General features: G+C 32.5%; 1 protein-coding gene, 7 long non-coding RNA genes and 1 pseudogene across 10 annotated transcripts; 3 read left to right on the top strand and 6 right to left on the bottom strand.

Annotated features, from left to right (window-relative positions):
* Positions 1-4,874: 4,874 nt before the first annotated feature.
* LOC146939458 (putative metal-nicotianamine transporter YSL7) lies at positions 4,875-9,013 on the top strand. The gene is made up of 5 exons (XM_085753098.1): positions 4,875-5,365; positions 6,592-6,755; positions 7,070-7,302; positions 7,497-7,686; positions 7,824-9,013. Exons 1-5 carry the CDS (start codon positions 4,963-4,965, stop codon positions 8,922-8,924), a joined length of 2,091 nt encoding a protein of 696 aa, XP_085609224.1. The 5' UTR covers positions 4,875-4,962; the 3' UTR covers positions 8,925-9,013.
* A 7,431-nt stretch (positions 9,014-16,444) lies between these two features.
* LOC146939457 (uncharacterized) lies at positions 16,445-19,107 on the bottom strand. Of its 2 annotated transcripts, XR_015031659.1 has the most exons (3): positions 19,028-19,107; positions 18,756-18,891; positions 16,445-17,013 (listed from the first exon to the last, which is right to left on the bottom strand). It is a non-coding gene; the product is annotated as an uncharacterized LOC146939457 (long non-coding RNA). The 2 variants fall into 2 exon arrangements; XR_015031658.1 differs by lacking the exon at positions 16,445-17,013 and having other exon boundaries at positions 18,524-18,891.
* Positions 19,108-30,745: 11,638 nt separating this feature from the next.
* Positions 30,746-33,773, top strand: LOC146939456 (uncharacterized). The gene is made up of 5 exons (XR_015031662.1): positions 30,746-30,885; positions 31,021-31,233; positions 31,642-31,748; positions 33,119-33,212; positions 33,705-33,773. It is a non-coding gene; the product is annotated as an uncharacterized LOC146939456 (long non-coding RNA).
* LOC146939455 (uncharacterized) lies at positions 32,791-39,442 on the bottom strand. Of its 2 annotated transcripts, none has more exons than XR_015031660.1 (6): positions 38,662-39,442; positions 38,333-38,510; positions 37,766-37,872; positions 36,650-36,771; positions 34,524-34,624; positions 32,791-32,926 (listed from the first exon to the last, which is right to left on the bottom strand). It is a non-coding gene; the product is annotated as an uncharacterized LOC146939455 (long non-coding RNA). The 2 variants fall into 2 exon arrangements; XR_015031661.1 differs by having other exon boundaries at positions 38,438-38,510; positions 38,662-39,428.
* A 1,661-nt stretch (positions 39,443-41,103) lies between these two features.
* Positions 41,104-42,184, top strand: LOC146939454 (uncharacterized; annotated as a pseudogene).
* Positions 42,185-44,695: 2,511 nt separating this feature from the next.
* Positions 44,696-48,008, bottom strand: LOC146939453 (uncharacterized). Its single transcript, XR_015031656.1, has 2 exons — positions 45,698-48,008; positions 44,696-45,082 (listed from the first exon to the last, which is right to left on the bottom strand). It is a non-coding gene; the product is annotated as an uncharacterized LOC146939453 (long non-coding RNA).
* A 540-nt stretch (positions 48,009-48,548) lies between these two features.
* On the bottom strand, positions 48,549-50,037 carry LOC146939452 (uncharacterized). Its single transcript, XR_015031657.1, has 2 exons — positions 49,830-50,037; positions 48,549-49,727 (listed from the first exon to the last, which is right to left on the bottom strand). It is a non-coding gene; the product is annotated as an uncharacterized LOC146939452 (long non-coding RNA).
* Positions 50,038-54,620: 4,583 nt separating this feature from the next.
* On the bottom strand, positions 54,621-55,114 carry LOC146939451 (uncharacterized). The gene is made up of 2 exons (XR_015031655.1): positions 54,962-55,114; positions 54,621-54,861 (listed from the first exon to the last, which is right to left on the bottom strand). It is a non-coding gene; the product is annotated as an uncharacterized LOC146939451 (long non-coding RNA).
* A 4,974-nt stretch (positions 55,115-60,088) lies between these two features.
* Positions 60,089-60,745, bottom strand: LOC146939450 (uncharacterized). Its single transcript, XR_015033448.1, has 2 exons — positions 60,615-60,745; positions 60,089-60,512 (listed from the first exon to the last, which is right to left on the bottom strand). It is a non-coding gene; the product is annotated as an uncharacterized LOC146939450 (long non-coding RNA).
* Positions 60,746-66,458: the final 5,713 nt, after the last annotated feature.

Raw genomic sequence — 66,458 nt, 5'->3', positions numbered from 1 at the left:
CTAACATAATTGATCATTTTGCTGACACTTTGAGGTTGGTTGAAACGGATGGCAATGTTGTTCCGTTTATTTTGGAACCTGTCGATCAGCAACATAAGTCTCAAGATGCAATAGAAGCATCGGCTCCTAATAAAAGAGCAAACACACAAATTTGCGGGGTACTTCAAAAAGACCTTGATCTGCTTAGGTATGTCTTGTTGAAAGAAATGGATGATCCTAATGTACCTGTCACACTTATTTAACAAAGAAGCAGAGGAAAGAACTAAACAAAGAAGCTTACAGAACACGTTCTAAGGGTACTCCCACTCCTCCTCCTAAATGAAGGGAATGCTTGTACATACAATCTCCTTGGCCGCCTTATCATGATAGTATTATTTGGTGAGATTTTTTACCCTTGTTTCTTAGGGAGGTTTTTTAGAGAGTCAAGGACTTTTATTTCCTTAGCTCTCTTGCATTTTATTTTTGTCCTTTTTCGAGGGTTTTGGTTTGGTCTCCCTCTTGTAAAGTTTTTTCCTTTTATAATAAATTTTCGAGCAGGTGGTATAGGATCGGGGCTGCTATGAGGTGCCAACTTTATTGGAATGCCTAGCTGCCCCTTGATGTCTTTCTTTGCTCTCTAATTCATCAAAAAAAATTACATGATTACACTATAAACAAAATCACCTCGAGTGACATTTTCACTTATCCACTATGAACCATAACTGATAAGCGGACAAATCCCTCAAAGGTGAGTAGTATGCTAGAAACACAATTCGATAAGACAATACGGACGAAAGTTCAATGCATGAAATATACGAAAGAACTTTTTTAAAAATGCATTGAATTTGCATGAATCGATCCAAGCAGACCCATATGAATTGATTCATAGTACATTTAATGTTGTCATAAATTGATTCACTATTTCAGTGAATTTATTCATTCTTTCACAGTTTTACACATTATGAAACGGTTCACGAATCCATAATACATGTGAATCGATCCGAAGCTGCTATAAATAGGGAGATGTCATTCCCATGAATCAATTTTTTAAGAGCAGTGCTAAATCGTGCGAAAGGATACTCACCAAAGCATAGCGAAAAGTAATTTGGCCAATGAAAGTAGTTGCCTATTGGAATACACGGTGACCAGCAGAATTAACGAGAGTCAAGTTCCAATCAAAACTTATTAATTTCTGGTCGGGACAAATTCGTGATTGTGTTTTCGCTGTGAATAGCATTTTCCATTTTTTAAACCGTGCATGAATCAAATGCTTACAAAAACAAAAAAATCAGGCCATTTTCATGGTCTAATGTGATGTGATACCAATGGATTCTACTTGTGTCCAATTACTTATGAACGCACTGGCTCATTTTTTATACCATCATCCCAGTCCTTCAATCATATTAACTTAAGATTTATAAATTGATCTAACATATCCTAAGACTATTACACTAAGATCCTATGATAACCTTAATTTACTTGTACAATACTTCATTATCTTCCACATGTTTCATAGTCATATCTTAAAAATAATCCTCAATTTCATGTGAAGGGTAAGCATTTCATTCACGAAAGAGTTACTATATGGGGAATGGTCATTTTTTAGGGACATTACATGTGAAAGCACATGGTTCAATATTACTTCATTAGGAAACATATTGATGTTAAGGTGTATCTCACATTTTGGTTGGATTAGGAACTTGATGTTGACTTATAATTTAAAAATAACTTTTTCGTCAATGTGGAAAAATCATTGAGGTATTCACAAAGGCTACATGATTATCTTTATGTTTATTCTTATCACTTGTGAACTGAGATATTTGATACATTTCATTTTCTCTCTTATATTTGTGAAATGTCTTATGCTAGATAATATTATTGGTGGCTGTTAAAGGAGCACAATGGAGCTGAATACCCTCTCATAAGGAAAGCTACTTAAAGACTACCCTTCAGTTAGCTAAGTCTTTGAAAATCTCTCTAGTTAAGAAACATGAATAAAACAAGTGGGTAATGCTTGGTTACCATTTTTTGTATTCAATTGTTTTCCTAACACTTCGGTTTATCTGTGTTAAACAAAAAGCAGTTGCGTATGTTTGAAGTTTTTCAATGTTTAAAGACGGTGGTAGAACAATGTTATAGTCGTCCGAATGAAATTGAACTCATATTCCTTAAATAAAATCTCAGATTCAAAATTTATTGTTTGATAAAATGTGATTTAAAAGGAAGACCCTGCATAATTATTACTACCTTTGTATTTTATTATAATATAAATCTTTTTTATAACTGTAAACTACTTAAATATTTCTTTACAAAATTACCATTATTTACTTTACTTTTTTTTTGAAGTAATAAATTTATTTTCTTTGATAAAAGAACATCAATAAATTATAGTGTGGGAAACAAAGCGTTTACACTCATTTCACGTCCTTCACACTAGGGTGTTCGCGGTACGGTTTGAATCGGTTTTGAGGCAAAATGTTATCCGATCCGAAATAAAAATCACATACGGTTTGGTTTGGTTTGGATGACTATTCTAAAAAAATCCAAACGATCCGATCCAAATATATACGATTTAATTTGGATCGGTTTTTGGACATCCAAAATGCAAAATACATATTCTTTTATTAATATTAATATTACACAAACATAGTAAAATTATAGGTTTGATGCAAAATATATTAAAAGAAATGCTAGTATCAAAGTTGTTTTCAAAATTAAATTTTCCACTTTACATAGATCACCCTCACATGGATAAGAAAAAACACACTTTTTAATCCATTGAATAATAGTGTATTTAGTCTATATTATAGTTTAGATACATCGATTATCCAATATATGTTGGTGCATCATTCTGTGGCCTTCCTTTGTACGTCTTGTGCATGGTGCGTCGTTGTTAATATATGTTAATTCAAAAAAAAAAATTATTCAATGAATCTAATAATTTTTTTGTTAACAATAGTGAACGGAGGGAGTATTTGTGGAACATGTGAATATTTAAAATAATTTTTCATATAGAAACATTGGATGCTTAAGAAAATAGACAGAAGTAGTAGTAATAGAGATTTTTTTGTTGCTGACAGTAAAAATAGATCTCATAAAAAAAAAAAAAAGTAGATATTTGGTTGTGATCCTTTCATAAATAAAAGACCTGGTTTATATTATTCAAGCCAGATACGATGACAACATTGGTTGATTTTTTGTGTATGTATTTCAACTCTATTCACTTTTTTCTTTTGACAACCCTAAAAATAAGAAAAAAAAACTAGCGAATCTTACAAATAGTCTAACAAATATTCAAATTGAAATCATAATGATATTTTATTTTAAAGTAAGAAACAAACTTCGCATAATAAAAATAAGAAAAAAAAACTAGCGAATCTTACAAATAGTCTAACAAATATTCAAATTGAAATCATAATGATATTTTATTTTAAAGTAAGAAACAAACTTCGCATAATACTTTTTTTTTTTTTGTAGTGGCCGGGGTTTGAACCCCGGATCTTGCATAAAAATATTTTGTGCATTGTCTCAACCAACTGAGCTAAGCTCACGAGGACACTTCGCATAATACTCTAAACAAACATACCAATATAAAGATTTTTCTTAGAGGAAATATATCAATATAAAGAAAAAAAATAAAATTAGATAAAGATAAGATTTTTTTTAGCGGAATATTAAGATACCATATATGTTAGTAGGTATAATTTTTTGTTAGGGATTGTTAGATCATCTACAATGAGAGATCTTCCTTTGGAAGATCTGATACTAACAAATATTTTCATTATGGAGTTAAAAAATGGATACATGTTAGGGAGATATTCTACATTAAGCGGTCTCTTATCTTCAGAACTCACATGTTTTCAATATTAAAATACTGAAATGCAATGATGTAAAATTGGTCTTAAATGATTAATGAATCCCGTTTAAGAAATTTGTATGAGATTTTGAGTTTTAAAGAATGAATCCTTGTTAGGTACTACAATTAAAAAAGAAAAATGTTAACGAGTGTCCTTAAGGCACTCTTTAAGAGTTTAAAATATTAATATTTTATAAAAAAGTGTTTATTCAATGTATTGGAAATTGAAATGTTTTACTTTTAAAATAAATACATTTGAATAATTTCTTTTTATGGAATCCTTAAAGAGTGCCCTAAGGGCACTCATTAACAAGACCATTAAAAAATGATAAATGAATGACGTGTATATGTGCGATCTATTACAAAATGGAACTTCTTCAACGAAAAAGTCGTTGACTTATCCAAGATCTTAACGTATTAAGGACCCTCATTAAAAAAAAAATACCTATTAATTACCGACAAGTATACAATTACTCTCCCTTTAACAACTAACGAATTCCATAATTAAAATAGAAACAAAGTAGATAAAAATATCCCACCATTCCTTAAAAAAATTATACCACCGTGTTAAGTTCGTGTACGCATAAAACTCATTAATTATTTTTTGGGAAATGCTAACCGATGCCCCCGGGGCACTGGTTAAGGATATGAAAAAGGAAATTATACAGTAGTTAATGCATTGAAATTGTGTAATTAATTTATAATAAAGTCAAAAATAGTTTCCTTTTATGGTAATAATTCATTTTTATGGTATGCTTAACCGGTGCCCCGGGGGCACCGGTTAGCAGGACCCTTATTTTTTTCTAAGTTTTTACTATCATCCAAACTACTATTTGTTAGATGATTCATGAATGCTAGTAATGACACAGATTTAAACTAACGTAAGCGTAAGACACTCTGCTATATTCCAGCAAATCCTTCTCTATAAACCACTCTAACTCTCCAAATCTTATTACTATAAATAAAGAACATGTCAACCTAGGAAAAAACAAATCTGGAAAGCGACAGCTACGAACACCAAATGTCACAGCTCAACATCATTAACAATCACAAAAATATAAAACCAAACACTCGACAAAACCACACCACCCACAATTCTCTATCATCTTCAATATCATTGTAAAAATATGTCTTCAGAACCCCATCGACGTGTCGTTCATGGCGACATTGAAAGCCACGACACCGGTGCAGTTACACCGGTGTCGAACGATGATCAACCGGAGGAGTATTCTATTGAAAAAGGGTTTGAAGGAAAACTTGTTCCTACATGGAAGAAACAAGTTACTGTTAGGGCAATATTCGTGAGTCTAATGTTGTCGGTGATGTTCACGTTTATTGTGATGAAACTGAATCTCACAACTGGGATTATTCCTTCGTTGAATGTTTCTGCTGGGTTGTTAGGGTTTTTCTTTGTGAAGACATGGACCAAGTTGCTTGAAAAAGCTGGTTGGCTTACTCAACCTTTTACCAGACAGGAGAATACTGTTATTCAGACTTGCGTTGTTGCTTCTAGTGGAATTGCATTCAGTGGTAATTAATCTAACCTAATTTGATTTAATCTAATTACCTTTTTTTTCATTTTGTGTTAAAGTTTTGATTTTTATGTTTCATTTGTGAATTGAATTGAATTGGGTAATGGGTTGATATGGGTTTCTGGTTTTTGGGATTTGTTGCATTGCATGGCATGTGTTTTCATTTGGTGGGCCCCACTGGTAATAGAAGAGTGATGACCCCAATTTTGTGTTTTTGTTCGTGCCTTGGTGTGGTCCCTTCACCCTTCAGCTGGTTGAAAAGTATACATTTTTAATTTTATTTTATTAGGAATCAATATATATGTGTTTCTTTGATTCCATCAATTCGTTTATATTACGATATGAAGGATAAGTTAATCTTGAAGTTTGATTGGATAAACAACTTAATTAAGTGTTTGTAGCATGATAAGTGATTATGTATAAGTTATTTTTAAAGATTATGTATAAGCTATTTCTATAAGAAAATGTAAATTAAAGTTAAACTATTTTCAATTAACCTATAAGCTCTTTCTATAAAGCCTGTTTGGATTAGCTTATTTTAAAGCTTATGCAAAACAGCTTATGCAAATAAATATTCCTTTATGTATTATTTATAAGCTTGTTAATGTAGTTTATGAAAAAACAGCTTATGTAGGTACAATTTTCGTTAGTGAAAACTTATGAATTAAGATAAAAAAAATTATTTATTTGCATAAGCTCAAAATAAGCTTAATCCAAACGGGGCCAAATTGTCATAAACAATCTCACAAGTGATATAATGCTTATATGACTAGAAAAGAAAATTCTATCTAAACAGATCTTAACTGAAGGAATATTAACTGCAAAAATCCCTTTCTTAAGCTATCATAATCATACAATGTGCATGTTTAAGAATTAGCAATTTAAACACGGAAAGTAAAACTATAGAAATATAAATGTTCTATAAGAACAGTCTATCATAATCATACAGTGTGCTCCTTTGACAATTTTGGCCGTATTTATGTTTCACTTCCATGGTATTGAAACAGGGTCAGACAAGATGTTAGTAATACAAATATAGTTTAAGTATTTTAAAGTTTATTGTTATGCCAATTTTTTCTTTTGCCTTTGTTGAGAAATATTGTGCAAACTAAAATTTAAGTGCCACTAGCCTACTACTACCTCAGTAGTCTTTCACGATTTCGGTTCTGATACAATGACCTTATTTGTTGTTGATAAGTCTTTTACTTGATTCTTTTTGTGTAGGTGGGTTTGGTAGCTACGTGTTTGCAATGAGTCCAACTATTGCAAAACAAATTCCAGAATTTGACACTGCCAATGATGTTAAGATTCTTGGTTTAGGATGGATGATTGCATTTCTATTTGTTGCTAGCTTTCTTGGTCTCTTTTCAGTGGTTCCACTCCGAAAGGTACACTAACTTGTTGCATCAAATAATCAATACAATGTATTAATAGGAAGATAAAAATAATATTGTATCTGACTTTGTCATAATGTAATAAAATGTAACTATATTTTAAAAATCGAACCAGATGGTTCAGCTAATTGAACGCTGAATGAGCAAATGTCTACAGTTTGATTGCGGTTTCGCCCTGGTTCAATCAATTTAAAATGATTGAACATGACTTGGAAGCCTCGCTGTTGTGATGTTTTAATCGAGTTTTAAAACATGGGATGGGAATGACTCCAAACATTTAGTTTTAATTTAATGTTTCCCTGTTGCAGATTATGATTGTTGACTTCAGATTGACATATCCAAGTGGTACTGCAACAGCTCATCTAATCAACAGTTTCCATACATCTGAAGGTGCCAAACTAGCAAAGAAGCAAGTACAAGCACTTGGAAAGTTCTTCTCCTTTAGCTTCTTGTGGGGTTTCTTCCAATGGTTTTTCACTGCTGGTGATGCTTGTGGATTTGCAAACTTCCCCACATTTGGTCTGGAAGCCTATCAACACAAGTACGTGACTCGCCTTTATTTTATTAATTAATGAGAGAATTCAAAAAGGGATTAACTCTATTATGTTCTCAATTATGGTGATAGCATGATGAGTTGGCAACTTTTTTAGATAATATTGCTGTTATAAAATAGATTAATCTGTATTTTAGTTCCTTTTCTTTTATTTAACATTTATTATTTAATGTACGTAACAGGTTCTACTTTGATTTTTCTGCTACCTATGTGGGGGTTGGGATGATTTGTCCATATATAATCAATATTTCGTTGTTGATTGGTGGAATTCTTTCATGGGGTGTCATGTGGCCTCTCATTTGGGCTAAAAAAGGAGATTGGTTCTCTGCGGAGCTCGGAGAAGCCAGCTTACATGGTCTTCAAGGTTACAAAGTAAGTTGTCTTTCTGTATTTCCATTTTTTATTTATTTGAATTGTTGGCGAAAATCTACTATTTTGATACGTATGTGACTGCGGTTGATAATGTATTTCTTTGGTCTTTTCCTAATTGTATTCTTTTTAAATCACAGGTTTTCATAGGCATAGCAATGATTCTTGGTGATGGTCTATACAACTTTGTGAAAGTTCTTGGCACAACTCTTATAGGTTTGTATAAGCAATGGAAGAAAAAAGACAAAGGAGCACAGTCTCATGATCCAAATGCTCCTCTCCCACCTACTCTTTCATTTGATGACAAGCGCAGAACCGAGATGTTCCTCAAAGACCAAATCCCCTTCTGGTTTGCTATCGCAGGCTATATCATAGTTTCTATAATCTCAATCATTACCATCCCCCACATTTTCCACCAGCTAAAGTGGTATCACGTCATTTGCATTTACATCATTGCACCTGCACTAGCCTTTTGCAATGCCTATGGTTGTGGATTAACAGATTGGTCCCTTGCATCGACCTACGGAAAATTAGCCATCTTCACCATCGGTGCTTGGGCAGGTGCAGCCAACGGCGGTGTCCTAGCTGGTTTAGCCGCATGTGGTGTCATGATGAACATTGTTTCAACAGCTTCCGATCTTATGCAAGACTTCAAAACAGGTTACATGACATTGGCTTCGCCGAAATCCATGTTTGTGAGCCAAGTTATTGGAACTGCTATCGGATGTATTATATCGCCATGTGTTTTCTGGCTATTCTACCATGCTTTCGGTACTCTTGGTCAACCTGGTTCAGCATACCCTGCACCTTATGCACTCATTTTTCGAAACATGGCAATACTAGGTGTGGACGGATTATCCGCGCTGCCGAAAAACTGCCTCAAACTGTGCATTGTGTTTTTCTTCGTTGCCATAATTATCAATTTTGTTCGTGACTTGGTTGCAAAGAAATACTCCAAGTTTATTCCTGTTCCTATGGCTATGGCTATACCATTTTACATTGGAAGCAACTTTGCTATTGATATGTGTGTTGGAAGCTTGATATTGTTTATTTGGCAGAAGGTTGATAGGGCTAAGGCTGATGCATTTGGATCAGCTGTTGCGTCCGGTTTGATTTGTGGAGATGGAATTTGGTCACTTCCAAACTCTTTTCTTGCTCTTGCTGGAGTGCGGCCACCTATTTGTATGAAATTCTTGTCTAGATCAAAAAATGCTAAAGTTGATGCCTTTTTAAAACCTTGAAGTTTACTTATTATTGTTGTTGGTTTTCATTCTCAAAGAGAACATTTAATTTTATTGAAGTATTTTGTACAGTTATTTTATTTCTATAATTTGTTTAGCTCGTGCTTCTACCCTACTACGCTCCCCATTGAACTATGGAAATTTTTATGCACAGAATTATTGGATAATCACTTTTTTAGATGTTCTTATGTTGTCTGTGTTTTAGCTTTATAAATCATAATTTAAAGAAACAATCATTGATTTTCTTTTCTTTCATATATGTGTTTTTTTTACAACAACTGGCATGGTAACAGAAAGTACAGGTCAATTCCGTTCGTGTATAATTGAAATTGAAATAAATTTTATATACTTTTAGCATATATATACTTCTTATTCCTTCGATTTCCACGAGAAAAAATCGATAATTTGAAGTTAAGCCGACAAATAAGTTAAATTTATTCAAACATTTCAATTCTTTTGAATGATTCATCTTAGAGGAATTCATAACAACTTGAGTCAAATCACTTAGTTAAAAAAATATTATTACATGCATTATTTTTTAACTCAAATTGAACCTCAACTCTAACTATATGGAGTATTAAACTAGTGTGGTGATTTGTGTCAAACATGGTTGAAATTTATTTATAGGGGACGAGTTGAATTCTAAGTTAAGAGTATTATAGGGAAAAATAAATTCCACAAAACATAATAAAATTTATCGATTCTCCTCGATGATTGGGAGTCCTTGCGATTCAATCTCTAATTTTTATCGAACTTGATCACATACCATACTCATACGGTGGAATTTAGTATGGGAAAGGATAGTTGTTTCCCATCATGGGAAAGTAAATCTTAACCATTAGATCAAAGAGGGACACTGATTTTATCATAGTCCCTCTGCACTAAATTTTTTCCCCTTTGTCTTCAACCTTGCCATCATCAACCAGACACCAATAAACCACCACAGCACCACTGATTTTGATATTAACTCTTCATTGTAATTGCTGGAACAAATAATTACCACAACAACCACTTTTGTTCTTGTTTCTTTATTTCTTGTCGAGATACAAAACACTAAATGTTTTCTATCAATTACTGTATTAGATAGGAATCATACTGTAATATCATGTAAATTTTAGCATCACCGTTGTATTAAACTATATCTTTCTCTATGGATACCTTTTCCAATCATCTTGAACTTTAACCCATTTCTGTAAAAAAAATATGGAAATTGGAAAAAAAAAATTGTATTAATAGGTTTGGAATTAGCGTGATGATAACAGTGAAGGACTAAAGATGAAGACATCAATCATGGTTTAATATAAATGAGGAATAGAGGGATTGGGTGAACAAATGGTCATGGGTTTAAAAAAATATATTGGGGTTTCAAGGAATGAATAATTTTAGTTAAGTTAACAAGTTGTTGATGTTGGTGTTTTATGAGTTTGTAATGTTTATGGTGATGATGGCTGCGTAAGAACAAAGAAGGATGGAAGCAAATGCCTTAGTTTGGTGGTGGTGGTGGTGGTGGCGGTGGCTGTAGGTGGATGGGGACATGAAAGAGAGGGTGGAAGGTAGTGTAAAAAATAATCTAGTATAGAGGGAGTATGATAAGAGTGTGTTCTTCATTTAATCTAATGGATGAAATTAACTTTCCCATGGTGGGAAACAACTCACCTTTCCCATACTAAATCTCACCAGACTGATATCCATGTGTTTATGAGACATAGGAGGTTAAGATTAAGAATGAGTGATGAACAAATAGTTTTCGATAAATTTAATATGTACGAAGGACAAATTTTGATATTATTATAAAATTTTAATTAAATTTGAGTGGCATTAGATATTTGTAGTAAATTATGATTGATAAAATTTTAATATGTACATCCAAATATGATTGATAAATTCTGAGTAAATTACACTCCCCTTCCCTCAAAGATGTTTGAATTACACTTCCCTATTCTCTTATGTTAAAATATACACTACCCTCCCTTGAAAAGATAAATTTATATTCCCCTCCCCTATAAGATGCCTTGAATCACAACCCATTCCATTAATAATTAAATATGCACTACACTTTAATCTATTTTAATATAAATAATTATTTTTATGATATATAAAAAATTTGAACAACTGTAATATCCCGCCTGTCAGTATCGGAATATTACCAGTCGATCGTGTCAGAGAATTAATGTTTATGGAAAATAAGTATGATGGAAATGTTTAATATGAATGTCAGGCAGTCACGGGTTAAGTGCCAGAGACGTGCAAACACGTGTAAGACGAAGGGTATTTAAGTAATTTCATGCAAGAGGGGTATTTAAGTGATTTTGGCCCAAATTTCTTCATTATCCATTGCTCTTTCTCTCTCTAGGTTTTGGTTTTGGGAATTGCTCTTCCTTCTCTCTAAACCACACGCCCTCCTCTTCTCTTCTTCACCAATCCCTCCATGATATTTTCTTCTCTTCCATGACAAGTTTATACTAATCCCATCATGATCCCTTAAATTTATGGAAGCTTAGTTTTGTTTGATTTTGGCTTAATAGCACTTTTGGCCTCCTATGTTTGTCAAAATTGCGATTTCGGCCCCCTATCTTTGAAAACTACAAAACCGCCCCTTATGTTTCGGTTTCGTTGCACTTTTGGCCCCCATGGTCAATTTTGACCTGGTCCACGCTGACATGACATCCACATCACTTATGTGGGGGGCCAAAATCGCAACTTTTGCAAACATAGGGGGCCAAAAGTGCTATTAAGAATAATTTTTATTTTTTTAATTCATTTTCTCCTTTTTTTTCATTTTTTTGTTTTGAAAAAATTTAAAAAAAGAGGGAAAATTAATAAAAATCGAAAATAATGACAAAAATACTGAAAAAATTTTAAAAAATTAATAAGAATGAAAAAAAAATCTGGAAAAAAATTTCGCATTTTTTTCATTTTTTTGTTTTGAAAAAATAAAAAAAAAGTGGGAAAATTAATAAAAATCGAAAATAATGAAAAAAATACTGAAAAAATTTAAAAAAAATTGAAAAAATTAATAAGAATGAAAACAAAAATCTGGAAAAAAAATTTCGCATCACATGTTTGTATATACATACCAATTCATTAAATCATTTTAATAATAAAAAAACATTAAAAACTGAAAATCTTTTAAAAATAACAAAAAATCCGATTATCTTTTTACAAAATAAAAGATTTATTTTTTTTAAAATTTTAAAAATAACAAAAAATCAGATCATTTTTTTCAAAAAATAAAAGAAAAAGCAGAAAAGACATTTAGATTTTTTTTCGAAATTTAAAAAATTAGAAAAAAGTTCGGATTTTTTACAAAATTTAGAAGATATTTAAAAATACTGGAATTTAATTTTCAAATTAAAAAAAGTTTAGATTTTTTTGCGAAATAAAAAACTGGAAATCTGGATATATATTTTTTTTAAATCCAATTACAATAGAAAAATTAAATTTTAAAAATCATATAATTTGAAGAAAAAAAATTGATTTTAGTTTAATTAAAAATTTAGGAAACAAATCTGTGAAGCTTGAATTACATAGGAATATTTTTGTAAAAAGAATTATTAATGCGTGTAAAATTTTAAAAAGTGTCTTATTTAGGAGACATTAAAATTTAAAAAGTGAGTACCTCAAGTTGCTCTTCCAATCTCTTTTGAACTAAAATTGATTTTTTTTCTTCAGATTATATAATTTTTAAAATTTAATTTTCATATTGTAATTGGATTTTAAAAAATATATATCTAGATTTTTAAAATTTTAAATATTTTCCAGTTTTTTATTTCGCAAAAAAATCTAAACTTTTATTTTTTAAAAAGATAATCTGATTTTTTTTGTTATTTTTAAAAGATTTTCAGTTTTTAATGTTTTTTATTATTAAAATGATTTAATGATGTGGTATATACACACATGTGATGCGAAATTTTTTTTCCAGATTTTTGTTTTCATTCTTATTAATTTTTCCAATTTTTTTAAATTTTTTCAGTATTTTTTACATTATTTTCTATTTTTATTAATTTTCCCCTTTTTTTTTATTTTTTCAAAACAAAAAAATGAAAAAAATGCGAAATTTTTTTTACAGATTTTTTTTTATTCTTATTAATTTTTCCAATTTTTTAAAAAATTTTTCAGTATTTTTTTCATTATTTTCGATTTTTATTAATTTTCCCTCTTTTTTAAAATTTTTTCAAAACAAAAAAATGAAAAAAAAAAAGAGAAAATGAATTAAAAAAATAAAAAATATACTTAATAGCACTTTTGGCCCCCTATGTTTGCAAAAGTTGCGATTTTGGCCCCCCACATAAGTGATGTGGATGCCATGTCAGCGTGGACCAGTTCAAAATTGACCATGGGGCCAAAAGTGCAACGAAACCGAAACATAAGGGGCGGTTTTGTAGTTTTCAAAGATAGAGGGCCTTAATCGCAATTTTGGCAAACATGGGGGGCCAAAAGTGCTATTAAGCCTTTGATTTTTCTACTTCTCCACATAAGAAAAGATTCAAGTTAGGGTTTTGGTTAAGTTGGGAGTTGAAGCATGAGCTTGTGCAATCTATGGTTTCCTCATGGTTAGGCAACAAAGGGAAAGATGATTTGAAGATGGATTGAAGAGCTAAAGCAATGGTTGTGGGTGAATCAAGAGCTAGGGTTTGAAGCTTTGAAGTTTAAAGCTTGAGGAATAGCAAGACTTTGGTTAGGTGAGTTCCTAGTTAGATCCCACCTTTGGGAATTCATGTTTATGCTTGTGAGAAAATTATATTTCTAGGGTTTATGTACATGGATATGATTCACCCCTTTTCATGCCAAGCTTATTATACTTGCAAATACTTGTGCTATGATTGTTTTACAGGTTTCCTATGATTACTAGAGACACTATATGCCTTGGGTTACTTTGTGATGGAGATTTTTGGCTTAAAACAGGTTTTGTGCAGGTGCTGAACTGCACTAACTCGCCACTGCGAGTACAGAGCTCGCGAGGCGAGCATGAGGAGCCGAATGAGGGGGGTTGCTCGGCCCCAAGCTCGCCAAGGCGAGTAGCTACTCGCCACTGCATGTAAGCTCACTCGCGAGGCGAGTGAATGGAGGCATTCTGCCCTGTTCGCTCGTCTCATCCCTTTTGTCTTACCTTGGTTCGGTTCTTCGCTCCTGCAAACTCTTATAAATGTGAACCCTTCATAACTGGTCCCCAAGGCAAAGGTTTTTCCTAAAATAGTCTTTAGTAAGGTGAAGCAAGTATTTGTTTGTATTGTAAAGCATGGCATTTTAGAGATATATCAAATCTTGAACGGGTAGTAAGTTATACTTCAAGTAAGGGAATGAACTAGAGCCTCGACTAGTTGTCGAGAATTAGATAGTTAATCATGTATGTTTATGTAAGTTAAAATGCGAAGAATATTTCTACGTCCACGAATAAGTATGATCAAGTATGAATTTACCTTTAATCGGATCGATCAAGATTCCGAGGTAACTCGCATGTATGATTAGGTTTAATCTTTCACGACGTTAAGACTAAGATTATAACCGCATGACGGTGTTCGTGTCTCTTGTTATCCACGTCAGGGGGATACGGGAGGCTCTCGACCTAAGGGGAACAGTTCAAGCCGCAAGGGACCCGCACGACACCGAGGGAGTCCGATGTACGTACATCGGTCATGTATGGGATTGTTCTCGGGGTTACTCCACCCGGGGCTCTCCGTAAAATGAACCAAGATAAGAATGTTTGTTCAACGCTAACATAATGAATAATGAACTTAGACGCGATTATGTATGATATGTTTATGATCACGAATGTACTCATGTATGTTTATGTTAAGTACAAGTCATGACTTGGACAAGTAAAGAATATGATGTCGATGACGTTCTTAGGTTTCCCTAATCGTTCGGCTTAGGATTGTGTCATGAACATGTTACATGAAGACCTCGATGCGTTTACCGTATCTTGGCATAGTGGTCTTATGTTCCCTTGACCGCCATGACACCCAAGATTATAGTAAGCCTATAACAAGTAAGATGATTTTTATGACGGTCCTAGTATGCACAACCGTCTAAGTATGCAAGTCCCCACACACGTATAATCAACCGTCAGGTTGTAAAGTAGACACGTGGCGACCGTAGGTTTCCCTTGAGGTTGCCTATAGCCTAGGATTAGGTGGAACTCACTGAGACATTATGTCTCATCCCAATCCTTATTTGTTTCAGATAAACAGGCTGGGATGGCAAGCTACAAGCTGGATAGATGTTTCGGCAGGTGTTCGTTCGAATTGCAGCAGGATGACATGGATTCAAGGAAGCACAAACTAGTTTTTGGATAAGTTATGTTATAGATTCAATGTACGAACACTGTGGTGGTATAAGATGTATAATTATCATGTAATAAGTTGTAAATTTTTAATGTATCCAGTATCAGATTAATGCACATGCTAAACTTTCTAGATACGTTTAGTATGGGTGTTACAACAACCATTAAGAAAAATAAATTCATTTCTTTATAATTCAAATGTCAATGATAATTAAATTTAAATATTTTCCTATTAATTTTATAATTTAGAGTATAAAATTTACCTTAAATAACCATACTTTATTGTCTTTAGTAATTTTTCACATATTTTAATTTTATTTTAGGTTATTTCATATTTTATAATAGGGTTTAAAACTAAATGTTAATGCAATTGTGAATAAAAAATAGGGAAAATATGTATTCAAATTTTGATTATATTAAAATAGACATGTAATACTAATTTTTTTTTAAGTGTGTTAGATTATTAATTTTTTTGCTAGATTATTAGAAATAAAAAAAATTGAGGGAGTAAAGTGTAGGTTTAAACATAAGAGGGGAGGGGAATGTAATTCAAGTTTCTATTAGGGGAGAGAAGTGAAATATTTTATAATATGTTTTAAATAAGAGGGGAGGGGAGTGTATATTTTAACATAAGAAGGGAGAAGAGTGTAATTCAAGCATCTTTGAGGAGAGGGGAGTATAGTTTACTCAAAATTTTTTTAACCTAAAATCAAAGGGAAGTATGAAAAATGTAAAAGTACTTAATTAAGCTTATGATAAAAGGATCCACTTCTTTGTTGAGCCAGGGTTCTAAGCTAATTGTGCCCATTTTACTATTGCTACCAACCCTAGCAACCACTTTTTTTTATCTCAATGTTGAGATAAATATAAAATCTTAATTTACGGTTTTAAAGATAACAAACATAAAGTTAAACTTTTATTAATTCTTATCTTATTTAATATTTAACTTGTGCACTTGAATGTTCTCCTAAGCCATAAGATGAATCATAGTGTGATTATGAAGGAAAGGACAAATGTTATCATCAAAGAGATTGATCTCAAAATTGATAGAATGATCTCAAGTATGTTGGACTGTTCGCATAAGCAAAAGCATATAAGCCAAGATTGATTTTTTTTGAAAGATAGGCCAAATATTGATATTCAAGCCTATCACATTTAAGGAAGCAATAAATATTTGAAGAAATAATATGTTATGTCAAAGGATTTTCAACATATGAGTTTAATACAATTATGCATATTCAAAAAAAGAATATATTTAATATCATGTTGCAAAAGTCCGTCAAACAAAGTATTTCTAAAGCTAAAATAAAAACAATATGTTTCTGTGAGTTTATATCAGTTTGTAGGACATTGTATAATATATTAAAGAGGAGGTTCAAACCCTAGACACATCACTTATTCTTCTTAAGAGAGGTGAATTTTTAACCACTAAACTACTTGAATAAAAAAATCGTCAACACATAAGAAAGTGTAATAGCAGTGGACCCATCTAATTACAAAGGAAAGTCTTCAGCTCATGAGATCGATCTCAACCAGAAGAAATCAGTTTGAACTTTATTATTTCTACATACGCCTTGCACCGCAAGTTTGACAAGGAAAACAATATTACTTTATGAAGACTTAAAGACATCCCGCTATAAATAGGGAGTCACAACAAATGCATGGATGAAGAGTTTTTAGTCTTTATCTATTCCATTTCTATTTTTGTGTTAGTCATGTAGTTCGCGAAGCTGCAGCTTTCATTCCAAAGGTTCTACTTTGGTCTCAACTTTAGAAAAATGCATAACCTGTTCAATCAACCAAACACTAGAAAGCACAAATTGTTCCTAATGAGCAAATAAAATAAAAGACTGAATAAAATCATAAACACCTAAATAGACACAGAAAAGGGGGAAGTAAGCCATACAATCACTCAACGAATACTTGAATTGAGGGGAAAAAAAATTAAGGTAATAGCAAAGATTTTTTTTTTTTTTTTTTGAAAGAATAGCAAAGATATTTGTAGATTATCATTATTCTTACCCAAAGTCCTTTAGTTGGAGGCAAAGGAATTGAGCATTACTTTTTATTGTTTTAACAAAAAATTTGAAAAAGATTTTACAAACCTAAAAGACAATTCAAACTCCCCTCCCTCATGTTTTTCTTGCCTTCAAATCATACATAAAAATAATCACTCCCTATTTCCATTTATAAATTTCAAGTGTGTGCGTATATAATAATAATACTAACAACAACAACAACAACAACAACAACAACAACAATAATAATAATAATAAAAACAATAAAACATTACTTTAAATTTGTGTTCAATCATGGGGATTTAGATATTTATTCTTTACTATTTTTTCTTACAAATATTAATATATGTTCATTTTATATATCATACCATTATTAAGATAAATGTGAAAGTAAAATTGTACCAAAAAAAAAAGTGAAAGTAAAATAAATCATAATCATATTGAGTTTAGTTATACAAGTATTTTTTTTTTAAATGCAACATAAATTAAACCTACATGAAGTCTCTAGCATAAGGAAAACTAAGCTTAGATCTTAGAGTGATAAGTAAATCTGTTAAATTAAAGACAACACGCATAAAAAAAAAAAAATCAGACTTGCACAATACTTTAGTATATTATTATATTTATTTAGTGACTTTTTAATTTTCCATATCTATTAACAGAGAACAAAAAACTTGAAGTTGTAAAAAAAAAAAAAAATTCAAGAGGATCATAAATTGAAGTGTGAGAAAAAACATAAGTTTAACAATATTATGATGTAAACATAAAAATTAATTGGCTTAATAGCAGTTTTGGCCTCCTATGTTTTAAGAAGTTGCGATTTTGGCTCCCTAACAAAATAAAATACAAAACCGCACCCTAAGTATTGCGCCTATTGCAGTTTTGGCCCTCCAGGTCAATTTTGACCAAGTCAAAGCTGATGTGGATGCCACATGTGTAATTTTTTTATTTTTATTTATTTTTTAATTTTAAAAAATTATTTTTTTATTTTTTAATTAAAAAAATTAAATAAAAATTACACACGTGGCGTCCACGTGTGCATTGACTTGGTCAAAATTGGCCTGGGGCCAAAACTGCAAAATGGACAATACTTAAGGGGCGGTTTTGTAGTTTATTATTTTGTTAGGGGGTCAAAATCGCAACTTCTTGAAACACAGGTTGCCAAAACTGCTATTAAACCAAATTAATTTTGAATTTAACTACTAAAGATATTCTAATATGTGGTAGCGTTTGAAAGACAACATGATAAGTCTGAATTGAAAAACATGATGATATATCTCCAAATTTAAGGGAAAATAAGACAATCTAAATAATTTTCTTTACTTCCTTATTTAATTTTATTAGAGTACAAAGCCATAATTGAAAGTTCTGCGAAAATTTAAAAATGAAAAAAATACAAATTTTTGGATGCAAACACAATAACTAAATGATAGCTAATTTTTGGATGCAAACACAATAACTAAATGATAGCTAATTTTTGGATGCAAACACAATAACTAAATGATAGCTAATATTGCAGCAGAATCTTACAGGCACGTTGCTCAAACACATACACATACGCCTCTTTTACCAAGTATGAAATGTGGCCTCAAACAATTTACTTTCAAAGGAAACCCGCACATGTCAATTGGACAATCAGAATCTTCTCTACATCTATTGCGTTGCGCTGTAATTAAAAAAGAGAATAAAAGAATGTTACAAAAGTGATATAAAATATTATGTAAGAAGTAACTAAGGAAAAAAAATTCCTTCAAAAAAAAAAAAAAACTAAGGAAAATTAAAATGGTAAAAAACAGGGTTACCCTGAACATTCGGTGCAACAAGAAATATGAAAAGAAAGATAGTAATGACATAAAAAAAACTTTACAATTTCAGCCATAAAATACAAATTACCTTCTCATTACTCATATTAAAATAAAAATAGCGCTTATAGGTTTGTAAGAAAATGTTTCTTAAGTACATCAAAGTGTTGTGTTTGTCACTATAAAATACATATAAAGCTCTTCCTCTCCTCCACAAAATTAGAATCATTATTAAATATCTCTTAAATACATAAAAGGTTTGTCCCTTCGGCATGCTTAGTAAAAAGGTCCCATAAAAAATTCCCTAAAAAAAGAAGTTATTCTTATTATATAGTGTTTCCATTAATATATAGCCTTTTACATGATAAAAAAAGGAAACGTTACGAAATGTGAAATATTTAGTTTGATGAAATATTTATTTCTGAGTAATGCATAATGTTTGAATGATTTCATTATGAATATATAAGAAAATTATCAGAAAAAAATTGAAGTATTTTAAACTCAATATAAACGCAAGAAATGTAACACCCTAAATTTTGTAGTGCTTTGTTTGTATATGATTCTTGGTGTTTATATGTATATCATGATTCTAGTTTAAGTGATTGAAATTAGGTTATCTTATATGAGCTTGAGAATGTATATAGATTGAGAAAAACAACTCATTTTGCACAAACATGGACTATCCTGCATTGCGATTTTTTTTTGTTTTTTTTGACAAAAATAGGGTAGCGTAGCAAAGTGCTAAACTAGCAAAATATATTAACCAAGATAAAAACAAAGAAAAAGAGGGAGACTAGACCAAAACCTCCTTAGTGATATACAAATTTAAAGTTAGGCATTCATAACTTGTTTTGGACAAAAGTAGCTTTGAGACAGTTCGGAATCTCTAACCAAATAGTTAAGAGACTAGAGGAAGGAGCTATGTTGGCAAGGATGTCAGCACTCTAATTACCTTCCCTAAAAACATGAGAGACAAGGAAATTCATGGACCTAGTAATAGTAAAGCAGTTATTACGGTTTCTTAGCTTTCAAGGAACCAAAACCTGATTTCTAAAAGCATTTATCACCAAGGAAAAATCTAATTCAAGCCAAAGGTTCTCCTAGTTATATTGCTCAGCTAACTCAATGGCTCTCATATAGCCCTGGATAACTCAGGAAAGAAAGTATTTTCAAGCAAGCATGGCAACAAAACCCATACCCGCGAGTACTCGCCCGAACCAAACTCAATTTTACGGGTTTTACCCGCTATGACTGGGTTTGAGTATGAGTTTGGGTTTTCTCCGATTTCAAAACACGGGTACGAGATGGGTAACATGGATATAAGTGCCCACCCCGAACTCATACCAAAATCCCGCCCTGAAAGTATAAAATCAATTTATTAATCCTTTTATATAAATAGAAACCAAAAACCTAAATCATTTCACTCACACAGTCAGAGTTTCAGTCTTTCATATGACAGTCACTTGTCATAGTTCTCTCTTTTCTCCTTCCATATCTCACACTCTCGACCTCTCTCTTCTCTATCACCATAGCCATCGATCGCCATCATCACTTTGCTGGATAATACACTACAACATTATGCTCGGGGCTGAAAAATACTTTTATTTTTATTAAAAAAATTATCTATTGCGGGGATGGGAGGTGATATCCAAACCCATCGGGGACGGGGATGAGTTTCGATTTCTCATCCCCACTGGATATGGGTTGGGTAACGGGTAAATATTAATAGATCAACATGATCAATTGTTGAGCTGTACTATCTCTCACATAAATATAGGAACAGCTAGTCAATTGATAGATGTATTAGTTGTAGCATACGTATAGGAACAGATGCTGAATTAGTCATTCCTACTTAATAGTAACTGATCCTTATCACTATAGGAGCCTCATCAGGAGCCTCTTTTGCTAACCTATGAAGTAGCACTTTTTGTAACTTACTGCTGTATATATTTATCTGATGTAACGTCAATTGAATCAACGAAAATACAATTCATTCTCATTACTTTATATGGTATCATACGCTTCTTTGCTTAACAGCATTCGATCCAAATACCCATCATGTCTTCCTCAACTACTAATGAAACCAATCACCTCATTGCTGATAACAATCAAACTGTTGTCGCACTAAACACTCAAAATTCCATTAAGCTTACAGCCAGCAACTATCCTGCCTGGCAAGTCCTGATGAATGCGCTCTTTGTCGGACATGACCTTATTGGTTATGTTGATGGTACAAAACCTTGTCCAGCAGAAGGTCACAAAGATCTTTCTCATTGGAAACGTCAGGATCAATTCATTATTCATGCTATCATTTCCTCCGTTGACCAAAGTGTGGTCACATTACTTGGAAATGTCAAAAGTTCCAAGCAAGCTTGGGACATTCTCAAGAAAACCTTTGCAAGCAAAACCAGATCCAGGATCATTCACCTCAAAGAAAAGTTGTCTCGATCCAACAAAGGCTCAAAATCTGTGTCTGAATACCTCCATGGCATCAAGGCAATGGCAGATGAGCTCGCTATCATCAATTCCCCTCTTGATGATGATGATTTGGTCATTCATACAATGAATGGCTTAGGTGCTGAATACAAAGAAGTTGCAGCGTCCATTCGCACCAGAGAAAAATCAGTGTCTTTTGAGGAGCTGCATGATCTCCTCACTGATTTTGAAAGCTATCTCCATAGGGATGAAATTACTCAAGAATCCCCTCCTATCATTGCTGCAAATGCTGCTCAAAGAGGAAAGGTGAACTATCCAAAAAAAGGTCAGTACCCAGGAGCAAATAACAATTACTCTAATCAAAGGTCAACCTCTCCTAGTTCATCCAAAAGAGTCATATGCCAATTTTGTGAAAAACCTAATCACACAGCAAAGACATGTTTCAAACTGCATGGATATCCTCAAAAAACTAAGCCTGCACCATTCGCACATCATGTCAGAAGCAGCTCGCCCAATATTGGTAACTCATGGATTATGGACTCTGGCGCTACTCATCACCTGACTCGTGATCTGGAGAACTTGCATCTAACGAGTCCCTATCAAGGCACTGATCAGATTATTGTTGGAGATGGTAATGCTTTGCCTATTACTCACACTGGAAAAACAACATTTCATACACCATCTTGCACACTACACCTTCCCCAAGTCTTTCATGTTCCTTCTATTACTCAAAACTTATTATCTGTTTCTACTTTATGCAAAACTAATCCTATTTCTGTTGAATTCTTTTCTGATTGTTTTCTGGTGAAGGATCTGAAGACCAAGGCACCTCTGCTCAAAGGACAGCATAAGAATGGCCTCTACTGCCTCCCATCATCACCACAATACCATAGGGCACTTCACTCCACCTCCCAATCATTCCCACCTTGGCATCATATTCTTGGTCATCCTGCTGAAAGAATCTTGAGACATCTAACATCTCCTCTTAAAATAAAGTTGAATCATCCCTATCCTTGCATCTCGTGTGAAAGCTCAAAGAGTCATAAGCTACCATTCACTGAGTCCAGCATAAAAAGCTCAAAGCCACTTGAACTTCTTTACACTGATGTATGGGGACCAACACCCATTAGGTCTTTAGATGGTTTTTCTTATTATTTAATTTTTGTAGATCATTTCTCTAAGTATGTTTGGTTGTATCCTTTGAAAAATAAATCAGATGTCTCTTTCATATTTCCAAAATTCAAAAGTGTGGTAGAAAAGTTCTTTAATTTACCTATTGTCTCTTTATACTCTGATAATGGAGGTGAATTTATTAAATTAAGATCTTTTCTAACTCAACAAGGTATATCACATTTCACCACACCGCCTCACACACCTGAATTAAATGCCACAGCTGAAAGAAGACATAGACATATTGTCGAAACAGGTCGTACTCTCTTATATCATGCCAAATTACCGCAAAAATTCTGGTCCTTCGCCTTTCTCACTGCTGCATACTTGATTAACAGGTTACCTACACCTATTCTTGATATGCAGTCACCGTATGAAGTCCTACACAAAACAAAATCAAATATTCATCACCTACACTCCTTTGGCTGCCTATGTTTCCCTTGGCTAAAACCTTATACTAAATCCAAACTTCAACCAAGATCCACACCATGCATATTCTTAGGTTACTCTCCTTCTCAATATGCATACCACTGTTTTGATCCTAGAACTGAAAAAATATATACCTCTAGACATGTATCCTTCTTTGACCATCAATTTCCATATCACACCATGACCTCTCAACCTGTCCCAACCGAGACATCCAGCCAAAACACTTCCACACCTCCCTATCAGATCATACCTATCCAAACTACATTAAATACATCTCCACATGACCAACCAATGGGCATTACTACTGCTGGTCCTGTGACAGAGGTTCCTCTATCTACTTCACCAGGTAACATTTCCACTCATTCTTTACCTGATTCATCTATTTCAACTTCTGTTGTACCCACTAACAAACCAACCAGGGACATCATTGTCACCAGATCCAAAAATAACATATACAAAAGAAAACGTATGTTTGCAGCTTCCAAACATCCTTTGCCTGAAAATCTTGAACCATCTTGTGTAAGGGAAGCAATGAAGTATACTCAGTGGAGACAAGCCATATCAGCAGAGTTGGATGCATTAATTGGCAATGGTACATGGACACTAGTACCACCTACAAAGGGTCAAAATGTTGTAGGATGCAAATGGCTTTTTAGAATCAAAAGAAATCCAGATGGATCCATCTCTCGCTATAAAGCACGTTTAGTTGCAAAAGGATTTACTCAGTCTAAAGGTATTGATTTTCAAGAAACTTTTGCACCGGTAGTTCGGCCTCAAACTATCAAAGTTGTTCTAACCCTTGCCTTGGGTCACTCATGGAAAATGCATCAACTTGATGTAAACAATGCATTCCTACAAGGATCTCTCACAGAACAAGTGTTTATGGCTCAACCTCCAGGATTTAAAAATACTCAATTTCCAAATCATGTGTGCAAGTTGAACAAAGCAATATACGGACTACGTCAAGCTCCACGTGCTTGGCATGATTCCTTGAAGTCCTTTATCAACTCATATGGTTTTCTTACAAGCAAAAGTGATCCATCTTTGTTCATCTACATATCTGGCAACATTAAAATATACTTTTTGGTGTATGTAGATGATCTTCTTCTTACAGGCAATGATAATGAGTTCATGATCAAATTCATTGAAGCTTTGTCAAGACGGTTCTCTCTCAAAAACATGGGTTATCCTCATTATTTCTTAGGTGTTGAATTAATTCCTATAAAAAATGGACTTTACCTCTCTCAACACAAATACATTCGGGAAACACTAGAGAAATTTGATATGGAGGGGGCGAAACCATCACCCACACCGTTATCTTCCACATCAAAGCTTCAACTTCAGGATGGATCAGCTGCTACAGATGCCACTCACTTTAGAAGTATCATTGGAGCATTACAATATCTCAACCTTACTAGACCAGATCTATCATTTGCTATCAATAAGTTGTCTCAATTCATGCATAAGCCAACTGCACTTCATCTTCAACACTTGAAGCGTCTATTAAGGTATCTTAAAAATACCATCAACTTTGGTATTATGCTTCAAAGACCATCCACAACAAATCTATTAGCTTACACTGATGCAGATTGGGGAGGTAATGCTGATGATAGAACTTCCACATCAGCATATATAATCTTCTTAGGAGGTAATCCTATCTCTTGGTTGTCTAAGAAACAGAAAACAGTGGCAAGATCCTCGACTGAAGCTGAATACAGAGCTGTAGCTACATCAACATCAGAAATAATGTGGCTCACTAATCTCCTTAGTGAATTGGGGATCACTACACCTACTCCACCAAGAATTTTGTGTGATAACATTGCTGCCACATATTTATGCTCCAATCCAGTTTTACACTCAAGGATGAAACATATCTCCTTAGACTATCATTTTGTTAGAGAGCAGGTGCAAGCTGGAAACCTTCAAGTCTCTCATGTTTCAACCAAGGATCAACTAGCTGACATCCTAACCAAGCCGTTATCTACTGCAAAATTTGAAGATATTAGAGACAAGATTAAAGTTACTGATGGTAACTTAATCTTGAGGGGGCGTAATAGATCAACATGATCAATTGTTGAGCTGTACTATCTCTCACATAAATATAGGAACAGCTAGTCAATTGATAGATGTATTAGTTGTAGCATACGTATAGGAACAGATGCTGAATTAGTCATTCCTACTTAATAGTAACTGATCCTTATCACTATAGGAGCCTTAGCATACGTATAGGAACAGATGCTGAATTAGTCATTCCTACTTAATAGTAACTGATCCTTATCACTATAGGAGCCTCATCAGGAGCCTCTTTTGCTAACCTATGAAGTAGCACTTTTTGTAACTTACTGCTGTATATATTTATCTGATGTAACGTCAATTGAATCAACGAAAATACAATTCATTCTCATTACTTTATAAATATATGAGAGTATGGTATGGGGACGGGGAAGATAAAACCCGTCCCCACCCTGCCCTGTTGCCATGCCTATTTTCAGGTCCAACATTTTTCAACAAAACAAAGGAGAAAGTCAACTTCATTATTTCTAAAAATGCCATTACAAGAAGTTTGATTATTGGATGACCCATCTATCTATATGTTGCATTTTATCCAATGTAGTATAGGAGGCTGCCATGTCAATTCTAAAATTTGTGGAGCTTTTGTAGGGTGCAGATTGACATTAAACTTCTTTATAAGAACAAAATCAACAATATTGCATGAGGCCACAACATTTGAGTTGTTACCTGATAATGAGTGCTCGAGGTGATGTTGGATACGTAACTTCTCCAATGAATTTTCTTGTTATTGAATCTGGTTCCTTGCATACCAAATAACATTAAAAATGTTGATCAAGGCAGCAATAATCATAATTTTGCATTAAGGGACCCTAGCCTATTATAGAGAGACCAAATATCTTCTTGTGAATGAAAGTGTGGTGTAGTTAAGGGAGCACATTGAAGGAATGCAACAACCTTTGTGAGCTAGAATATCAGCAGTTGGAAGCTTGTCAAGCATCAATCTTCAAACAAGCAAAGACTTAGAAGAAGGGACGGGGCGTCTTTTGACCAAATACATTTGGCCCAACACTTTTAAATACCTCACTCCAGATAACTAACATACAAAACTTCTTATTGAAAGTAAAAAAGAAAATTGTCTAGTTTAATTGAAATTTTGACAAAAGATATGCATAATTGGAACCTTGTTTCTCTCCTAATGGACATAAGATAATAATCTAGAACCACATAAGTATGAATCTTCAAAAATTCTTAAATATGTATACAAGCTCCTACAAAAATAAACAACACATGAATTTTAAAGACTAACGATATTATAATATATTGATTACAAGATAACATGAAATTATCATTAGTGCTTATACTTTTTTGAAAACTTCATGATACACAATATTTGTCGCCTCTTTGCATATATCATTATCTTCATCCAATCAACTTCAATCATTTTCTAGAAGTAACACGAGAGATGATAGCAACGTAAATTTATCTTTATGTGAACACATGTTTTGGAAGATAAATGCTTACATAAGATAGGTATTGACCCTAACTTATATTTAATTTATGGTCATTTTAAAGCAAAAAGTTTTATTTTTTTAATTTTTTTTGAAAAAGCAAAGAAAAAATTATTAAACAAAAACACACCTCAAAGCATAAGGCATATTTTGAGGGTGTCAACTGATACAAACAATGAGAGAAAATGCTTCAACTTAAGAGAATACCACACCCCCTACCCATAAAAATATACATACTCGAAAGTCTCATAAAGATAGAGACAAACCAACACATAACATCCAACAAGCAAAAAGTTATCGAGAATTGCCTATGCTTGAATTTGAAAGGTAGATAAGGATCGCTCGGCACCAAATTCATCCTAGGGATGAATATTGGCTAAAAAAAAAATTTCCCTTTAAATTATTGGGTTAATTAAGTTTTTAGTCCCTACAAAATAAAATCACACTTTTTAGTCCCTGTGACATTTTCCTTAAGCATTTTAGGGACTAAAAATGCTGATGGAAAATTTTATAGGGACTAAAAATACTGATGGAAAAATTTTATAGGGACTAAAAATGCTGATGGAAAATTTTATAGGGACTAAAAATTGTGATTTTATTTTGTAGGGACTAAAAACAAAACTGTGAATATTTATAGGGACTAAAAACTTAATTAACCCTAAATTATTTTTAGGTTTCACTTTGACCCTTTTAGTCTGTGTTGTTTTATTTCGGTCCTTTAAGTTACAAATGTTGTAGAATTTGGCCCCTTATGTTCTTTTTTTTTTTTTTTTCATTTTACTTTGATCCCTTAGATTATAAATGTTGGGTACTTTGGTTCCTTAAATTATATATATTAAGACATTTTAGCCCCTAATAGGCAGGACTAAAATGTTTAAAGTTTGCTACTTAAAGTATCAAAGTATCTAATGTTTGTAAGTAAAATGACCAAAATGAAACGAAAAAAACTTAAAAGATCAAACTCTCTAATGATTGTAATTTAAAGGACCAAACTGAAACAAAAAAAAGCTTAAAGGACCAAATTGAAACCTAAGGGACCAAAAATATAATTTCACCGATGAATATTCTATCACCAACATTTTTTCATGTAATGGTAGTAGCAACTGTAGTGTTCTTCCCCCATATTAGTCACTTTTAACCTTGTACTACAATCACAAGACATCCTACTAGTTTCTCTCGTGAGCACTTAACAAAACATCTTACTTTTAATCTCAACCAGTGATTTGGAATTCCCGAACAATTAGTATCATTCAAAATTTAGTTGTGAACCATTCACCTTAAACCTCTGAATTTTCATTTGATCGACAAACAAAATTAGAGCCTAAATACCCTTTACCATCACATGGAATCCTTAACATTAGACAATCTTTTACATTCTTAATCGATCCATTTCTGATCAGATCAACCCAATGACATATTCAAAAAAGACTATGACACTCTATAGAGGTTTCTAGTTAGCGAATTACAATTACACAATGAGTCAATGCAAAATATTAGTCTTTTTCCAAAAACTACCATTTTCCATGATTTTTAAGAGGTGTCTTTTGATCGGATCAATCCAATGGCCTCTTCCAAAAAGACTATGACACCCTATAGAGTTGTATGGTTAGGTTATTACAAGACAATAGACACAAGGACTCAATGTAAAACATTACACGCTCTTTCCCAAACTACCATTAACTCACTCTAATCCTCTATAAAATCCTAAAATAAAAGTAAAAAAGAATATATAAAACAGTAAAATACAAGCTACGAAGAGAATTCATCAAGACTCTTTTGTCGATTAATTCCTCGACTGTACTAGATCAAATATCGCTATAAGGGGAGATCTTGATGTAGCAACATGTTGCTGTGAACTATTATAAAAATAACAGTGTATATTATTCTTCTCTTTAGTTTGTTATGTTTACTACACTTGAACTTCATACTCTTACAAAGCACTTTAAGGATTTGTTTGGTAAAAATAGTGGATAACTAATAAGCTAACTGATAGCTTATTATAGCTGATAGTTGGTAGCTTATAGTTGATGGCTGATGGCCGATAGCTGATAAGCTAATTGAAGTGTTTGGTAAAATTAAAGGTTCTAATATTACTAAAAAAATGTAAAATCGACATCTTATTATAATATTACCCCTCAAGATAAAGCTTACTAAGCTTTAAGCTTAGTACAAACATAACCCTAAAAATAAACCAAACCAATTGATAGCATAACCAATGAAGAACAACAACCAACCAAAGTGAGTAAGCATCATAGAGAGGGTCAACCAAAGAGAGTCACCATATTAAACGAAGTTGAAATCCAACAAAAGAGCCAATAGAAGGAGAAGCAACAAAAATAGAATTAATGGAGATATAATCATCCAAAAAAGGGAGAATCAACCAAATAGAGGAACCAAAATACCAACAAAGAGATCTCAAAGAAGAACCAATTAAAGAAATGAGTCATCATACTAATAGAGAGAAGCAACAAAAAAATCAATTATGTCTTCAATGAGAACTCTTCACAAAATATTATGATCACCGTCCTGCCTCACCAAATTATTCAATGAATCATCATAACATGATGATTCACAAACAAGTTGTGAGTATTATCTTGACTCACCAAACAGCAAAAAAAAACACCATAACATGGTTGTTTCACAAACAAATTGAGAACACCATCTTGACTCACCAAACAATCAAAATAAACACCATAACATGGTGCTTCACAAACAAGTTATGAGCACTATTTGACTCATCAAACAACAAAAAAACAACATTAAATGGTGATTCACAAACAAATGAAGTAGCTACTAACCAAAACCAAACGAATCCAACTCAAACTGAACCAAACTAGAGAAACAACCAAAAAGAAACAAATCAAGAGAACCAAACCTCTAAAATAAAGAAAATACAACCTCCACACTTTTGGGAACTCGACAATGGAAGTGACAACTAGTTTAAAGAGGATTGAACCATATTCTTGATTTCATGTTAACAATATAAGATTTCAGAGGGAATAACAAAGGATAAAAGTAGCGTTCATCAATGACATGACTTGTCAAAAGGCTACTAGAGAGTAGGGATGTTCAAATCCAAACCAATCCAAATTAAAACCACAAACCGATCCCAAAAAACTGAAAACTGCACAAAACCAAATAATATTGGATGTCTTTGGATTAACATTTTATGAAAACCGCTCAGATTGGATCGGTGTTTGGATTGAATTTTGGATGTGTTACACACATTGTTTATTTTCAGCTTTTAAGAGCACCCACAGAATAAAATGTTACCCTATTTCTTTTTGAACAGATCAGAGTCACATAATTTGCCGGGTTGAGTGGCGAACCGCGAATTGGTTCACGCGAACCGATTCGAGGTTCTTTTGCATATTGGTTCGCTCATATTCGTGAAGAAATTCGTCAAAACTCGTGAACCAAGATTACCCATAGAAACTAGCGTCATGAGAGTAAGGGGGATAGTTGTGAGTTGAAGAATGATGTTGTAGCCTAAAAGTGAGAAGAACACGAGAAAGAGTGAAGAAAGCCAGTTGAAGAAACTGAGACTGGTAGCGGCTGCTGCTGTCTAGAGGAACGAGGAAGAAGATAAAGAAATTAGGGTTAGTGTGTTGGCTGGGCTCTTACTGGACTAGACATTCTTTATATTGGGCTTTTCAAAATTTGGCCCAATGAATTGAGAATTGCTACTCAGAAGTAAACAATATAATAAGTATGGCTTTGTGAAAAAAAATTAAACGTAAACTCAATTTTTTTAAGTAAAGTATTTTATTTATTTTTTGTATAAAAATTTTAGTAAAAATAAAAATTTTTCTTAAAAATTTATTGATGGCTTACTATATTTAATTAGGTAATATTAGTATTACGAACCGAAGCGTACCGAAGCTCTATATTCCTACACGTACCGAATTCTTGTAATGTCGCGTACCGCGAACCCGTACCGCGTACCGACGCGAATTGCGAATTATGTGACTATGGAACAGATGAAAAAAATGTTACCCAACACACTTCAGTAGTAACTCTCGTTCTTCGTTCTCTCTCTTTCTCACACCAAAAAACTCATCGAACAAAATGGATCGGTGGCAACAATCACCACCGTCGCCGCCACCAACACCATCGTCACACATCATCCTCGTCACACCTCTCAAAAGTAGAGATGAATTCCACAAACAATCAATTGATTGCAGAAACAGAGCTATTCACCACACGATCGTTCTTTCTCTCTTCACAACCACTTCGATTCTTCGTTCAGTTCACAACGTCGTTTCATCAATATCCCATTCGTTTCAAAATCTTCATCTTAGGGTTCGTGATTTTGTTCTATTTAATTAAATTTGCGATAAGTGATAATTTGTATTTTTATGTTCATGTTGTAATTTGTTGATTTTCTTCTTCTTTATTCATTCATTTGTTTTTACATATGCTTTTGCTGAATCTTAGCTATCATCAATTTCGAAAACCGCCACCGTCGAGCATCAATGTTGCAGTGGCATCGACCTTCAGATTGTAGTTCCAACGACCAAAAGACACTACGGTTTCTCTCATTCTATCTCTCTCTTTGAGACCCCCTTTTTTATTTTGAAGGAGGAAGGAGTCTCTTTGAGACCCTAACTTGGCGACTCTCCCTTATTTTTCTTCCCTTTTCTTTTCAAGGTATTATTCTGTTGCATATAAGGTGTTTGATACTATGTCTCAATAAAATTTGACCTTATATTAATGTGGCAGTGGTTGATTGGTTTTAATCGTGATTGCACAGCCATCAAAAACCTTGATGCCGCAACATACATTGTGGTCCCACGCCTTATTTTATGTTTATTATGCAACGTTTGGCTTTTCTCATTGTAGCAACATAAGTCAAGTATAACTAAACTCATGACATGTTCACAACATGTTTTCAGTTTATTTCTATAAGCTCTCCAAATATCTTATGTAAATAGCTTATAGCTTATCTGAAAGCAGTTTATTTCTATTCATGCTAATTGTATAGTTATACAATTGTTTTTTGTGATCATAATTAGGAACCAACTTTAAGGTTAATTGCTATTTTTGACTAATTTAAAGGCACTGACTTCACGGGAATGGTTGAAGCAATTTATCATCACCTATTTTATGGGAATTACTGATTGGCTTGTGTATAAAAAATTGTGCCTCACTCTCTAAACTGCCAGGTACTAAATTCGTCCCACCTCATTCTTTTTTATTTCTATGAATTGTTGTTAGTTCCAGCATTAAAATGCACACTAAGCTTTACATACATGTATTTATCTAGTTCCAGCTCTAGAATGAACATCAAATAGAAATCATTTAATAAATTTTCAAAACAAATATAGTTATGTTAACAGACTATAATTGAGGTAGAGGCTGCAGTTGTGAGATTGCCAACTTCATGTTCCATGACTTTGGCATTGGAAAATGTTTCAGTACCATGAAATGCTGCCACATGTGTAACTGTAAATAAATATTATGTATTATAGGTTCATGAACATTTTCCATAAATATTTGGTTGTCAAATCTGTTCCCAATTCCAACAATCAGGTTCATCTTTCCTCTATTTAATATTGCCATTTGACCATTTTTACTTTAGTTTAAAAAATTGATTATGTTCTTTGGAAAATGAAGTTAGAAGCATTACTAATTAAATTGAACTTGGTGTGTTGTTGTATTCAGTATTAGATCATTAGACTACGTGAAACTGATTTTTTTTCTTGAAACTTCATTATCATGTCTAGTATTCCCCTTGAAACATTCACTACAAGAAATTTTAAGTTTTGCGACACAAAGTTTGCAACACTTTTTTGCAATTGTTTTTTTTCTTTTTCGTTCTATTGCATGAACTAAACTTTGTACTTCTTGCTTGGTGTTTGGAATGGAGTGAGTTGCAACTAGAAAAAAATAAAGACTCAACAGAGAAAAATCAGAAAAGAAAGTTCAATACACCTGCACAACAGATCTCATACATCGTCCACAATCATCACCTATGTAATAGAAAAACACTTGTAATTTTCAATTATACGCTATATCTGGTCCTATCTAGCTAGTCTAGAAGTGTAACATTAATCATAAAAAGAAACATAGTTCTAGAGCATTTATATCTGTCTGTTGATGAGTTATGTTCAAATGATGTAATCAGCTATAAAATCCAAGTGTAGTTGTTTATTAGTATAATAACTTCTTGTGGTGTTTGAATGGAAAGGAATAATACTATTAATTGGAGTATCATTATCTCATTCTTATGAAATGTTTTGTAATCTTTTTAATACAAGACTATAACGCTGAGAACACGACTATGTCTGCTCCTTGTGTATTTTAATAGGTAACGTAAGCAGTCTTAGTACTCCCAGCTTCCCTGCATAAATGCCACAAAAATGATTGAGAGTTTGGTGAAATTTTGCCAAATTTTTTAAACAATTAAATTCATAAAAATGGGATTTTATAAATCATTTTGGCTTTTCACCATCCGCATTCAACCACATTGATTACTTCTACCACATACAATATTCATTACTGTAATAAATATTCTATGTTTATGCTTTTGTAGGCAGTCAATCACTACACATCTACTGCAGCCAGCTAATGAAAACCTTACAACATCCCTGATTTGAGGACGCACTTGAAACAACTTGGTTTCAAAGGTTAGTTTAGTTTCCTTATACCCACCCTGTTTCGCATAATCTTTAATTGATACACAATTTGTCATAGGTTAACATAACTACCCAATATCATCATGTTATGTTTATTAAAAATTGAAAAATTTATTCTTATTCACGTGTGTTTTGCTTCTGTTGATAGAAAATTGATACATAATTTGTCATAAGTTAACGTATTGTGGTTAAAAAAATTGAAAGGTTTATTCATGTAACCACCTAATTTAGTTATGGTGTTGGTGTTGATGGTTCATCTAATGCTTTGTCTTTATATATATTGAATGAATTTGTGCTGATTTGGTATTGAGCGTTTTCTGCAAGTGAATGTTATGGCTTATTATTGTTGGGTAGCTATATGTGAATTTGTTACCAGCTAGCATGAATCTTAATAAAATATTTTTTTTTTACATTTTTTTAAGTGTTTACTTGTAATTGATACTAAAAACAAATATACTTTTGGTGCTTTTTTTTGGCAAAAAGTGGAACAACATTGAGATACTGCCACCATATATTAAAAAACAAAGGAAGAACAATTGGGGGGGGGGGGGGGGGGGGGGGGGGGGGGGGTAGGCCTAAACCCCCTCAAAAAGAAACAAATCTAAAGTTAGGCCAATCCAACTTGTCTCTAACATAAACAACCTGCAAGGTAGGAGGAATTGTGGTCCATATGGTTAATTGATTAATGGAAAGCCCAATATTAGCTAAACCATCTGCACACTGGTTACCCTCTCTAAAAACATGAGAAACAAGATAATTCATAGACCTAAGCATAATTATACAGTTTTTCCATCTGATCCTTAATCTACAAGGCATATTGTTCCTTAAAAAAAATATTTTTTTTTTTTGGTGCTTTTAACTACTGTGTGTCTATATGCGGGAAAATTTGACAAGGTGCTTGCAAGGTATGATTGTGTTGCATATGAGGTGTTTGAAAATTTGACTCAATGAAATTTCACTATGTTTTGCCACCGCTCCCACGTGAGTTTCTCCTTAGGAATTGGTTTCAATTTGTGTATAGTGATCTTAATATTATATCAAAATTAATATTATTAAGAATTTGACAATGAATCATTGTTTTTGTGTTTTAAAAAAATTGTTGGTGGAGTCATTAAAAATTAATATAAGAAAGATTGTTGTCGGTGTCATTAAAAAAATAAGAATTTAAATTATATTTATTTTTATATATTTTTGGTGTCATTGAAATAGATAATTATGGTTAGTTTGATTTGTTATAATTTGAAAGAAAAAATCATTTATATTTTTACTTTTCATCAAAATTTCATAAAAAAAAAAACCCACTTGGGTTGGTCTGGTGGTATTGGCTTGGGATCTGGGAGTGTGCTCCTCCTCGAGGTCTCAGTTCGATTCTCCCCGGTGCCAACTTGAGTGGGATAATTTAGCTTCATAAAAAAAAGTAATAAAAAAACATCGTTAATAATTTTCAAAAATTAGCGTAATAAAAAGAGTGGCAAGACGGGCACGTGAATGTCCGTCTTTTCGCTAATATATTATAATATTTTTAATAAAATCAAAAATAAAGTACGTTCTTTGTATCACAATAATTGCCTTATTTACAAAAAGTATTTCAAAATAGATATCATTTTTAATATAATATTCATTATCTTTTTCTAACTACACCTTTTAAATTTATATTATTTGCATTACTTTCGAGTCAATACGTTACACTTTGCATTAATAATGGTGAGGACAATAAACTACTTAAAAAATAATTTGTTGAAATTATCATTATATTTCTCAATTTACTTTTTCTTCATATGTGTGAAAATAAAAATATGACTTTTATTGACCGGAATTTAATTGAGTCTTCCTCCCTCATATAACTCCATATTAAGAGTCCACCATGAAGAGTCTATAAAAGGCACTCCATTGCAAGCATAAGAAGAACAAAATCAAAACAAAGTCTGCGTGTGAGTATTTTGCAAGAGAAAAGAAAGACCAGTCAGAAAATTTAGCCAAATCTTGTTTCTTATTAAGATTCACGATTCATATTTTTCGTTATCTAATCTCTACTAATTTTTCTTTTGGTTTTTTTCGGTTGTTTTATCTATATTTTCTTTCGAAAAGACACAATTTCAAATAAAATATCATTTACATATATATGTTTTCATTCTAGAGACAGTACATGATAAAAATAAAATAAAAGTTGTATTATTATTATTATTATTATTATTATTATTATTATTATTATTATTATTATTATTATTATTATTTAGGTTAAGGAAAATAATGAGATTTTATTATTTTCCTTAACCTAAATAATAATAATAATAATAATAATAATAATAATAATAATAATAATAATAATAATAATAATAATAATAATAATAATAATAATAATAATAATAATAATAATAATGCAACATTTATATTATTTTTATCATGTACTGTCTCTAGAATGAAAACATATATATGTAAATGATATTTTATTTGAAATTGTGTCTTTTCGAAAGAAAATATAGATAAAACAACCCGAAAAACAAAAAGAAAAAGTATTAGAGATTAGATAACAAAAATATGAATCGTGAATCTTACTGAGAAACAAGACTTGGCTAAATTTTTTGACCGGTATTTCTTTTCTCTTGCAAAATTCTCACACTCAGACTTTGTTTTGATTTTTCTCTTCTTATGCTTGCAATGGAGTGCCTTTTATAGACTCTTCACGGTAGAATCTTAATCTGGAGTTATATGAGGGAGGCAAGACTCAATTAAATCCTAGACAATAAAAGTCATTTTTATTTTCACACATATGAAGAAAAAGTAAATTAAGAAATATAATGATAATTTCACCAAATTATTTTTCACGTAGTTTATTTTCATCACCATTATTAATGCAAAGTATAACGTATTGACTCGAAAGTAATGCAAATAATATAAGTTTCAGAGGTGTAGTTAGACAAAGATAATGAATATTATATTAAAAATGATATCCATTTTGAAATACATTTTTTAAATAAGACAATTATTGTGATACAAAGAAGCCATAATAAGAAGTTACCCCACAAATTCACATATAGCTACCCCACAATAAGAAGCCATAACATTCACTTGTAGATAACGCTCAATAAATCAGCACAAATTCATTTAGTATATATAAAGACAAAGCTTTAACCAAAAAAAAAACAAAAGACAAAGCATTAAATGAACCATCAACACCAACACCATAACTAAATTAGGTGGTTACATGAATAAACCTTTCAATTTTTGTTAACCACAATGCGTTAACTTATGACAAATTATGTATCAGTTTTCTATAACAGAAGCAAAGCATATGTGAATAAGAATAAATTTTTCAATTTTTAATAAACATAACATGATAATATTAGGTAGTTATGTTAACCTATGACAATTTGCGTATCAATCAAAGATTGTGCAAAACAGAGTGGGTATAAGGAAACTAAACTAACCTTTGAAGACAAAAGAGTCATAAAGGGTGTGTGAAACCAAGTTGTTTCAAGCGCGTCCACAAATCAGTGATGTTGCAAGGTTTTCATTAGCTGACTGCGGTAGATGTATAGTGATTGACTGCCTACAAAAGTATAAACATAGAATATCCATTCCAGTAATGCATATAGTATGTGGCAGAAGTAACCAATGTGGTTGAATGCTCTAGAACTATGTTTCTTTTTTATTAATGTTACATTGTTAGACTAGATAGGACCAGATAGAGCGTATAATTGGAAATTACAAGGGTTTTTCCATTACATAGGTGATGATTGTGGAGGATGTATGATAATCGTCGTGTTGGTGTTTTGAGCTTTCTTTTCTGATTTTTCTCTGCTGAGTCTTTATTTTTTTTCTAGTTGCAACTCACTCAATTCCAAACACCAAGCGAGAAGTACAAAGTTTAGTTCATGCAATAGAACAAAGAAAAAAAAAAGTCCAAAACAGTGTTGCAAACTGTGTGTCGCACAACTTAAAATTTCTTGTAGTGAATGTTTAAAGGGGAATACTAGATATAATAATAAAGTTTCAAGAAAAAAAATCAGTTTCACATATTTTAATGATCTAACACTTAATACAACAACACAGCAAGCTCAATTTAATTAGCAATGCTTCTAACTTCATCTTCTAAAGAATATAATCAATTTTTTAAACTAAACTAAAAAAGGCAATATTAAATAGAGGAAACGTGAACCTGATTGTTGGAATTGGGAACGGATTTGACAACCAAATATTTGTGGAAAATGATCATAAACCTATAATACATTTATTTACAGTTACACATGCGGCAACATTTCATGTTACTGAAACATTTTCCAATGCCAAAGTCATGGAACATGAAGTTGGCAATACCACAACTACAACCTCTACTTCAACTATGTTGAATTCCACTACCTTAGATAGCCTGTTAACATATCTATATTTTTTTTTGCAAATCTATTAAATGATTTCTAATAGATGTCCATTTTAGATCTGGAAATAGATAAATACATGTATGTAGAGCTTAGATTGCATTTTAATGCTGGAACTAACAACAATTCATAGAAATAAAAAAGAATGAGGTGGGACGAATTTATTACCTGGCAGTTTAGAGAGTGGGGCATAATTTTTTATACATAAGCCAATCAGTAATTCTGATGAAACAAGTGATGATAGATTGCTTCAACCATTCCCGTGAAGTCAGTGCCTTTAAATTAGTCAAAAATAGCAATTAACCTTAAAGTTGGTTCCTAATTCTGATCACCAAAAACAGTAGTATAACTATACAATTAGCATGAATAGAAATAAACTGCTTTCAGATAAGCTATAAGCTATTTACATAAGATATCTGGTGAGCTTATAGAAAGAAACTGGAAACATCTTGTAAACATGACATGAGTTTAGTTATACTTGACTTATGTTGCGACTATGAGAAAAGCCAAACGTTACATAATAAACATAAAAGAAGGCATGGACCACAGTGTATGTTATGACATCAAAGTTTTTTATGGTTGTGCAATCACGATTAAAGCCAATCAACCACTGCCACATTAATTTAAATCAATTTTTAGCATTACAAAGCATTGCTGGACAAACTTCCATTGAAAATTAGGGTCAAATTTTATTGAGACAAAGTATCAAACACCTTATATGCATCAGAATAATACCTTGAAAAGAAAAGGGAAGAAGAATAAGGGAGGGTCGCCAAGTTAGGGTCTCAGAGAGAGAGAGAGAGAGAGAGAGAGAGAGAGAGAGAATGAGAGAAACAGTACTGTCTTTTGGTCGTTGTAACTACAATCTGAAGATTAATGCTACTGCAATGTTGATGCTCGATGGTGGCGGTTTCTGAAATTGATGATAACTAAGATTCAGCAAAAGCATATGCAAAAACAAATTAATGAATAAAGAAGAACAAAATCAACAAATTACAACATGAACACAAAAACACAAATTATCACTTATCTCAAATTTAATTAAATAGAACAAAATCACGAACCCTAAGATGAAGATTCTGCAACGAATGGGATGTTGATGAATCGAGCTAATGAATCGACGTTGTGAACTGAACGAAGAATCGAAGTGGTTGTGAAGAGAGAAAGAACTATCGTATGGTGAATAGCTCTCCTTCTGCGATCGATTGATTGTTTGTGGAATTCATCTCTGCTTTTGAGAGGTGTGATAAGGATGATGCGTGACGGTGGTGATTGTTGCCGCCGATCCATTTTGTTTGGTGAGTTTTTTGGTGTGAGAGAGAGAACAGAACGAGAGTTACTACCGAAGTGTGTTGGATAACATTCTTTTTATCTGTTCAAGAAGAAATATTGGGCAACATTTTATTCTCTGGGTGCTCTTAAATGATGAAAATAAATAATGTGTGTAACACTTTTATTAAATTGTCACTGCAAAAATGTTGCAAAATGTCATATGTATAGTAGTGCATTATTAGTAACATAAATTTTTTTTATTAACATATATTGTGCTAAACTGGTGGTCTAGTCAGGGCCGTCTTAACAAATTCATAGGCCCAGTTTTAGTTTTATAATGGATGCAAAAAAAAAAAATTATGGGCCTAAAAAAAAAAAAGTCATTTTAAAAAAAATTATACTTTGGTGGGGCTTGAATTATTCTTTGGTGGGACTTGAAAAACAAAATTATACTTTGGTGGGTCTTTGGTGGGACTTGAAAAAAAAAATTATACTTTGGTGGGACTTGAACCTTGAACACATGACCACTCACTCAACAAAAGCTACCCACGCCACTGAAGCACGCTAAGCGGAATGATGTTATTTGCTCTTAATATATATATAACCATTTTTCAGTGTCTTAAATATTTAAAAAAAATATTCTGGGCCCCAAAAAATTGGAGGCCCGGTGCCGTAGCCCAGCCTCGACGGGCTATGGGCCGGCCCTGGGTCTAGTCCATCACTTTCCTTAGACATTGAGTTTTAGCTCTCTTTCTCCTATTTTATTTTTTGTTATATTATTGTATTAAACTTGAGTGTTTTACTTTGACACGCCTTATGCTAGGTAAAACTCTCATTTTTAGTAATACATTTCATTTTAATTTCTTAAAAAAAAGCATATCTATTTATATGTTTTTTTTCCTTCTTATTTTAACACATAAAAATGTTCTAAAATAAACATTGATTTGCTTTTTCGATGTGATATAATTTTTCTTTCTTCAATTCTACTCTTAATTTAATATTGTCTATGCTGATTTCAAATTATTATATTTTACTATACATTTCTCTTTGTAAATTGCATCATTCTTTAACATATTTATAATTTTTCTTAAACTGTGTGAATAAAACGTAAGACGATTGTAAGAACGGATGAAGTATTTACTTTTATTCTTTTTTATCTTTTACTTTTGACTCTAAAGTCTTCCTAAAAAAAAAACAACTTTTGACACTAAAGTCTATGACTATGATCACTAACTATCTATTATTCATGATGTCACTTTTTCAAATTTTGAATGGTAAATGTTATCATATGTTTAAAAAATCATGGAAGATACACATTTTATGCGCTTATTTAAAAAAATTATTTAATATAAGTTAAAAGTTCTACTAAAAAATTGAGTAAAACAGTTGTTTAGTCTCATATAACATTTTTTATCATTATTATTAATAACGTTAAAAATTTGCACCCTTAGCTTGATCCAGAATCCTGGATACGCCACTGACCACACTCAACATATAAATATACATAGAAATGTTGACACAGACACACATATACACATCACTTTAAATTTGTGTTCATTCATAAGGATCAAGATATTTATTCTTTACTGTGGCTTTTTGACATACACTATTATATGTTCATTTTATATAAAATGTCATTCATATTGAGTTTAGGTATACATGTTTTTTATTTTATTTTTTGAAACGGTAAAATATATTAGAGAATAAAGAGGATGATAATAACATAGTTAGAGGTATAACTTGATTAGCAAGTAACAATGCTTAAGTTGTTGAATAACTGTGATTAGTTTGTACATAGGAGCATTGTATCACTATAAATACTCCTTGTATCAGTTTATTCATTCTATGAGAAATGAGATTTAGCTTTTCATATTTTCCATAACATGATATCTAGAGCCTTTCTTTCTCTCTCATCTCCACGAAGAAAGTTTGTTACAATGTTAGTTACAACAACTTTTCTTCATCTTCTTCGTTTCGCCATGGATTCTTCATGAATCTCCATTGATTTTTCTTCAGATTCTTCAGTTTATCGTTGAATTCTTTCTGTTTTCTTCTTGAATCAACTTGATTTATTTTCTCTCGTCTCGTATTGTTGCTCTGTTCTTCGCTATGTCTCGCAACAATAATCAAACCGATACTGAATCAGTTTCTATGTACATCCAAGTGAAGGTCCGAATTCAGTTCTTGTTACACCGCTCTTGGATGGATCCAATTATCTCGCATGGAGTCGTTCCATGATTCGAGCTTTTGGCACGAAGAACAAATTGAAATTTGTTGATGGTTCTATGGAAGTTCCTGATGAGGATGATTTGAATCGCAATGCTTGGGAAAGATGCAATCATCTTGTTCAGTCATGGATTATCAACTCTGTTTCACCTCAAATTGCTCAAACTTTGGTTTTTCATGAAACCGCCATTGATGCTTGGCTTGACCTTAAGGAACGTTTTTCCAAAGCTGATAGAATACGCATAGCTACTCTTCGATCCACAATCAACAATTTGAAGCAAAGGTTCTAAATTTGTTCTAGATTACTTTACTAAAATGCGTACTCTATGGGAGGAATTGAATTCTCATAGGCCTATGCCACATTGCACTTGTCCACATCTTTGACGTTGTGCTGCTATGAGGGAAGCACGCAATTTCAAACTTGAAGATCAAGTCATTCAATTTCTTACTGGACTTAATGATCAATTTTCTGTTATTAAAACTTAGGTTTTGATGATGGATCCTCTTCCATCAATCAACAAGGTTTACTCTTTGGTGATTCAGGAAGAAAGCAATAATCAATCTATAGCTTCTTCATTAACTGAATTAGTTTCCTTAGTTAATGATTTTGATCCACCCAACAAGTCTCAAGGGAGGGGTAAAGGTATTTCTACTGGTTCAAAGCCTCCTAGACATTGTAGCTTTTGTGGAAGAAGTAATCACACAGTTGATTACTGCTAGGCCAAACATGGATATCCCAATTTTCAGAAGCAGGCACCTTCTGTTAATGCTTCAAGTAGTAATGAAACAACTGAAGCACCACCAGGAAATAGCATTGCTGCAATTTCATTCAATATTGGTATTTCTCAAGAGAAATATGATCAGCTTGTTAGTTTGCTTCAACAAGTAAACTTGCTTCCTTCATCATCTGTTTCCTCCCCTAGTGCCAATAATATCATTTCACCCCCTATGTCAGGTATATCTTCTATATTTTCTTGTTCAATAGCATCTAAATCTGATATTTGGGTTTTAGATTCAGGAGCTAATGAACACATTGTTTCCTCCACACATTGGTTCACTTCATATCCAAAATTTTACCTAAACCGGTGAATTTACCTAATGGTACCTCTGTGTTAGTTGAATATGCTGGCACAATTCATTTTTCACCTCAATTCTATCTTGATAATGTCTTGTTTTCTCTGTTCAATTTAAACTTGATATCTATCTTTAAAGTTTGTGAGTCTCTGAATTGCCATGCCAATTTTCATGATAAGAAATGTTTCTTACAGGATCTACACTCCCAGAAGATGATTGGTTTGGGTAATCAATTTGAAGGTCTTTATAGATTAGATTTAGATTTTTTCAATTGTCCCTTAAACAATAAAGTTTCTGTCAATAATATTGTTACCAATACCAATCTTACTATTCCTTCTTCTACTTTGTGGCACTTCAGATTAGGTCATGTCTCTCATAAGAGATTGTCTCACATGTCTCAACTTTATCCAAGTCTCACTTTTGATTCACATGCCACTTGTGATATATGTCATTTTGCCAAACAAAGAAAATTACCTTTTCCTTCTAGTTTGTCTGTTGCCACTAGTAAATTTTAGCTTTTACACTTTGATATTTGGGGCCCTTTGTCCACCACTTTTGTGCATAATCATAGATATTTTCTTACTATTCTTGATGATTACAGTAGATTTGTTTGGATTGTTCTTTTAAAATCAAAGTCTGAAGTTTCTCAACATGTTAAAAACTTCATTTGTCTCATTGAAACTCAGTTTCACATCACCCCCAAAACCATAAGAACTGATAATGGGCCTGAATTTTTACTCAATTCATTTTATGCTTCCAAGGGCATTTTACATCATAGATCATGTGTTGAAACACCACAACAGAATGGTAGGGTTGAAAGAAAACACCAACACATCTTCAATGTAGGAAGAGCTTTACTTTATCAATCCAAACTTCCTTCTTGTTATTGGTCTTATGCTCTCCTCCATGCTACTTTCATCATTAATAGAGTCACTTCCCCTAATCTTCACAACAAATCTCCCTATCAGTTACTACATAATAAGTTGCCTGACCTTGAATCCTTCAAAGTGTTTGGTTCATTGTGCTATTCTACCACTCTCCAAGCAAAAAGAACAAAATTATCTCCAAGAGCTAGAAAATCTGTCTTTTTGGGTTATTCTATTGGATTTAAAGGTTCAGTTCTCTTAGACTTACACTCTAGAGAAATTCATGTTTCTAGACATGTCATATATCATGAGCATATTTTACCATATCCTTCAAATCCCTCCTCCATTACCACCACTTGGGACTATTTTTCCTCTGATACTTGCAATGCAAGTAACCCTTTGCCTGTTACTCCACCTCCCATCCCTACACCCATTATTAACCCTGAACCTCCATATAATGAACCATCATCTCCCACACCACCTCATTCACCACCTGTTATCAGAAAATCATCCAGAACTTCGCATCCACCATCCCATTTACAAGACTATGTCTGCAGTCATGTTTCTTCTGATTTGTCTGTCAAGTATCCTTTCTCTGATTCAGTGTCTTACAATGCTTTATCTCCATCTCATTGTGCTTTTTCTTTGTCCATTGATTCTCACACTGAGCCAACAACATACGATGAAGCAAGCAAACATACTTGTTGGCAGCAGTCTATGCAAACTGAACTTATAGCTCTTGAAAATACTGGTACTTGGAAACTGGTGGATTTACCACCTGATATCAAACCAATAGGATGCAGGTGGATATACAAAATAAAACATTAAGCAGATGTCACCATTGAGAGATATAAGGCAAGATTGGTTGCCAAGGATTATAATCAGATTGAAGGGCTTGACTATTTTGACACCTATTCACCAGTTGCTAAGCTTACCACAGTGAGAACTGTTATTGCCTTAGCTTCAATCAAAAATTGGCATATTCATCAGCTAGATGTGAATAATGCATTCCTTCATGGTGATTTACAGGAAGATGTATACATGATTGTGCCTCAAGGTGTCACACCTACTAAACCAAATCAAGTTTGTAAGCTCATGAAATCTCTTTATGGTCTTAAACAAGCAAGCAGAAAGTGGTATGAAAAACTCACTTCCCTTCTTCTTCAACATCAATATACACAATCCAACTCTGATCATTCATTGTTTATTAAACAAACTGCCAATTCCTTCACAGTACTCTTAGTGTATGTTGATGATGTGATAATTGATGGCACTTCTCTGCATGAATTCCAATACATCAAAAACATTTTACATTCATCCTTCAAGATCAAAGATTTGGGTCAACTGAAGTATTTTCTTGGTTTGGAGGTTGCTCACTCTTCTCAAGGCATTTCACTTTGTCAGAGAAAGTATTATCTGGATCTTCTATCTGATTCAGGTCATTTGGGATCCAAACCTGTTTCAACTCCCTCAGAACCATCATGTAAGCTTCATCAAGATTTTAGTGCCCCTTATCATTATGTTCCTTCTTATAGGAGATTGATTGGTAGATTGATCTTGTAACACCCCATTTTTCAGCACCAAAGATTGCGTCTGTTTTTTTTTTTTTTTGAACAAAAGAATAAAGTTTAAACCTTTTTTAAACACACAAGTTATAGACTTTTATTAACAAAATAAAATAAAGGTTCATTTTCAAAATGAACGTGATAGAGCTTTTATATGAAAACTGATTACTTTACAAGACATAGGTACATCCCTACGCAGAGGGAGAATTTTCTAACAAAAGGGTTACCCAAAACTAAAAGGAATCCTGAAGCTGATCTTTAGTTATAAAATAAATAAAGTTGGGTACTAGACCTACTAATGACATTAAAGCTCAAGGCTTGCTCCCTACCGACTATGTGGCTGGTCTCGAGTACATCCCCTGTGAACGTTATCTATCCTGAAGCTAAGTTAAACCCCCAAGGCGAAATAGTTCGCTCATCTGTGAAGGTGAAATCACCATCTTCCACGGTGGTAGCTCGTCTTCCTTCAGAATCTTCTCAATCTAATGGCGTATAGCCCACATATCCACTGAAAGGGTCACCAATCCAAAAATAGCAAATACACAGGAAGCATAAACAGAGAAAATATTATACGTGGGTTAAAGATCTCATTTCAACCCACCTATGGAAACAAGTAGAAATTAAGATTAATTAAAACTAATAAGACTCGATTCGTAATGCAATGCCTATATGCCTATGCATATGATTCCGGAATTAATACCGCTCCGCAGAGGGTTGTGGCCGCGCCACTAAGGAGATGAGTATCTACTCATCTATCAGACTCAATGATCCGCTACGGGATAAGGTGGTTTTAAAACGCACCCCGTGCCACCTCTCCGGTGTGCACCTCGTGACTCCTCTCTGGTGGCCACGTTTACTATGAAATGCATGAGCATACGATTCCCCTTATATGCGAAAAATTTCTAATAATATGCAACATGTCAATTTTAGCATAAGCATATGTAAATAATTTATCTCATGCATAAAAGACTGCACATATATAATCATTTATTCACCTTGGAAATTAAGCATCATAAATCACATATGAAAATACGGAGCAATTATACATAACAATTTATCATATATAAATATATCTAAAAATGGATAGGTGTCCTTACCTCGAATAGCTTTTCATCCAAATAAATAGTTGTTTCCCTTTTATTTCTTTTAGTCATGAAAGACCCTTAATAATCCAATAACCATCCAATTAAATGCTTTTATTTCTCTTCTTACTCACTTCTCCAAACTCTCACAATCTCACTTTACTTTCAATCAAACCTTACTCCTCTCTCAAAATTCATGACACTGACACTTAAGAGAAGGGAAAAGAAACCGGAGCAAATAGAGAGATGATCAGATATGAGAGAGGGAGCAATAAAATACTACTCAGACTTGAGAGAGAGCGAATAAGAAACTAGAACATGATGAGATTATACCCGAGAAGGCATGATTTTGAAGATTTAAAATAATGCCAAGATCTATTATTATTTTATTTTAGGTAATGGTTAACACTTTTAAAAAGTTTTCTTCTATCTAAAGCAACCTAACACTTTAAAATAACTTTTGATTAAGAAATAGTTTTCTAGTTTTAGTTAAAGTTATCTTATTTTAACGAGTCTTGAATTCTAATGATTCATAACATCTTTGTCTCTAAATTTCTACGAAAGTTCAACGGAGTCTCATTTGTTTTTACACCGTTTTCCAAATTTCTTTAAACTAGTTAAACCTTTAAGCATGCTACCCAAATTATCAACCACAAGAATATATATTTTTTTTTTTGAAGGAAAGAATATATATTTTTTTATTGTTTCTAAATCAATTGAGATTAACCATTTTTTCTACAAACGTTACGTTGAGAACAGTTCAGCGTATATATCTAATTTTTTTTCTTTAAACTTTTCATTCAAAAGAATAAAAACAATAGTATATTTAGTGTCTAATAACTATTCTATTTAGTTATCAACTAACTCATTGGTTTTAGACTAAAAGTGGTAAAAGTTTAAGCATATTCTATAGTATATTTTAATACTAAAATTAAGTGTCCTTAACAAGGTTCATGACTAAATCTTATGAGACTATTTTTAGACAGCCACGACGTTTGTTTTAAACACCAACAAGTAAATGACAAAGATTTTGAAAGACACAACAACACCTACGTCATAGATTTATATAGGTTATAATATGATAGAGATTATTAAGTCTTGGCCATTTAAGTAGAGAAAAGAGTGAATATAATTTTTCTTACCAAAATTGATCCATAACCTTTAATTATTCATCATCCTTAATACTAAAAGCATAACATCTCCCTAAGTTCATATAGTTAAACTTTGTTAGTGATGGTCTGAAGAAAATCAAAGTCCAATATGTCCATATATTTAATTTTCTTTTGTTATGGCAGTTTCGAACATTTCGAATTATTGACCAAGAACATTTTTGCCCGATTAGATTTATGTCCAAAAATATATTTTGCAAATGATTTATTCCATATCTTGAAAATTAATTAATATTAATTAACATGTTAAAAGTAGAATCGAGATTCTAAATTAAAGTCTTTTTCCGTTTTAGTTCAACTAGGAATTATACCAATATTAAAGTCATTAAAGATAATTATATCCTTTTCCCTTTAAAATTAAGACAGTTTAACATGCATAATCATTTTGAACAAAATAAAATCTTTTTCAAAATCAAACATCATTAATTTAATTAAAAACCATAACACTAAATGACTAATTTTCTTTTGAAACAAAAGTAATGGTTTTACGGTTCACAAAGTTTTATATACATACTAAAAAAAGAGATTTATATACATAATTTTTTTTTTTTAAAAAGCTTGTATACTACACGTTCAAGGCTTTGAATCAAGGAAAAAAAAGAGAAATGAAATTTTCACCTTTCCTGGTTAAGTGAATAATGATCAATCGAGTATGGCTTAATTTGCATAGATAAGATCATCTATTCTTCTTAAAATTCTATGAATAGATCCATATATGTCACAGAAGCTTAGGTCTAAAATTTAGTTGACAAATTCCAAATATTGAAAGAGTAAGACTTGTTTGGGTTTATAATTCTTTACACACTTTGTGAGAAATAGAAATCAAAATCAAGGAAAGAGTAGAGGTTTTCATGAGACGTTATTACCTTTATCAAGGGCCTTGAACAATTTTTCTTTGATGTCAAAGTAGAAGAAATAAGGGAGGAAAGAACATAGAAGAATGAATGAATAAATAAGAGAGATGGAAGGTTTATGGTTTTGTAGAGAGAGAAATAGGAAGAAGAAGAGATAAAGAAAGGAGAGAAGATAGAAGATAGAACAATGAAGAAAGAAGAGAACAACTAGAGAGAAGGATGAAGAATAGAGAAAGAGAGAGACACGTGAGAGAGAAGAGGAAAGAAGAATGAAAGAATGAAATGAGAAATGTGAATTTGGTTGGCTTTGGCTTGTGTGTGTGTGTGTGTGTATATATATATATATATATATATATATATATATATATATATATATATGCAAGTGAAAGAAGTTATATAGAAGGGTGAAAAAGAAAGAACAATGAAGAGATATGGATGAGGAGAGAAGAAAACAACTAGATAGAGAGAAGGAAGAGAGAAGGAACGTGAAAGAATGAAGAATGAAAAGAGAAGAGAGAGGATAGGGATTGGTAGATATTTTCTTTCTAAAGCAAAGCAAATTATCATTAGACTTTACTAGTTATCATTAGTTCCTTAATTAATATAAGTTCTACCAATTTCCAGTATTCTATCACGACTAGAAAATTATTTTCACTACATTAATCTATCATAAATAATTTTATGAGTCTATACAAAAAATTTCGTACAAAACGGAGTTTGTTTTGAAAATTAAGCGCAATCAAATTTCCGTTTATCGAAGAGACTGAAAATTAAATTCTCGAGAAATTTTCCGAAAAATTTATCATGAGACGCTATCGTGATAAAAACCACAAAATATTCCAGTAGCGATAAAAATTCATCGTCGAAGGTATTATTTATTTTTATTTGATCATAAACTAAAATAAACGAGGTAGCATAATATTATATTATTAACATTTATTTATTCTTAAAATTACGGGTCTTACTGATCTATCTCACCAATACCAGACCAGATATCACTTTTGCCACTCAGCAACTCAGCCAATTCCTCTCTTCCCCTACTGAGAAGCATTTTCAAGCAGCTACTAGAGTATTAAGATACTTGAAGAAGTGTCCTGGTCAGGGTCTCTTATTTCCTAGAGATTCTTCTATGATGCTTTCAGGCTTCTCAGATGCTGATTGGGCGGGTGCCTTGATTCTAGAAGATCAATATCTGGTCAATGTTTTTATCTTGGGAAATCTTTAATTTCATGGAGAACTAAGAAACAATTAACTGTTTCTAGATCCTTTTCTGAAGCAGTGTATAGAGCTTTGGGTGCTGCCACTTGTGAACTTCAATGGATCCTTTATTTGCTTAAGGATCTGCATGTGTCCCTTATAACCACCTGTCCTCTATTGTGACAATCAAAGCGCCATACACATAGCTGCAAACCCTGTGTTTCATGAAAGGACTAAGCATTTAGAAATTGACTGTCATCTGGTTAGATAAAAGATGCAAGCAGGAATCATGAAGCTTCTGCCAGTTTCTTCTAAAGATCAACTAGCAGATTTTTTTCACTAAACCTCTCCTTCCTCAACCTTTCATGTGCTACTATCCAAGCTGGGAATGCTTGATATCTACCATGTCCCAGCTTGTGGGGGACTATTAGAGAATAAAGAGGATGATAGTAACATAGTTAGAGGTATAACTTGATTAGCAAGTAACAATGCTTAAGTTGTTGAATAACTGTGATTAGCTTGTATATAGGAGCATTGTATCACTATAAATACTCCTTGTATCAGTTTATTCTTTCTATGAGAAATGAGATTTAGCTTTTCATATTTTCTGTAACAAAATATATTAAACCTACACAAGTCTATAACATGCAAAGCTAAGCTTATTTCCTAGAGCCATAGATAAATCTTATGGGCATATCTCTCATGCACATGTACAAACGCCATCTTTTCTCCTCAAGTAATAATATGGCTTTAAGCACCGCGGTTTCAAAGGAAATTTGCAATGCTCATTTGAGCAATCTTCATCTAATATTCATCTAACCTGACCTGTTGTAATGAAAAAAGAGAATAAAAAGTTGTTATTAAAATGATAAAAAATATTATGTAGGGAGAAATAATTATATTTAAAAAGGTAAAAGAATGGTTTACCTTCAACTTTTATTGAAACAAGAAATAGGAAAATAAAAATAATAACATACATAAATTTAACAATTCCTGCCATATTTTCTCCAACCTGCGTGTAAGAAATAAAATATGTTTTTATAAATTTGATCTGTAAGTTTAGTCCTCTCGTTACACACATTAAATAGCTTTTAGGGCTTATGGAATAGTAAGAAAATGTCACTTAAATACATCAAAGGGTTGAGTTTGTCTCTATAATAATTATTAAATTAAATGTCTCTAATTTATATAAAAGCAGTGTGTTTGTCCCTTTCATGCATTAAGTTTAGAGGACGCGTGAAGAACTCACAAATCATAAGAATAAATTATTGTTTTACCAAGTTTCCTTCATTTTCTAACCTTTTCGCTTGACGGAAAAGGGAAAATCACTAAAGAGGTATAATGTTTGTTGTAATTGACTTCAAATTAGTGTTCTGAGGGAATCCAAAATCGTGACACGGATGTGTGTCGCGATTTTCGAGGCAGGAAGCATGGTTTTAGCTTAAGGCAAATTGCGACACGATTTATAGCAGGTGTGACACAATTTTTGGATAACGTTGTCGTACCTTGGATTGTACGTTACGAATCGTGACACAATTTTGACAATCGTGACACGATTTTGACTGTTATAGGGTATTATTTAAGTGTGTCAGTTCAGCTTTTTGAAGAGAGCTTAAAGAGAGAGAAACTTGAAAATGTAAAGGAGGTAACTTTAGGGTTGCGTGTCTTTGTAATGAGGTTCTCTTGGGTTGGGAAACATTGTAAACACCTTGAGTAGTGGTATTTTTCACCATTGGAAGGATAAAAAAAAGCTTTCTTTAGTGTTTTCTCTTAGGATTCATTGAGAGTGTGGGTGACTTTAAAAATGGGTAGAAATTAGGTCTCGTTTTTGTGAGCTTTTAAGCTAATTTCTTGTAACCCTTTTGTATCACTTTCATCTTAGTGGATCAAAGAACTGCTCTCTCTCCCCCGGAGAAGGTCATATTAGACTGAACTGGGTTATCTATCTTGGTGTGTTTGTTTTCATTCTTGCCTTCTTATCTTGTTGCCTTGATTATGCTTGTGGTGTTGATTTACAGATAGATTTAGATATGTTTTGTTGTTGTTGTTACTTGAGGATACTTTACTCATTGATTACTACTCCTTTTGTTTCACACATCTTTGTTTTCATTGGTGTGATTTTGTTCGAATTCACAACAATGTTGTTGATTTCGTGTGAGCCCTAGGCTATATTAGATTTGTAGCTATTGTATATTTTAGATTTTAAATTCACCTATAACTAATCAAGATAGCATGAACATTTTATAATTGGAATGATGCATGTTTGGATTGATGGAAAAGAATGTAGTAGAAACCCAAATTTTTAAATCCTATAAAAAAAGTTACTTCGCAAGCCAATCCATTGGTTAATTTTCCTAAGTTAGAAAAGAACCATTCATTTAAATATTTAGTTGTACAAAATATTTATTCTTTTGTTATGCATAATATTTGAAGGAATATATTATGAAAACATAAGAAATTATCGTAAAACAATTAATTATTTGAAATTGAATGAAATAAACACAAGAATCGTAGCTCCCTAAATTTTGCAATGCTTTTATATATATCATAGTTTTAAATTAATGGTTTGAGCTTAGATTATCTTAGATGAGCTTGTCCATCGCACATTGCGATGTAATTGATTTGATATCAAGTCTATTTGTCTAATATCTAAGTGAAAGGACAATTACTATCTAAGTTCAAGAGCACCTGCTCGAATTGTGAGATGTACTCACAAAATCACGCTCAAAGGCTCGCATCACATTGTGATGTTGTTAAAATATGTCTTAGTATTTGTTTTCGCTGGTGAACCTCAGGTCAGACCTAGTAGGCACGATGCCAGGTATACTAAGCCACCAATGTTTAGTATTTTTGGAGGGTAAAAGTGAACAGCTTAGAGTTTAGTTAGAGACCTCCATATGTAGGAGAGGATTATAGTTTTTTTGTGGACTTGATAAATATCTCCTATAATTGAGGGTGAATACTTACCCCTCAACTGCCCCCTGGCCAATAGTTTTGGATATCCAGGTGCTACTTACCCCTTAAGTTTCGCTCAGGTAGGGGGAAACTTGTTCTTGAAGTAACATGACTCCAAGGCTTAGGTCATGGATTCCCTCTTTTCTTTCTAAATGAGCCCTTATTAGTGTTGGATGTGTGGGTCGAGACATCTATGTAACCCACAATCTCTAAGCACAAGGCATGTAAGGGTGAAGTGTCTCCATAGTGAATCCTGGCATAGACTGAATGACCTATCCAGTCCACATTCCTCTAAACACGAGACCTATAAGATGAAGTGATTAAACATTGAATCCTAGTGTGGTCTCAGTTATTAGTCCAGTGCATACCCCTCACCCACCCAAGCACGAGGCCAATAAGGGTGAAGTGCTTGATCTTTTAATCGAGTATATAGTTTGAATGGACCGTTTGTTTTGAGTTTCCTTCTTGGGTTCTTTCATTCCTTTTAACACTTTCGAATAGAAACATTATTTATTAGTTTTTCTTCTTTTACAAGGTTGTCTGATGTTGTCCCTTTTCTTTTGTGTTCATTCATAAGGAATAAGATATTTATTTTTGGGCTTAATACATGTTTTTGGTCCCTTAACTTATTTTTGGTTTTCATTTTGGTCCACTAATTATAAAATGTATCAATTTGGTCCCATAACTCTTCTGCCGTTTGCAATTTTGGTCCCCTCCGTTAGTTTTTAACCTTAAATGTCAAAGGTGAACCAATTTTACAGGTGGTCTACCATAGACTTTATTAAATTTTTAATTTTAACCGTTTGATCTTTTTTTTAAATAAAGATTGTTGGATCATGGAGGGATCTATGTTAGCTTATAATGAACCACAACCACCTAATTTTTATCTTCATCTTCTTCCCCTATCAATCTTCTTCATCTGCATCTTTATTCATCTTCATCTTAAGCAAAAATCCTGAGAATTACAAAATCACATAGATATTTTCTAGAAGCCCCAACACGTCAAATTCCAAAAACTATTGCAAAAACAAAATCAAAACATTCAATCTGCAGAGGCATGCGATGATGATTCCCTGCAACCTGAATTTCTTCTCCTTCTCATCCTTCTCATTCATCTTTGTAAAACCCAAAAGAATTAATTTTCAAAAATCTTTCATAACAAAATAGATCCTCCACAGTCCACACAACAACCCTTTAAAAAAAAAAAAACAGTAAAAAATGTATTAACGTGGACATGGGTCTTTAACATAATTTTCGTTCTCTTCTCTAACCTTGAGAAACAAGGGTTTCAGTTCTGCTGCAAAATAAGAAACGGCGGGTGTAACAAAGATGGGTGATGGCTTTAAGATCGTGAAACGCAAGCTCTCAAAACGATACCGTTTCGACTCCATCTGTTCCTGAAACCAACGCCGATAATCCATTGCCGGAATTACCGAAAGAACTCATCGACGAAATCCTTGCAAGACTTCCCGTGAGATCCCTCCTTCAATTTAAACGTGTCTGCAAATCATGGAAAAACCGATCCTCAATTTGCAAAGAACCATCTTCGAATCTCCACTGCGAATCCACTTCGAATCTCCACATTGCACATCTGGATTTTTTTTCCTTTCTTTATTGTATATGAATTTTTGGCTTAGCATTGTTTTTGGATCAAGCGTTTGAAATTTGAAAACACTGAAACTGTCCCTCTCAAAACCATTTCTCTGTAGAACAGTCTCTCATTCTCCATTACAGTAATGGGTGTCAAGAATTTGTGGTGAATTAAAATGGGTATGTGTTGGATTTTGAGTTGCAGGAACTATGATGAAGAACACACAAATATGTTGCTTTTTAGAAACAGAAAAGAATGAAGAGGACGAAGGGAACACATCTATGAAGCCCGGATACAAGATACGATACGGATACGATACTGTACTGATACGTCGATACGAGAAAATTTCAAAAATCAAGATACGATACGGCTGGGATACGTTAATAAAAAAATTTATATAATTAAATGTACAATATAATTATAACCATTCTTTTAATATGCAAATATATTAAAAAACAAAAGAAATTAGTCATAGGCTCGTAGCACATCAACATAAATATAAATAATATTGACGATTAAGAGGGTGATGATTAGTCAATTACATACACAATATATCCCAAAAAGAGCACCATAAGTGCTATACTATATCCAAAAGGAACATTGTTAGTGTTATACTATATCGATCCAAAAAAGAAGCACTATACTCAAGAGTTTAGTTATTTTAGTTAACATTAATTGGGAAGTATTGGGGCAGGTATCGGTGCAGGATAATTATCTGATACTTTCCTGATACGTATCGGGAAGTATCGGATAATTATTTATTTTTTTAAAAAAATTTAATTTTCGGATACTCTTCTGATACGTATCGGGAAGTATCAGGCAGGTATTAGTGCAGGATACGCAGGGGATACAATACGTCATCCATTTTGAAGTATCATGGCTTCACAGGAACACATAGAAGAGAAGAAAGAATTTTTTTATATTTTTTATTTCTATTTTTATTTTTTATTTTTAGGAAATTAATAGAAATAATCATATGTTGTGAGCCTCACTGTTTATCTGTGCGCTTTCTAAATCCAGCCCTTGATCACCCATCTTAATTGACATGTGGACAAGGAGTTAACAATTTTTGAAAAAACCTAACGGAGAGGACCAAAATAGTGAACGACAGAAGATTTATGGGACCAAATTGAGACACTCTATAGTTAAGGGACCAAAGCGAAAACCAAAAATAAGTTAAAGGACCAAAGCATATATTAAGCCTTTATTTTTGACATACACAAGTCTATAATACATCAAAACTAAGCTTATTTCCTAGAGCCATTGATAAATCTTATGGACGTTTCTCTCATTCACATATACAAAAGCCATCCTTTCCCCTCAAGAAAAAACGTGGCTTTAGGCACCGCGCTTTCAAAGGAAATGTGCACGTATATTCTTGACAATCTTCCTCTAATATACACCAAACACGACCTGTTGTAACGAAAAAAGTGAATAAAAAGTTGTTAAAATGGGATAAAATATTATGTAGGGAGAAATAAAGAAATTTAAAAAGGTAAAAAAAATGGTTTACCTTCAACTTTTATTGAAACAAGAAATATGAAAATAAAGAGAATCATAATATACATAAATTTGAAAATTCCTGCCATATTTTCTCCAACCTACGTGTAAGAAATAGAATATGATTTTATCAATTTGTAATCTGTATATTTAGTCCTCTCCTTACAAACATTAAATAACTTTTAGGGCTTATAGAATTGTAAGAAAATGTCCATTAAATACATCAAAGGCTTGTGTTTGTCTCTTCAACACACACATGTAATGTTAACCCCTCTCCTTCCTAAAACTATAATCATTATTAAGTGTCTCTAATTTAATATAAAAGCGTTGTGTTTGTCCCTTTCATGCACTAAGTTAAGAAGACACGTGAAGAACTCACAAATCATAAGAATAAATTCTTGTTTTACCAAGTTTCCTTTATTTTCTAACCTTTTTGATTGACGGAAAAGGGAAAATCACTAAAGTGGTGTATGTTTGTTGTAATTGACTTCAGATTAGTGTTATGAGAAAATCCATAACCGTGACACGATCAAATAGGCATGTCACGATTTTCGAGGTATAGTATGGTTTCTCTTAAGGTAAAATGTGACACGATTTGTGGCAGGCGTGACATGATTTCTGGATAAGGTTGTCGTACCTTGGATCGTACGTTATGAATCGTGATACGATTTTGACAATTGTGACACGATTTTGACTGTTACAGGATACTATTTAAGCGTATCAGTTCATTTCTTTAAGAGTTTGAAGAGAGAAAAACTTGGAAATACAAAAGAGGTAACTTTAGGGTTGAGTGTCTTTGTAGTGAGGTTCTCATGGGTTGGGAAACATTGTAAACACCTTGGGTAGTGAGATTTCACCATTGGAATGATCAAAAAGTTTTCTTTAGTGTTTTCTCTTAGAATTCATTGAGATGTGGGTGACTTGAAAAATGGGTAGAAATTAGGTCTTGTTCTTTGTGAGCTTTTAAGCTAATTTCTTTTAACCCCTTTGTATCACTTTCATATTAGTGGATTGGAGAGTTACTCTCTCCCCCATAGTAGTTATATTGGACCGAACTGGGTTACCAATCTTAGTGTGTTTGTTTTCATTCTTGATCTCATATCTTGTTATTTTGATTATGCTTGTGGTGTTGCTTTACACATTTACAATATAAACAATTGACACCCTTTTCATTCACAAGTACACGTGGCAGTTTCTAGGATGATTTTAAATTAATGTTAGACTAATCAATGATATGCTAATTAAACTATTCAAATCTCCATTCCTCAAACAAACAAAAAACCTGATTACAAAAAATAGTCAACTGATCATGGTAATGTTGGAAAAAATAGATTAAATTTTGAAGAGAATAAATTAAATTGCACTAATTGTACATCCCTATTCTAGAAATTTTGTTAATTGATACAGCTAGATTAAAAAATGAATTAATACAATGCCACCACACAAGAAAAAAATGAAATAATAGAATAGTTAATGTCTTTAATTGTCACATATCAGTTATAAGTTTGAAAACTCTCAAGTCAACAAAAATTGGAGGTTTTTTTTAGAGTAAATTACACTCCCCTCTCCTCAAAGATGCTTGAATTACACTCTCTTCCCCTCTTATGTTAAAATATACACTCTCCTCCCTTCTTATTCAAAACATATTAGAAAATATTTCACTCCCCTCCCCTAAGAGAAGCTTGAATTACATTCCCCTCCCCTACTATGTTAAAATCCACACTTTACTCCCTCAATATTTTTTAATTATTTCTAATAATCTAGAAAAAAAAATAATAATCTAACACACTTATAAAAAAAATAGTATTGCGGGTCTATTTTAATATAATCTAAATTTGAATACATATTTTTCACTATTTTTATTTCACAATTTCACTAACATATAGTTTTAAACCTTATTATAAAATATGAAACAACCAAAGATAAAATTAAAATATGTGAAAAAATACTAAAGACAATAAAGTAGGGTTATTTAAAGGTTAATTTTATACTATAAATTATAAAATTAATAGCAAAATATTTAAATTTAACTATCATTGACATTTAAATTATAAAGAAATGAAATTATTTTTCTTAAATGGTGGCTCAAAATTAGTATATATCATAAAAATATTTATTTAAGTTAAAAATAGATTAAAGTGTAGTGAATATTTCATTATTAAGGTAGAGGATTGTAATTCAAGCATCTTATAGGGGAGGGAAATGTAGATTTTACTTTTCAAAGGAGGGGATTGTATATATTTTGACATAAGAGGGGAGAGGAGTGTAATTCAATCATCTTTGAAGGGAGGGAAGTGTAATTTACTCTTTTTTTTAACAAAGGGTTTTAACTCTCAGATTTATATTTATATTGCTCTTCTTCAAATTGCTTCTCATATTTTTGTTTTTCCTAATACTATCTATGTAGAATTGTTTCCATGGTGGTTGTTGTATCCTTTTGTTCCTTTTCATTATTTCGTTCTGGTTTGATTCATTTTCTAGTTCTTCTTTTTGTTTCATACTTTCATTGTTTTAGGAGACTCATAGACTTCTAATTATATTCCAGGTGTATATCAAAAAGCTATTTCGCATGCTTTGATGTACAAGTTGAGTATAATCATTTCTTTCCTCTATAGTCTAATTTTATTTTGATGAATGCTAAGGTCACACCTTTTATTTTTTTTTATGTTTGTTCTCTATAATTTCTTCATTTTATAGTTTAGTTCATATTCGTTTTTTTGGAGGGAAGTAATTGATTTGATATCAAGTCTATTTGTCTAATATCTAAGTGAAAGGACAATTACTATCTAAGTTCAGGAGCACCTGCTCGAATTGTGAGATGTACTCACAAAATCAAGCTCAAAGGCTCGCATCACATTGTGATGTTGTTAAAATATGTCTTAGTATTTTTATTCGCTCGTGAACCTCAGGTCAGACCTAGTAGGCACGATGCCAGGTACTAAGCCACCGATGTTTAGTATTTTTGGAGGGTAAAAGTGAACAACTTAGGGTTTAGTTAGAGACCTGCATATATAGGAGAGAATTATAGTTTTTATGTGGACTTGACTTGATAAATATCTCCTATAATTGAGGGTGACTACATACTCCTCAATTGCCCCCTGGCCAATAGTTTTGGATATCCATGTGCTTACCCCTTAAGCCTCACTCGGGTAGGGGGAAACTTGGTCTCGAAGTAACATGACTCCAAGACTTAGGTCATGGGTTCCCTTTTTTTTTAATTGAGCCCTTATAATGTTGGATGTGTGGGTTGAGACATCTACGTAACCCACAACCTACAAGCATAAGGCATGTAAGGGTAAAGTGTTTCAATAGTGAATCCTGGCATAGACCAGGTGACCTATCCAGTCCACATCCCTCCAAGCACGAGACCTATAAGATGAAGTGATTAAACATTGAATCCTATTATGGTCCGAGTTATTAGTCCAGTCTATACCCCCACCCACCCAAGCATGAGGCCTATAAGGGTGAAATGTTTGATCTTTTAATCGGGTACATAGTTTGAATGGACTGTTTGTTTTGAGTTTCCTCCTTGGGTTCTTTCATTCCCTTTAACACTTTCGAATAGAAACATTATTTAGAAGTTTTTCTTCTTTTATAAGGTTGGCTGATGTTGTCCCTTTTCTTTTACGGTCGATCTTTGCTTTTTCCCTTATAAATGCTCATGTTTTCACTGTTTTCATTCATTCCTCGTGGTTCGTCCCGAGTGTTGGAATTTGTTATGATTATACTTGTTTTCCATTCATATTGAAGTTTTTCCAAACACAAACGTATGTGTTATTATGGGGGGTTGTTGTCAATTGAAGTTTTTCTCTAGTTATGAAATGACCTTCAATGGTCGACGTTGAGGTTGGGTTCGACATCTTTCCATGACTCTAGTCATTGTTTGCCTCATGCACATTTGGTCAGGTATGCTTACTTTTATCCACATATACCATCACCCTCATTCGCCTAGAGAATAAGGCAGTTATTGACGGTGTACTTCAATCAAAGGCCATTCATCACAATCACAAAGGGATCTCAGGTCTGACAGGATCAATAAATGACCAAACACACATCATCTCCCTCAATTATTCTAAGACCAACAATAAAACAAACATGATTATCTATTTCAACAAAACCAACAATATAACAAAAAAAATATAATGTAAATTCTTTTTTTTAATGACACCAACAACAATCTTTATTATAGAAAAGTTGTTGTTTAATAGAATAATTGGGATAAAGAAAAAGATTATATATACACTCGTCTAGTTTGTTACACTTTAAATGATAAAGGAAAAAACCGAACATTTGTGTTTGTTACACTTTTATTTTAATATAAAAATTTATTCTTATCTATTCGTTCTATGTGTTATTTGTATTGAAAATTGAGGGCATTTTTGAAAAGAAAAAAACCAACTCAAAAGAGCTTAAAGGAGTTATTTTCTTTAGGCTAAAATATGGTTTTGGTCACTCCAAATATGCCTCGTTTTTTGTTTTAGTCCCTGGAATTTTTTTTGTAGTTTTGGGTCCATGCAATGTGTAGATAAACCTCTTTGATTAGGATTCCACGACGAACCCTTCTTATTTTTTGGATTCTATTAATAAAGTTTTTATTCAGTTTATAATCTAAAGTTTGATTTAATTCGTATATATTAATAAAGTTTTTATTCAGTTTATAATCTAAAGTTTGATTTAATTCGTATATGTCCGTTTTTATACCATATCTTAGATGGAGCCAGTAGGATTGAAAACCCGAATTCCATTGGATCAAGGAAATAGTGAAGAGTAATGCTATTTAACGGGAAAGATATTGTCCCGAGTTTATCCCGACCAACATTTAACCAATCAAAAGCCTTCCTGTGCAGAAAGGGGGGGGGGGGGGGGGGGGGGGGGGGGGGGGGGGGGGGGTATGGTTGTTGAATTTTATCAAGTGTAATATTCATTCGGGAACCTCTCGGGAAGATATTTCTTGAGACGTTTAGCAATATTCAATAGTGAATTGCTTAGTTTCTAAATTAATTGAATCTAAGTATGAATTTCGGGTTATAACTCATTTTAAGGGAACCCCACAATTGTAAATGATTGAACTGCGGGGTTGTTAAAATAAACTTCCACCGATTCATCAGAGAGTTATGTTTTACTTTCTTAAATCCAAACATAGGGAAAATTATAAACGGATTATTGCTCGATTTAATTTCCAACAAACACAAATGGGGGATTCAAGGATTTCATAATCATCGTTACACTTCTGAATCACAAAAACCTAATCTCGCATTGCTCAAGACAATTAAAATCCTGCAACCACTGTTAATATTCTCTTTTATTTTCTTTTCTAATAAATTCCGCTAATTACTGAGTTGATCAACATCCATGTGGAGACAATAACTTACTGATTTTTTTTACTTAATACGATTGGGTGCACTTGCCTATTTCATCCATAAGGTACATTTCTCAATCATCACATGTACAAAATCCTTTATCGTATTCAAGAAATAAAAAATCTGGCTTTGTACACCTCGCTATCGTAGGAAATTTGCAGAACTCTATTTTTATACAATCATATTTTGTTTTACATCTCCAACCTGTTGGAATGAAAAAAGAGAATAAAATAATGTTACTAAAATAGAATAAAATATCATGTACGAAGTACCTAAGGAAATTCAAAAAGGTTTAAAAAGGCTTACCTTCAACGCTCGTTGTAATGAAAAAAAGGGAAATAAAGATAATTATAACATAAATATATTTGCCAATTTCAGCCATATTTTCTTCAATGTTCATTCAAGAAATAAAATGTGGTTTTATCACTTTATAATTTATAAAGTATATCATCTCCTTATATACATAAATATAACTTTCATAGATTATGGAGTTGTAGGAAATTGTCTCTTAAATACATTAAAATGTTGTCTTTCTCCTTTTGTTCGTTTGTAAAGCTCAACATCTCCTCCTAAAACAAGAATCATTATTAAATGCCTCTAAATTACATAAAAGTAATGTGTTTGTCCCTTTGACACACTTAGTGCAAAGTTCGCGTGAAAACTTTAACATTCATAAGACATCATTCTTATTTTACCATTTTTCCATTATTTTCTAACCTTTCACATGAGAGAAAAGAAAAAGTCACAACAGGTATAATATTGTTCGATTTCATATGATTCCTAGGCTATTGTAGAGTTATCGCTTTGTTATATGTTATACTAGTGTGTATACCCGTGCACCACACAGGAAATATTCTTTTTAAAATTATCTAAAATACTTTAAACTTCATAGGATGGGACTAATGCCTATAGGACTGAAAATACATTGTTGTACTTGAAGGGTGTAGTGATGCAGATTGACACACCTTGTCGGATGATTCCAAAGCGACCAGTGGTTATATATTTAGCATAGCTGGAGGAGCTATTTCTTGAAAATCTAAGTAACAAACCATTCTAGCTAAGTCCACAATGGAATCTGAGATGATAGCACTAGCTACTGCTAGTGAGGTAGCGATTTCGCTAAGATGCCTACTAGCTTAAATCCCTTAATGGGAAAAACCGTTACCAGTTGTTTTAATTCATTGTGAGAGTACCGCGCCTATTGAAAATATTATTAATCGTTATTATAATGGTAAAAGATGGCATATAAGGAGAAAACACAACACGGTTAGAGAATTTCTATCTAATGGAGCTGTTAGAGTAGATTTTGTTATCTAATTGAGCAGTTAGAGTAGATTTTGTACGTATTGATGAAAACTTAGCTGATCATTTGAAGATGGGACTAACAAGAAAGAAATTATACAAAATACATCCTGTAGGATGGACTAATGCATATAGCTATATAATTGATGGTAACCCGACCTACATGACTGGAGATCCCAAGATGTAGGTTCAATGGGTAATAACAAGTCATTACGTGATAGAACATGATATGATAAGACTAGGGAAGCATGATCCTGCAGCGAAAGGAGGGTGAGATAATAGAAACTTTTAATGATATCTAGAATTATGTTCGTGCGGTACATATCTACATTTCTAAATTAATTAAAATTTAGAAAGTCTTAAGTCACGTTTCTTTTTAGAAGGCGCGTGTTGTAACATGCTAACCCAACTAGTATTTTCTAAATCAAAATACAAATAATATTTAAACACACAAGGATGTCACACATTCTCATCGTTCAAAAAGTACTTCAAGTAACTTAAGTCCTAAGTCACGTTTCTTTTTAGAAGGCGCACATTATAACACGCTAACCCAACTAGTATTTTTCTAAATTAAAATACAAATAATATTTAAACATACAAGGATGTCACACATTCTCGTTGTTCAAAAAGTACTTCAATTTAATTAAAATAATGCAGCGGAAATAAGTTTAAAACATTGGCACATTTTCTTAACAAACAAGCTGAATTCAAATATGAACTAATGTATTAAAATGAAAAATAAAATAGAAGACAAATACAGATTTAATTTGATGACTAAAAAGAAAACATGCTGACTTGAAGACTAAAATGAAAAAGCAAAATTTTATAGTAAGGGAAGGATACCACCACCAAGTGAATGTGATTTTCTTTTCTTTTTTATATTTTTTTTGTTGAACAAAGAGGGCCAAAGCCCTGAATGTGATTTTCTTTTACAACACAAATGTGATTTTCTTTTGCAACACAAATACCGATTGAGATTTAAGTGAATGTGCAAATTGGGAAAGTTATAAAATCAATGTCTCTGTGAAATAACTTTCCACTAACAATGCATTTTTTTTTTAGGGAAATCTCCACTAACAATGCATATTCCTTATCTCATATATGTAAGTGTAAAAACACATTCAACTGAACATTGAAATATTTGTTAAAAATTGTTTATCGAGTTTCTTCCTTATTTTGTCTTGTGATAAGTTACTGTGATGAGAAGGTAAAACATTAAAAAGGAATAGGTCCAGAACCAAAAACTAATACATTTTAACTCTTTACGTATAAAATTTAATTCTACACTCCATAATGATCCAACATTAATCCCTAAATTCTCCTGGATTGCATAACAATGCCTAAACTTGCGTATAAAATCCACTAATACTCAAGTTTAACGAAACACAATTTGGAAGCTTTGATAGAAAGGCCGTCCAAATTAATTAAACACTGAGTAAAAAGGGCTCCATCGTAAACCTTGCATATTTCCCTAGTCATGGATGTTACGCAATGTGAGCATCTTTCAAAAGTGCAATGTCTACAAAAAAAATGGAAGAAAATTAATTAAAACAAAGAAAAAATTAGTGAAACAAAAAGCAAATATATGGTTGAAAAATAAAATAGAATATAAAATTATAAAAGAAGAATTAACATAAATTGCTACTTTCATTGATCTTATTGTTTCTTGTTCTTGTTCATACTTTCTCTTCCAAGAATTTGCATTTAAGGGGATTAATTTTATTTGGTGGGTTGAGTCTCTTGAATAATGGGCATTACTTTGCTGTAAAAAAGCACAGGCAATAATGAGTTGTGAGCAGCAAATTTGTAGAAAGAAAAGTTGACAAATGAATAAATATCAAGCATTATAAAGAGGATAATTAAAAGAAATCCAGCATTATAAAGATGAAGAGAAAAATCAAAAAAGATGCAGAGAAAAATCAGAGGGAAAGTGGCATCACCGATGATATGAGAGAACCAAACTATAAGAAAAGTGGCATCAACAGCCATAGGAAACATCATTTTCAGAAAATTAAACAAAAAAAATGAGAATGAGAAGTAGAAAATCTAGAAGTGAAGAACCTTGAAATTCCAAAAGAAAAAATTAAGACCCTGAATTTCAAAGAACATGGAAGAAGAAGATAAATGAGCATTACCAAAACTAGAAGAAACTCAACTTTAAATATACTCCACACTAAGAAAATCATGATTGGGTATATGAAACAATACTCATATAGCACAATGTGTGTTACAAATAGAAACAATAACATTATTAGAGATACAAAATGGTTTAACACTACTGTCTAATATTAGTGGTCAAAATGTCTTTTAGTCTCATGTTAAGAGAACATTTACGTTGACTTTTAAAAATGGAGCTCGATTTACTAAAATCAAAATGGCAGTTAGTAGAGCGCAGCTTACTAACATCAAAATGTCAGAAAAAATAAAAAGAAACGTGATTGGTTTTGCTCTCCATTTTTCCTAAAAAACAAAATGGAGAGCAAAATCAATCACGCTGGATAACTGATACTTACCCTTTGAATACATTGGAAATGTTATTCAAATCCCAATGGTTACATAATCTTTGAATAGCAACAACATTGGAAACATGCCGAGCTTTGTAACGCAAGCTTGTAACCTAAGTAGGGGCAATAAGGTGTTGGAAGGTCTTTGATGTGGGCTAAAAAAAACAACATTGGAAACATTATTCCAATTCCAATTGCAGCTAGTGATTGCAAAACAAAAACTTGGCATCACCAATGAGAATTTACATTAAAGGTGAGGAAATGAAATGGCTAGTTTAATGGTCTCACAACTTAATTCCTAAACAACCCTCAGTTTCTCTTTTATCTACAAAAAATTGGAAATTCCTACAACATGTGAATCCCACGTTTTAGCTCTAGTTCACGATCCATGTTAGGGAGCTTCTCAAATACTTGGTTTTAATTAGGAATGGAACCAACATAATCAAATCGAATGAGACAAAAAGGGATTTCAAAGTATAAAAAAACCTTATGTTTTCATGTATTGCAAATTCAAGCACAACTCGACTCTCATTCATTCACAGTGACAGCAGAAAGAAAGGAAAAAAAACACAACACCATGACCAAATAATTAAGAGAGCAGACACACCAGTTCCATTCTCACATGCTAAGCCTACAAACATGAACTCAAATCCATTTAGTTTGATTATAAAGGTGCTTCAGAACATTTCGGATTCCACCAATTGTTACATATTCATGATCCCTCCTGCACCACAAACAAATTAAAGATGAGCATTGGACAATAAAAATTAAGAAGCACTAACTAAATGATAAATATCTTGAAGACACTAAACCTTAATAATCTAGGATATTAGTACCAAAAATTAAATGGAAAAACAATCAATTGAACAACCTCATCTTATGATCTTTATCTCAAGATCTTTGTAAAGTTTTCAGCATCACTACTAGAAACTCTCGATTTTCCTGGGGAATTACATACGGATATTGTTGAACATTTCTCAGCAAACCCGTTTCCTGCGAATTTTACCAAGGATTTAGATTCTTATGAAATACCTTCACGGGTAATTGTTTCCTTAGGATTTTGTGATCCGCAGGAAAAGTGAAAAAATCCGCAGGCAATATTCGGTCAGTATTTGAGGAGTTTTTCTGCCCGAAAGCACGTTTCCTGCGATGCAGACACCTCCGCAGCAAACGATGCAGGTAAATCCGCAGGTAACGTTATAATCCACAGGTAAATCCGTAGGAAATTGTTATATTTTTTTAAAAAAAATAATGGACTGCAATGCATTCGAGATCAAAAATATAAATTATAGAAGGTGCAAATTTTGAACATTTCAGCGATTAGAACAAAATGAATGCGTAGAACAGAAGAATGTTTAACAATTGCACTCATAATACAACATATTAAAATTAAAAGAAATAACATGTTCTATAGTTGAACCTCCAATACCCAATTGCACTCATAAGCAAGATTAAGGACAAGGAAAAGGAAAATCCATCACAAACAAATAAAACTTTTTCGTATATATATAATTACATCATTCTAACCATTAATGTATCATAAACAAACAACTGAAGATGAACTAGAACTCTCCATCACCAAAACATTAAACAATGATCTTCGTGTATCCATGTTAATAAAATAAAGAATCTATCCATGTTAATAAAATAAAGAATCATAGATATGACCAATCTTCAGGAGTCCAACACAGTATCATCGTCCTTTTTAGAGATTCACGTCAGTAAAGTAAACCAGCTTTCTTAAAAGCATCTTTATAGTCTTCAATACATTTTTGTCGCACCTACATCCACACAATGAAATTAACAAAATGATTTATGCAAGATTCATATGGTCATAAGTCATAACCCTTTGCAGTGCATATAAGTGTTCAAAGTTTGCAAATTTTGAAGGTTTAATCTTTAATGTTCTGCATCATGATGCAAGGATCATCATAATTACAATCAAGTACATTATCAAGTAGCATATACCTCTATGACATGGTTGCTAAAATGTATTCGATCTTTGACATTAACTTCTCAATATCCCTTTCATCACATACCAGGTTAAATACATCACCTGTTCAATCAAATAATGAAACAGATGTAAGAAAAAAAACAACTTGGAGTTTTTCACCACTGATGAAATTGTTGGAAATCTATGAAACAAAACATGCTGAAGGAGAGACCCCAATAGAGACTTGTAGTGATGAAAGTCACAGTTGTTGATGGTTATATTTGCAAATGGTTATAGATAATTTCATATTCCATTATAATTGTTAACAATATAGATACAAAATAGAGAAAGAGAATAGGAACAACAAAGACGGCTAGGGTTTCATAGAATACCAAAATAGCTTAATCATTA

This window comes from Medicago sativa, chromosome 3, assembly GCF_051527215.1.
Source record: "Medicago sativa cultivar Bolivia chromosome 3, Bolivia_mono, whole genome shotgun sequence".
Lineage (NCBI taxonomy): Eukaryota > Viridiplantae > Streptophyta > Magnoliopsida > Fabales > Fabaceae > Medicago > Medicago sativa.
Note: the sequence above shows the minus strand (reverse complement) of the source record. Positions and strands in the feature narration are given on the sequence as shown.

Coding starts and splice junctions, on each gene's coding strand:
- LOC146939458 (XM_085753098.1), top strand. CDS start 4,963: ATGTCTTCAGAACCCCATCGACGTGTCGTTCATGGCGACATTGAAAGC. Junction 5,366..6,591: donor TAGTGGAATTGCATTCAGTG/GTAATTAATCTA, acceptor CTTTTTGTGTAG/GTGGGTTTGGTAGCTACGTG. Junction 7,303..7,496: donor CTGGAAGCCTATCAACACAA/GTACGTGACTCG, acceptor TGTACGTAACAG/GTTCTACTTTGATTTTTCTG.